The sequence below is a fragment of the Maylandia zebra genome, linkage group LG4, assembly GCF_041146795.1.
Source record: "Maylandia zebra isolate NMK-2024a linkage group LG4, Mzebra_GT3a, whole genome shotgun sequence".
NCBI lineage: Eukaryota > Metazoa > Chordata > Actinopteri > Cichliformes > Cichlidae > Maylandia > Maylandia zebra.
In genome coordinates, this window is record NC_135170.1 from 25705804 (window position 1) to 25776190 (window position 70387).

A 70387-nucleotide genomic window follows, 5' to 3' on the forward strand; every position below is an offset into this window, starting at 1 on the left:
GCTGATTGAATCAATTCTATTGACTGACCTATAGCGATAAAGAGAGATGACACGTAAAAATCATTGTATTAAACAGCAAGGTCTTATCAACTCTTATAATGCCGCAATTGTACCAAGTTGAAATGTCTCCCTGATTAGGTTTTAGATCATGTATCGCTACCATTGGTTTTCAACTGGATATTTAAAAGGTTTGCTTCAGTGCTTCCTGTGGTACAAAATGAACCTACAGCAACAGAGGTGTGCTACAAACACAGTTCTGGTCTTCTTCTAAAGTCAGATAGAGGCAGTGGCATGGCAGTTGTCGCCAAGATAAACATATGATGCAGTATTACTGTTTAATCGGTATGCAACCGTTTTCCATGTGTATACATTAGTGCCAGACTATGCACTTGGCTTCAGGTGACACAGAATTGCATAATAAGACAGTTGAAGCTTACGACAGTCTGTGTGTCTATATACAAAAAGGGGTCCTTTGGGAGATTGTAATGGAATACCATTAGGAGTCACAAGCACCAGACTGTATGGCTTTATTGCAAACAGTGGAGCACTAACTGCCAAACGTGTTTACACCGGAATTGAGCATTTCACACAAGACACCCCCTCGCCCCCCTCGCCCCCGGCACAATGTCGGTCAGTCTGCCTCTCTGTATGTCTTTCTCTCTTGCCCTGTCTTCCATACCAAGATGTCCATGCATGCACATACTCCTGTCAAGCCCCTCCCTAGCCTCACTCCTCCATTTTTTCCCTCCATCAATTCGGTGACACCCAGCAGTGGGCCGTGACATTACAGAAAAACAGAGCAAAGGAAGAAGGGCGGGAATGGGGAGGGGAGGAGAAGGTGGGTCGAATTAAATAGAAGTAGGAACATTGGAGAAAAAGGAATGGAGATTGTGAAAAGCAAAAGGGAAAGATTTAAAGACAGGGTTAGGGGGTGGGAGGCTGTAAAAAGATTGAGAGGGACCAAGTGGCTGAGTGAGTGAAAAGTAAGTGAGGGACATGTGAGTGATTTCCTCAATGTCATGAGGCAACATGGGGGCGGCTGCAGCCTCGGGTGAAGGAGCGGTGAAGCAAACTTGATGGCCTACACATCTGAGGAGAGGAAGTGGTCCCCTTGAAAGAAAGAGCTCAATAATTCAAATGGATGTGGAAAAAGAAAGAGAAGGGGGTGACAGAATGCAAACTGCTGGTTGAAAAGTGTTTAGAATATACTGTATATAGTGTGCTGAGGGCCAGCAGGTGAGAGTTGATTACCCACGAGTTAGAAATTATCAACACCACCAGAGCTTTTCATGTGCACATGGATGTCAGACATGCTAAAAAACACCTTTGGGTTGTCCTGATGCAAGTTTTTCAGAAGCAGAATTTCTGGCACTGTAACAGTGCTATGAAATCTATCGGGCTTTGTTCCCAGGTAAGCTCTTTGTGCAGGACATCACTTTGGAACAATTCATTCACACTGGCAGCGATGCAGTATGGCCACAATCAGAGCTGCCACCAGCCTGCAGTGCAGACACAACCAGAGGAATTATACTCTTACAAAAACCGTGGGGAGTCCATTCAGAGCCGCAATGCTCAGAGCACATCTCCATTCTGTACAGCAAACGGTGTGTCATTTGTCTTAGCCAGCACAGTGCTCAGAATTAAAGTGAAGAAAATTTGCTGCAGCTATAGCGTAGTGAACTTCCATTTGGTTTGTGAGAGGTTAAGACACCCGGCACTTACATAGCATGTAATGAAGGTGACACAGTTAGAAAAAGGAATGAAGGAGCATTAATTTAGAGATTTTGCTCTTAGCTAAATTAATGTTGAGCAGGATGAGAATTTAAAAGGGGTCACAGTGGGTGAGGCTGTGACAAGAGGACACAGATTAGAGTTGTTCATAATGCAGTAGGTTTAAATTTATTTCTGCAGGCCAAATTCTATTCTCACAATGTTGAAAAGTTTAAGAAATCTGGAATTGTTCCTAAGTTGGATGATAATAGCCAAGCTAATTAGAAGCTGGCTTCAATTAAGTATTAAGCAACAAGATAATCTCAGTCATTTCTCCAACCTCTAATTTGAGTGCAGATATTCATTTATGTGAAAAATGGTATTCATTTTCCCACATACATAAATATTCATCTCAGACTCACTGAAATGGTGCTTTTCAGCTTGATAGTTTTCCTGACATTAAAGTTGGTGCCTGATGTGGCTGCAGTGCATCCTGCTGGTTGAGAATAAGCACAACAAGCCTCACACCCTCCGTACCATATGTGGTCGCTTGACCAACTTCTGCTTTATCTACAGTTTTTCATTTACAGCAGGAGCTCTCTACAAACTCAGCCCTGATTGAAGCCAAACTGGAATGCACAGCCTGATTTTGAGCAGCACTGATAAAACTCTGAAGCTCTTTTACCATTTCCCATCTCACACACTGAATACAATCCATTATTTGTAGAGTTTACAGCCAAAACACATCAGCTTAAGTACCACTGCACCTTTTCTTTGCATAAAACACTGACAAGACTAAAAAATGTGCTATTGCTGTTACTGAGACAACTCCAAAAACAATTCTTCTAACAACTTTTGATGTCTAAAAAAATGTTTTCGATCAATTGTACAAAAAGAGATATATGCAGTGTTTGCAGAGCATTTGGGGACAATAAAGAGAAATGTACAAAGCACAAGAACATCAACAAATCTTTATTTCTCAGATGTGACTTCAAAGGAATTTTAAAATGCTTACACATGCAGCTTCCAAACTGAGGTCTGGGAATTGAGACTGCCACTAGTGTACCTGCAGTAATGTCTGCAAGCACTAATAGCCAAACCTTTGCTATACATTTTGATAATATGTCACGTTTTGTATTATAGCAGATAAGAAAAAGAGATCCACACATAACTTTAAAAGCCTAATGTCTTTTTGCTCGCAGTGATAAAAATAAATAACCTTATATATGGGTTATACATCGTCGGTATTAAGTTCTGGGCAATTCCAGTATTTTTATTTAGAGCTTCCATCTTAAGAGTGTTTCTAGTGTATTTTTTTTCCTTTTGTTTTTACAGCATAAACAGAATTTTTTAGTCAGAGCATTCTGGGGGAGCCAAACATTTTTTGCTCTCATGCCTCTTAAAATACCTGTGAGTGCAAATCTGACATTTCTCTTCACACTTGCACAGATGGATACGATGGCACGAAGTTATGAACTTGACTGAAGATAGAGAAATGCAATTACCCTGAGATTATGAAATTATTGCATTGTCCCTTAAGCAGTCCTGCAGCTTTTTGTTTATTCATTCTCATCAAAAAGTGAAAATGCATCACATTCGTATTGTTAACGCTTGCAATCAAATGATGGCATCAAATTCAAATGTGTTTCATGCAATATGAAGTACATCCATCTATGATTATTAACTTAGTGATGGTGAATTGGTCTTGCTGGATGCGCTTTAAAACAAATGGGGTTTCTTAGACTTGGTGCTGACAGCAGTAAATGCTTAAATCAACATTAGCCAAAGACATCAGTGCTCTGAAGTGAGCAACTGCTGAGCTGTTAGTGATGCAGCCTGGCTTTAAATACAGCACTTACTTAGATCCCCATAATAATATAATAATCACCTTAATGTGATTAAGTTTCAATGATTCACACACAGAATCTTGCAACTCGAAACAATAATTTCTTTAAAGGCTTTGCCCTCTGTCGAAAACCACAACTCCACACACACAGCAGTTCTTCAGTTGGCTCTGTAATAACATAAATATCCTTATTATTAACCATTAAAAAGCTTAAAATTACCAGCTCTCAACCATTGTGGATAAAATGGGCCTCATAATGCATGAATTTGTCCCAGCTAAGCTGGCTAATAGCCTCTTACACTTATACTTCAGTAAACAGTATATTTATTAAATTTTCTTAAAAATATAAAGCAATACTGTAAACTGTGCATAACAAACAACTCTGGGGAAGAAAAAAGTTTTGAGTGTTAATGAGGGTATAATTATGTATGAGTAGACTGCCATTATATTGTATTAATCATATAGTCAAACATAACATACAATTTGCATACTAAATGCATTGAGACTGAGGTAGGGGAGAAAAGGTAAAGAATTTTGGGAAAAAAAATCCTTGTCCCTTACGTACTGTGTTACGAAATTTACGATCATCAAATTTATAATCCATCCATCCATCCATTCGCTACCGCTTATCCTTTTCAGGGTCGCGGGGGGTGCTGGAGCCTATCCCAGCTGTCATAGGGCGAGAGGCGTGGTACACCCTGGACAGGTCGCCAGTCTGTCGCAGGGCCAACACATAGGGACAGACAACCATTCACACTCAGATTCACTCGCACATTCACACCTAGTGGCAATTTGAATTATCCAATTAACCTATCCCCATAAGCTGCATGTCTTTGGACGGTGGGAGGAAGCCAGAGTACCCGGAGAGAACCCACGCAAACACGGGGAGAACATGCAAACTCCACACAGAAAGACCCCGGCCTGATGGTGGAATTGAACTCAGGACCTTCTTGCTGTGCGGCAACAGTGCTAACCACCGTGCCACCGTGCTGCCAAATTTATAATCAACTGTGTATATTAACAAAAGATAAAATAAAAATAAATACAACTGAAGAATTAGTTGATAACTAAAAATGAAGACAACACTGACATATTCTTCCGAGTAAGTGTTGTTCTCATCCTCGGTATTAAGTATAAACCTGTAGTTAGCTGTCTAGTTTTACCAAAAGAATGAATACACTATGGTAAGACTTTCCACACTATCGATAAGTAGTTCCTACATGTCTTCACCTCTATCCAAGCACTGGTGTTTCACTAGAGCCCTAGGTAAACAAGAGTACAGAAAAACCTTTCTCTTTTTACCTACAGAAAGTCTGCGCACCTCAGAGACAGAACATGACCTCTGAGGCCTATGCAGCATGCCTATAATATGAAGTATTTCTCATGGATGAGGTTCACAAAGCTCTAAAGAGGTTGAAGCTCCAGCAACACTTGTAGTATGAAGAACAACTTTTTATGCTTGGCAGACACTTTTCAGCCTGTAGCTTTCACCGGGGTACAGGTGCTTTTGCTTTAGCCTTAACACTGTCAGACATTTGCTCTTCTCTATGCACTTCGAAAGAAGGCGAAGTTGAATCAGAAACCTTGACACTGAACTTTGCAGAGGCCAGGTAGATTTTGCAGCTAGGTGTTTGCACATCTAAATAAAGAACAGACTGTTGTTGGGTGATCAGTCCTGTACTCTCTTTAGTACCCAATTTGCAAATGATTCAGCAGACCTGACGGTTTTTGTGAGTGACAAAAGACAGCCTTCCTCGCCTGCCCTGATAATGACAGCACAGGGCAGAATAATATATGCACCCTGTCTCTAATTTCTGGTGGCACTGAACTGATTATTCAGGCCAGACTGCATTGTAAGATGATTCAAAATTCATCTACTATCCACTTCTGAGGCAGTGGTTCATGGGCCTTGGAGCAAATTAGAGGAGTCCAGTTCAGTCTGTCAGTGGGGAATTAAAAGGGCATCTGCCACTCTCGGCAGCTCTCTATTAGCAGTAAATGACAGTGTTCAATGGTGAATCTTGACATGCAGGAATTCAAGTGAAGAAGACAGCTTAAAAAGTCAAAGACCCTTTTCTAAGATGTATGTAGGTTGTAGAGGTTGTAAAAAGTTACTTCTGTCCTCAAATAAAATCAAAAGATAGTTCAGCTAGAACGTCCTTAAACCCACGTTACAGTGTAAATTTTTAATGTGGAGGTGAAGTCTAGCTCTTGTCAGTGCTCACTATACACTCGCTTAAAAACAGGAATATGCATTAAAGCAACAAAGAAGAAGAAGAAGAAGAAGAAAAGATGCTGCGCAATTAAATGGAATTACATGCTTGGTTACTTGCAACGCAGTGGTTGTTGATGTTCTACTTATTAGGGTTATAACAATGTTTATGTACTCACCACTCTCTGGCGCATTCTTAAACTTGTGCATCACGAAATTCTCCATCTCCAAATTCGACCATCTAACTCTGCTCCTCAGACGTTATAAGTTACAAATGTGACAGAAATTGTAAAAAGACAGATCAAAAATACACGTAATCAGCACGTTGGAAGATTCACCATGGGTATTTTACTGTAACTGATACACCCAGCATGCACCTGTCGAGAGCCATCACATCATCGTGGGTGTGTTTGATGTGGTTAACGTGACAGTGGCTCACCAGGTGGTTCGCTCAATCAGGAACTCTGCCCTCTTGTGTCCGAAGACGCAAAAACAACTCATTGATGAATGGCACGACAGAAAGTGAAATGCAGACAAACGCAAATTAAAAGACATTTAACCAAATGAACCATTCTGCATGTGAATGAGTGCATGGGTGAAGTAAATGGTGTATGCAGTTTTGTTTGGTGCAAAAACCCCAACCAAAGCACAACGAAAATCCAAAAAGCAACTGAGCTCCGAGGGCTTTCACTTGTGTCAAGCCAGCCTCCAATTCGAGACTTGCAGTCAAGCCAGCCTCCAGTTGATTTTACGTTCCCTGTGTATTCAAAGTATTACGGGAATGGATGTGGAAACCGGATTTCAAAATAAAAGCCAACTTCGAGTGAATTAACAGATATGTTAAGAACATAATAACATATAATTTAGGCTTTTTTTTTTTTTTTTTAGAAACTCTAATGTTACATTTACATGACACAGCCTTGTACCCTAATTGTGCCCTGTCACTATCAAGGCCATCTTATTTTGGATTTCAAAGTAAAAGCCCTGTGAATCTTCATTTTTGAACTACTCTTTCAATGAATTCATAATGCTCTTAAAAGCAAAAGTCGTATTTCCAAATACTATTTGAACTTTGTATCAACACTTTCCAACCGCAGTCTTTTTCACAGTAATACCATATCAAATAAATTCTTTCTGATTTTGCTTTTCATAGTAATGGCCCTTTGAAATTGCCGATATTTGACTTAATCTCCTAACGATTCAAAATGCTCTAAAATGAAAAATTCTTGTTTCCACAGGGTAATTCCACTTTAGATCAACAGTATACAACCCCGCAGTGATACCATATCAATATCAAGTCATTCTGATTTTGCTTTCAAAAATAAAAGCCCTTTCAAATTGTCCACAATTGACCTAACTTTCAGTGATTTCAAAATGCTCTAAAATGGAAAATTCCTGTTTCCACAGGATAATTCCACTCTGTATTTACAGTATACAACCCCACAGTGACACCATATCAATATCAAGTCATTCTGATTATGCCCTCCAAAATAAAAGCCTTTTCAAATTGTCCATAATTGACCTAACTTTCAGTGATTTCAAAATGCTCTTAAATAGAATTTTGCTGTTTCCACAGGGTAATTCCACTTTAGATCAACAGTATACAACCTCACAGTGATACCATATCAATATCAAGTCATTCTGATTTTGCTTTTCATAGTAATGGCCCTTTCAAATTGTCCATAATTGACCTAACTTTCAGTGATTTCAAAATGCTCTAAAATGAAAAATTCCTGTTTCCACAGGGTAATTCCACCTTAGATCAACAGTATACAACCCCACAGTGACACCATATCAATATCAAGTCATTCTGATTATGCCTTCCAAAATAAAAGACTTTTCAAATTGTCCATAGTTGACCTACCTTTCAGTGATTTCAAAATGCTCTAAAATGGAAAATTCCTGTTTCCACAGGGTAATTCCACTTTAGATCAACAGTATACAACCCCACGGTGATACCATATCAATATCAAGTCATTCTGATTTTGCTTTCAAAAATAAAAGCCTTTTCAAATTGTCCATAATTGACCTAACTTTCAGTGATTTCAAAATGCTCTTAAATAGAATTTTGCTGTTTCCACAGGGTAATTCCACTTTAGATCAACAGTATACAACCTCACAGTGATACCATATCAATATCAAGTCATTCTGATTTTGCTTTTCATAGTAATGGCCCTTTGAAATTGCCGATATTTGACTTAATCTTCTAACGATTCAAAATGCTCTAAAATGAAAAATTCCTGTTTCCACAGGGTAATTCCACCTTAGATCAACAGTATACAACCCCACAGTGACACCATATCAATATCAAGTCATTCTGATTATGCCTTCCAAAATAAAAGCCTTTTCAAATTGTCCATAATTGACCTAACTTTCAGTGATTTCAAAATGCTGTAAAATGGAAAATTCCTGTTTCCACAGGGTAATTCCACTCCAGATCAACAGTATACAACCCCACGGTGATACCATATCAATATCAAGTCATTCTGATTTTGCTTTCAAAAATAAAAGCCCTTTCAAATTGTCCACAATTGACCTAACTTTCAGTGATTTCAAAATGCTCTAAAATGGAAAATTCCTGTTTCCACAGGATAATTCCACTCTGTATTTACAGTATACAACCCCACAGTGACACCATATCAATATCAAGTCATTCTGATTATGCCTTCCAAAATAAAAGACTTTTCAAATTGTCCATAATTGACCTAACTTTCAGTGATTTCAAAATGCTCTTAAATAGAATTTTGCTGTTTCCACAGGGTAATTCCACTTTAGATCAACAGTATACAACCTCACAGTGATACCATATCAATATCAAGTCATTCTGATTTTGCTTTTCATAGTAATGGCCCTTTGAAATTGCTGATATTTGACTTAATCTTCTAACGATTCAAAATGCTCTAAAATGAAAAATTCTTGTTTCCACAGGGTAATTCCACTTTAGATCAACAGTATACAACCTCACAGTGATACCATATCAATATCAAGTCATTCTGATTTTGCTTTTCATAGTAATGGCCCTTTGAAATTGCTGATATTTGACTTAATCTTCTAACGATTCAAAATGCTCTAAAATGAAAAATTCTTGTTTCCACAGGGTAATTCCACTTTAGATCAACAGTATACAACCTCACAGTGATACCATATCAATATCAAGTCATTCTGATTTTGCTTTCAAAAATAAAAGCCTTTTCAAATTGTCCATAATTGACCTACCTTTCAGTGATTTCAAAATGCTCTAAAATGGAAAATTCCTGTTTCCACAGGGTAATTCCACTTTAGATCAACAGTATACAACCTCACGATGTTACCATATCAATATCAAGACATTCTGATTTTGCTTTCAAAAATAAAAGCCCTTTCAAATTGTCCATAATTGACCTAACTTTCAGTGATTTCAAAATGCTCTAAAATGAAAAATTCCTGTTTCCACAGGGTAATTCCACCTTAGATCAACAGTATACAACCCCACAGTGACACCATATCAATATCAAGTCATTCTGATTATGCCTTCCAAATTAAAAGCCTTTTCAAATTGTCCATAATTGACCTAACTTTCAGTGATTTCAAAATGCTGTAAAATGGAAAATTCCTGTTTCCACAGGGTAATTCCACTCCAGATCAACAGTATACAACCCCACGGTGATACCATATCAATATCAAGTCATTCTGATTTTGCTTTCAAAAATAAAAGCCCTTTCAAATTGTCCACAATTGACCTAACTTTCAGTGATTTCAAAATGCTCTAAAATGGAAAATTCCTGTTTCCACAGGATAATTCCACTTTAGATCAACAGTATCCAACCCGACAGTAAAACCATGTAAATTTCATGTTGGTCTGATTTCGCCTTTCAAATTAATGGCCCGTCGAATTTGTCCATATGTGATATACTCTTTCAATTATTTCAGAATGTTTTAAAAATGAAAATTGCTGTTTCAACACATATTGGGTTTTCATTTTGAAAAGCAAAATCAGACTCAATTGATTATGACAGAATTGAATTATAAAGATGATGTAAAAGGAAGCTGAAATTGCCACTAGGTTGTAATTGATAGTACGTTTATATTTTAAGTCTGTGGAAAGATGTCATGGTTGGTTTGCAAGCTGTTTTGTAATTTCTGTATTTAGAATGACATCTTTCCACAGACTTAAAATATAAACGTACTATCAATTACAACCTAGTGGCAATTTCAGCTTCCTTTTACATCATCTTTATAATTCAATTCTGTCATAATCAATTGAGTCTGATTTTGCTTTTCAAAATGAAAACCCAATATGTGTTGAAACAGCAATTTTCATTTTTAAAACATTCTGAAATAATTGAAAGAGTATATCACATATGGACAAATTCGACGGGCCATTAATTTGAAAGGCGAAATCAGACCAACATGAAATCTACATGGTTTTACTGTCGGGTTGGATACTGTTGATCTAAAGTGGAATTATCCTGTGGAAACAGCATCTTTCAATTTAAGAGCATTTTGAAATCGTTAAACGAGTAGGTCGTCTATGGGCAATTTGAAAATACTTTTATTTTGGAAGGCAAAATCAGAGTGACTTGATCTTAACATCGTATCTCTGTGGGGTTGTATACTGTTGATTTAAAGTGAAATTATTCTGTGGAAACAGAAAATTTCCTTTTTAGAGCATTCCGAAATCACTGAAAGTTAGGTAAGTTATTGGCATTTTCAACAGGCCATTATTTTGGAAGGCAAAATCAGAATGACTTGAAATTGAAGTAGTACCATGGTGTGGATGTACACTTTTGATCTAACATGGATTCATCCTGTGGAAAGAGCAAGTTTCATTTTTAGAGCGTTCTGAATTCTTTAAAAGAGTAGGTCGTATATCGGCAATTTGAAAAGTCTTTTATTTTTGAAGGCAACATCAGACTGATTTGATATTGATATGGTATCACTGTGGGGTTGGATACTATTGATCTAAAGTGGAATTATGCTGTGGAAACAGCAATTTTCCATCTTAGAGCATTTTGAATTCGCTCCAAGAGTAAGTCATATATGGCCAAATTGAAAAAGCTTTTATTTTGAAAAGCAAAATCAGACTGACTTAAAATTGACATGGTAACATCGTGAGGTTGTATACTGTTGATTTAAAGTGAAATTATTCTGTGGAAACAGAAAATTTCCTTTTTAGAGCATTCCGAAATCACTGAAAGTTAGGTAAATTATGGGCATTTTCAACAGGCCATTATTTTGGAAGGCATAATCAGAATGACTTGATATTGATATGGTAACATCGTGAGGTTGTATACTGTTGACCTAAAGTGAAATTATCCTGTGGAAACAGCAATTTTCACTTTTAGAGCATTTTGAAATCTTTAAAAGAGTAGGTCGTATCTTGGCAATTTGAAAAGTCTTTTATTTTGGAAGGCATAATCAGAATGACTTGATATTGATATGGTATCACTGTGAGGTTGTATACTGTTGATCTAAAGTGGAATTACCCTGTGGAAACAGCAAAATTCTATTTAAGAGCATTTTGAAATCACTGAAAGTTAGGTCAATTATGGACAATTTGAAAGGGCTTTTATTTTTGAAAGCAAAATCAGAATGTCTTGATATTGATATGGTGTCACTGTGGGGTTGTATACTGTTGATCTAAAGTGGAATTATCCTGTGGAAACAGGAATTTTCCATTTTAGAGCATTTTGAAATCACTGAAAGTTAGGTCAATTGTGGACAATTTGAAAGGGCTTTTATTTTTGAAAGCAAAATCAGAATGACTTGATATTGATATGGTATCACCGTGGGGTTGTATACTGTTGATCTGGAGTGGAATTACCCTGTGGAAACAGGAATTTTCCATTTTACAGCATTTTGAAATCACTGAAAGTTAGGTCAATTATGGACAATTTGAAAAGTCTTTTATTTTGGAAGGCATAATCAGAATGACTTGATATTGATATGGTGTCACTGTGGGGTTGTATACTGTAAATACAGAGTGGAATTATCCTGTGGAAACAGGAATTTTCCATTTTAGAGCATTTTGAAATCACTGAAAGTTAGGTCAATTGTGGACAATTTGAAAGGGCTTTTATTTTGGAAAGCAAAATCAGAATGACTTGATATTGATATGGTGTCACTGTGGGGTTGTATACTGTTGATCTAAGGTGGAATTACCCTGTGGAAACAAGAATTTTTCATTTTAGAGCATTTTGAAATCACTGAAAGTTAGGTCAATTGTGGACAATTTGAAAAGGCTTTTATTTTTGAAAGCAAAATCAGAATGACTTGATATTGATATGGTGTCACTGTGAGGTTGTATACTGTTGATCTAAAGTGGAATTACCCTGTGGAAACAAGAATTTTTCATTTTAGAGCATTTTGAATCGTTAGAAGATTAAGTCAAATATCGGCAAATTCAAAGGGCCATTACTATGAAAAGCAAAATCAGAATGACTTGATATTGATATGGTATCACTGTGAGGTTGTATACTGTTGATCTAAAGTGGAATTACCCTGTGGAAACAGCAAAATTCTATTTAAGAGCATTTTGAAATCACTGAAAGTTAGGTCAATTATGGACAATTTGAAAAGGCTTTTATTTTTGAAAGCAAAATCAGAATGACTTGATATTGATATGGTATCACCGTGGGGTTGTATACTGTTGATCTAAAGTGGAATTACCCTGTGGAAACAGGAATTTTCCATTTTAGAGCATTTTGAAATCACTGAAAGGTAGGTCAACTATGGACAATTTGAAAAGTCTTTTATTTTGGAAGGCATAATCAGAATGACTTGATATTGATATGGTGTCACTGTGGGGTTGTATACTGTTGATCTAAGGTGGAATTACCCTGTGGAAACAGGAATTTTTCATTTTAGAGCATTTTGAAATCACTGAAAGTTAGGTCAATTATGGACAATTTGAAAGGGCCATTACTATGAAAAGCAAAATCAGAATGACTTGATATTGATATGGTATCACTGTGAGGTTGTATACTGTTGATCTAAAGTGGAATTACCCTGTGGAAACAGCAAAATTCTATTTAAGAGCATTTTGAAATCACTGAAAGTTAGGTCAATTATGGACAATTTGAAAAGGCTTTTATTTTTGAAAGCAAAATCAGAATGACTTGATATTGATATGGTATCACTGTGAGGTTGTATACTGTTGATCTAAAGTGGAATTACCCTGTGGAAACAGCAAAATTCTATTTAAGAGCATTTTGAAATCACTGAAAGTTAGGTCAATTATGGACAATTTGAAAAGGCTTTTATTTTTGAAAGCAAAATCAGAATGACTTGATATTGATATGGTGTCACTGTGGGGTTGTATACTGTTGATCTAAAGTGGAATTACCCTGTGGAAACAGGAATTTTCCATTTTAGAGCATTTTGAAATCACTGAAAGTTAGGTCAATTATGGACAATTTGAAAGGGCTTTTATTTTTGAAAGCAAAATCAGAATGACTTGATATTGATATGGTATCACTGCGGGGTTGTATACTGTTGATCTAAAGTGGAATTACCCTGTGGAAACAAGAATTTTTCATTTTAGAGCATTTTGAATCGTTAGGAGATTAAGTCAAATATCGGCAATTTCAAAGGGCCATTACTATGAAAAGCAAAATCAGAAAGAATTTATTTGATATGGTATTACTGTGAAAAAGACTGCGGTTGGAAAGTGTTGATACAAAGTTCAAATAGTATTTGGAAATACGACTTTTGCTTTTAAGAGCATTATGAATTCATTGAAAGAGTAGTTCAAAAATGAAGATTCACAGGGCTTTTACTTTGAAATCCAAAATAAGATGGCCTTGACAGGGCACAATTAGGGTACAAGGCTGTGTCATGTAGATGTAACATTAGAGTTTCTAAAAAAAAAAAAAAGCCTAAATTATATGTTATTATGTTCTTAACATATCTGTTAATTCACTCGAAGTTGGCTTTTATTTTGAAATCTGGTTTCCACATCCATTCCCGTAATACTTTGAAAACACAGGGAACGTAAAATCAACTGGAGGCTGGCTTGACTGCAAGTCTCGAATTGGAGGCTGGCTTGACACCAGTGGGCTTTCATAGAGCACTGGCACACTAGGCCCAAGTGTTGCCAGTGTCACTGATGGGAAACGATCCACACCAGTCCTCCAACGCCTGCAAATGAGACGTGCCACACAAACGGGCAGAGAGGAAGGCTGGGTGGAGCGGATCATTCCACAAGAAAGACTCTCAAAAAACAAACAAACAAAAAAAAACATTACAGCAGCAAGAGTATATGTGATTCATTACCTTCAGTCCTGTTTGCTTTGTTGTTGATATTATAAAAATAAAGGACACGAAATTGCACAATTTCTCAAGATGATGTCAGAAATTGTGCTAAATTACTCCTGAAGATTTCTCCTGAAGGGATCGCACATCCACCCAGGAAAAGAAGAGCGGTAGACCATTTAACAGTTTAAATTGTTTGTTAGATGAATCATTTCCTGAATTTAACACTCAAAGAGTGCTACACCCTGTGCAAAATTAAGCGCTGTAAATATCTGAATATTATTAATATGCTTATCAGTGATCAGGGCCCCAGCCATGTGCTAATATTACTGCTGTGTGATAGATAGTGTCATATCTGAAAAAAGAAACATGCTTAAAATGTAGACTTCACCCTGTCTGGTGCATGATTAGATAAATGTTTTGATGCAAGATTGTAAAGGAGGCTGTAAGGTTAGAGTTCTTGAATAGCAACCAGCTTGGGAAATGGTACTACACAATGACATGCAGGGGGAGAATTTCAGTGCACACTATCTAAAAATTCAGTGCAATATCCAAACAACTGTCTGAAAGATTCCCCTTCGGACCTGGTGGTTAGAGAGTCTGTTGAGGGGGGTGTTAACATAAAACATGGTTTTATCATTTGCCCGAAAGCAGCCCTCTGGCTTTACAGCTGCACACGTAAACGAGCACTGTTTTTAAAACACTTAAGTCAGCATATTTAGGAGTTTTCCTTAAACTTGCTGAATATGCTGAGTTAGTGGATCCACCTTAATTTTCAACCCAGTAGCACTAGTTAAATTGTTATTTTCCACATTGCACTTGATAAGACTAATTCTCAACACTGAAAATTATCTTTCGTCTAATACGGTCTCTACTGAGAAATTGACTGGCCTAATCTGCAGCACCAAGAAGAGTTTTTTAAAGCAATCAAACATCTAAATTTCCCCAGGCATAATAGATGCATTATTGCATAACGCTGCATCCATATATTGTGAGAATAAAAATGCAAGGTGGCACAGAAGTCAGATTTGCACCAAATATTTAAATACAACAGCTGAAATGATGCATGCCACATGTCTCCAACGTTGGCAAGTTAATTTGCCAGCCTAGTGAATCTAGTGTGGGAGGGGGGGATACGAGAGTAAAAGTGTAGTACCTATATTTCTCCACTAGATTATGCAACATCACCATGACAAAATATTCACACCGAGTACGCCATTTTGATTTGGCACTAAGAAAATATTCACATAGTGGATTTGAAACATGTTTGAATAATAAAGTCATTTTCTGCCTGTAAAGTCAAGAGAAAATTTACTTTGATTTGTTCTACAAGTTAAAGTTTTAGATGTAGCTGCCAAACAGTGAGCATTTGGATAAGTGTGCTTTATTAAATGAGTAATTACACGGCAGAGTTCAAATGACTAGGAGAACTAGGTAAATCATTTTACTTGTTTAGTTGCTTACACAACTACCATGCCGTTCGAAACTATTTTGTTCCTCTTTGGTGTTATTCCCTCTTTCATCTCTTTTTTTCATTTTAATCTTTTTTTTATTAGTTTTACCAAAAGGTCAACGAGCACAAAAAGAGAATATGCAACAAAGCGGAACACGAGCAGCAACAAAAATAAAAAAGGATCTCAGCACTTTGTAAAAGCTTAGCTCAGAGGTGTGAAAAGCTGGTGACAGCATGAACACACTTCCTCTACATGCAGGGGAGCTATTTTTTCACAGCTATAAAAGGGAAATGTCTCTTCGCACATATTGTCACAACGATCAGTACAGAGTGTTGAACACTACATTCAACAATGCGGGAATTTTTGAGTCTTTATGAATAGCAGTCAACATCTATTCATTTCAAATTCATCCACGTGTTCTAAGTCAACTGCATATTTGTAATCACTGCTGATACAGAGTAATGTGAGATAAAAGCTGAAAGAAAGCAGGATTAAACTTGTCAGTTAGCACTTCTAATTACTTCTACAGAACTTTCAAACTAGTAGCTTAAGAAATTAAATGAAAAAGCAAGGAAAGATCTTAATGTAAACTTTGACAACATTTTTTGCTATAACATGTGAGATGAAAGGGGAGAGTCTTTTGGTGTTTCACTGGTTAGCAAGAGGTCTACATTCTCATCCGTTCCTCAGTTGTGGGATGTATTTAGTTGCTAACCTCAACCATATCCTGTATGTCACACTGCTAGGTCAAAAGTAACTGAAAAAAACAGTATCAACACATTAATTTTAGTATTGCTTTTGGGGGGAGGTGTGAATAGTTTTTGATGTTTTTCAGTTAAAATGAGTTTTGTTTTTGTTTTTAAATTCCTAAATGCCAAGAATTTAAAGAAAAACCATAAAACCAAAAAGAAAAAAACATTGCAAAGGACTGATGACAATTTAGATTTCTGAGAATCAAACAGGAGCGTATTTTTTGAGACACTAACACGGGTTATTTAACAAAATGTCCCAGTTTTGTCTCTCTTCTCTAATAGGTAATACATGTAGTCATGTTGCTTAAACAGAATTTTCTTGTAAAAGATGGAAAGCAGAAGAGAAAAGGAGAAGTGGGAATTTAGCAGTACCACTATTTTTTTGTGTTTTTTTCATGTTAACAGTTTCAGACAGTAAGTAGCAAAAAGCAAGAGTGTCCAAGCTAGAACTTCACACTGGCTCAGTGAAAACTGCTTTAAGAGCCGTACCATACCAGCAGTATCAGTTAAAACACACAGTTTGGCTAACTTCAATATTCACTGCTGTACCACAGATTTCTATGACACGAACATATTTTGGACTTACAGTCGTCAGTGTAAGACACAGACACAAACCAAAACATTCAGACTCCATTCTGACCTCTAGGTTCAGGGTATGTCAGGAAGTTGTTGAGACAACTGGGTCACATTCAGGTTCCTCCTCATTGTTTGGGAATCCAGAAAGAAACAAGAAAAACCAAACACAACTGACACAAAATACACAAAACTCTGAAAGTACACTATCTTGTTATAGGCAGGAAGAAGTTTGAAATATAACAGGATAAGCCTTGGACGCTTGCCATGATCATTATTGGTAAAAGTCACTCTGTGAAAAAGAAGTCAAAATGAAACAGTAGGAAGACAGTCGCCCAACTCAAGCGGAACACATGTATCATTTGAATACAGACTATGTGCAAAGGAGTGCCTGAGCTCTGGACTCACACACTGATTTATCATGCTAGGCACAGCTTTGACTGAGGTATGCATAACATCCTCACCCACAAAGCCTGACACTAACCATTATCTGTATTGTATGTGTTGGCCAGATGCATCATGTTGCTACTCAGATGTATTCCCTTGTTGCACTGATATGCTTGCTTTTCTATGTAATATCCATCCATCCAGTTCAGCGGGGACGCTGGCGCATGTCTTGGCTGATATAGGGAGAGAGGCAGGGTACATCGTGGACAGGTCACCAGTTTGTTGCAAAGCTAACACAGAGAGAGACAGATAACCATTCACACTCACATTGAATCCTATGGGAAATTTAGAATTAACAACCTAACCCCACTAAATGCATGTCTTTGGACTGTGGGAGGAAGCCGGAATAACAGGAGAGAACCCACACAGACACTGGGAAAACATGCAAACTCCAAACAGAAAGGCCCCGGTGGATTTGAAGGCAGGATCTTATTGCTGTGAGACAACAGTGCTAACCACTGTGCCATTATGTAGCTTTTCTGTTTAATATTAGGTACTTTTTAGTGAAGTTACATTGTGATAGCTTTTATTCATAGATTTTATTTTATATTTATCAGGCAAAAACAGTGCTACCACTTTAGAACTATTTCATATACACCTATGAACACATCACTGTAGGCTACATATAATGACCAACAAAAAAAGCCAAACATTTGTGTCCAGGGCTCTGTAATTTAGAGATCTGAACATACTTGTTATTTGTGAGTTGGGTTATTGAAAAACTTCCAATAATGTAAAGCAAAAAAAAAGAGTAAGAAAAAAGCATTTTTCTGTATTTGTCTGTGACTTTGCATATAGATCGATACCAGTGATACAAGTAGTATCACTGGTCTGATCTGATAACAATACCAGCATTGATATCTATATCTGTTTCTCATGTAAACATGACAAAATGTTGCTCTTACACTTTATATTTTAGGCACTGAATCTTTGTCTACAATAATCATGATATGAAATTAAGACTGCAGCCTGCACAGGCCTGAAAATTACACCATGAATGTCAACTGGAAACAAAACAAGTCACTGAAAAAATTAGCAGTCTGTTTTATTTTATGACACTGCTCTTGCAACATGTTTCCATTCCTTCATATTTTCAGAGCAAAAATCAACCCTCACAGATCTTGATAGGTCATAAATGTATGAGTGTGTGTGTAGCCAAGCACGTCATAGTATAGTTTCAAAAGACTGTTTCCTGTTACACCGTGCAACAGGAAACCTTTAAAAGATGTAAAGTTTTTGGTTTGTAGACGCATGTGGTGTATTTTTTCCAGTACTGTAGTGCTTAATCTGTCCTTTTATTGAATCAAAGTGCACTAGGCCTCCGCTCTGGGGAATTACATACAGACTATATACTATGTAGAGGAAACAAAATAGTAGAAGCCTTCTTTGTTTAATTCTTTCTAAATACAGCTCAATGCTGTTACCATTGTTACATTGTCTAAAAAACATAAGCAGCCAGAGGCTAAAACCATGAATATGTCATCATCATCATAATCAGCAGACTGTGTGCCTATGGGAGGGTATATCAGCTGGCAGGACACTGTAAAACAATGACTAGCCTCACAATCTAAACTTTTAACCCTCTGTCTGTTCCCACACTACGTCTAAAAGAGGAGAAAGTTCAAGTGACAAGTGAGCTATGGCAAAAAGAGACATAAATTATCAGGGTTGCATAATCTAGTAGCATATTGCTGCAGCTGTGCAGTCGTCAGAAATACTGGATTTCATCTGTCACCACACCGCACCCCTCAAAAAGTTAGTTCCTAAAAAGAAACTTCTGGTTGTACTCCCATAAAAACTTCTGCGTCAGAGGACTGATCTTATTACTGTGTGTGTTAGAGTGAGCGAGAGAGAGAGAGAGAGAGAGAGAGAGAGAGAGAGAGAGAGAGAGAGAGAAACTCCTCCCAACTAAAATTCACAGTCACCACACTATGTCACCCCAGTAGTCAGACAGGCAGAAAGAGAAAGGGGATAGTTCAGTCTGTGAAGGGATGTGTGTTGTTGGGGAGTGCTTCAGTCGCTGAGTTATTGGTTTGCTGCTGTCAGCATAAACATTAGCTACTTTTTCTATATCAGTTCATTTGACTGGTGGATTAATATTTATTATTTTTCAGTTTTTTAAATTACAGAAACAAGTTAAAGAACCTTTGAAAGAGTTGAGAAGAAGAGAAAAGGTTGGGACAACCTAAAAGTAGATAATTCTGCAGTTTTTGTCTGGGTTGGTTAAACTTTCTTGAAACGGGTAAGGACTCTTTTTGCTTCTTCACCATGACGTGCAGATGGAAGCTTCTTATACTGGGTGAGTCACATATGTGGGAGATGGAATGGAAAACATTATCTTTTAAGATTTTTTTTTGTAAGGATCTGAATTTAGGATGAAACTTAGACAAAAACATTTTCAACATTTTCATTGAACTGCTGTCTAGTAATACTTAAGCTGTCTAAAATAATGTCTATGTCTAAACAGCAGTTTTTGCTTTTCGGACATAGAAACTCTTGCTTTTTGTTGCATTTGTTTAGTCACTTTTCTTTGAGATAAAGTCAGCCAGCATATTGTCATTGACAAAATTATAGTAAATGAATAAAAGTTCTCAGAGATTTTCTCAATTTTTTGTCGAATATCTCATTTCATCTAAGCTATAATTCCAATTTTTCATGAGACATTACAACCATGTCACATTCGTGCAAAAGGGGGCAACTCACCCAACAAATTCCATGATATAAAAGCCCAGTTATTACTTTCTTGGCTGACTGCGCATCATGCTACACATTAATTCTCACTTCATTACTGTCATGTGGTAAATATTCTTTTTAAAAAGTGTTTCCTTCTTATTTCTGAATGACACAGTTCTGACAGCTGATAGTTTTTCTAAAAAGACACCAGGGACTGTCGTTTCAGTGCACAGCACTGCTGCCCTTTTGTGAAGAAGCTGAATGACCGCCTTGTACATGTGCAGGTTTCCTTTGAGAGCTTTACTAATCATACACTAAGTCAGGGTTCGAGACTTGTTTAGAAAAGAGATTCTTAAAGGTTTCACTGGTTAAAAAACTAATATTAAGTTGACCTTTATACTTAATGTTTCTTCTCTTCTCCCCATCCTCCACCATCCTGTCAGCTATACAGAAAGTTATATTAAGCAATTGAACAATTTAGCAATGTTTTAACTTCTTCAAATTAAGTCAGGAAACAAATGATTAAGTGTTGCTGCATCTAGCAACCAAACGTTTTAAACTGGCAACAGTTTTCTTTCATGGAAAAAAATAAACTGTAAATACAATGACAGGTGTTTCATTCTCCACCCCCACCCCAAAAACGAAAAAGATGCAGCATATTTCTGAGCCATAACAATAAATTAGTTATTTGTTTCAAAGATTACAGTAAATTTCTTTGTGTTTTTAAATAGCCAACTTTATACGGTGCAGTATAAAGTGCACATCAGCTGTCAGTTAGGAGTTCAAAGTAAATGGTCTGTGCAAACTCGCAGATGTAATAATGGTTTGTTTTTGTGCTCTGTCATGTAATGTTTTCTCACTCATAGGAAGCACAGTTCTCCAGACACCAATGTGCTGTTTATTTTGAATCATATTTCAGACGCAGGAATAATGTGAGGAAATTATGATAGAGAATGAGGGCCTTTGCTTCTTCTTCCCAGACTTTTTACTATCACAACCATTTTTGTGCAATTTATATGATAAACAAAATTCATAATCAGAATAAAACATCAGGATAGATTAATGTTCAAAAGTTACTGAACTATAGTATACAAAGCTGACAGTTCTCTGCTTGTTTTTTAGCTCTGTCTTTCTTCCTCATCATGGTGCTGTCAATATCAGCAGGCTGCCCTCTAGGATTTTCAGCAAAGAAAAAAGAGTGCATTGGTATGACAAACTTTACAAAACAAAACATCTGACACTTAATCAGTAATGGAAAATGTGCAAGCTGAGCAATGTGTGCATTTTTTTTATTTAATAAATAATCTAATATTATCTATTAAATAATTTTATTAAAAAAGAAATAATTAAGATGTGTTTTAAACTTTTTCTATCAAAAGTTTGAGTTTTGATTTTTCAAGACATTTTTTTTAATCTGTAACAAAATCATATCAAAAAAAATATTTATGCAAATACATCTTTTCTAATGTTTGTGTCTTTACAAAGATATAAACGAATGCAATGATGATGTGAAGCCATGTGGACAACATACAAACTGCACAAACACAATTGGGAGCTACAACTGCCAATGTAAAGATGGTTTCAAAAGAAGGACAGGGGAGGTGAATTTTACAACTGGTGCATGCGAAGGTAAGTCATCTCAAATTTATGGTGATAACAACTCTGTGGTTGATTTGGAGAAAGTTTATGTCATACAGTCATAACTTATGTAAAGATTAAAGGTCTCTTCTTTTTTAAAAGATATCCATGAATGTTCGGAAAACAAAGCCAAATGTGGATCTAACGCCAAATGTGTGAATACTATCCCCTATTACTCGTGCACCTGTGATGATTTTTGGATTTTCAAGCTATTTTTATTTTTAAATCTGTAACAAATTCATATTGAAGCACATATTTATGCAAATACATCTTTTCACATTTCTGTGTCCTTACAAAGATATAAACGAATGTAATGATGATGTGAAGCCATGTGGACAAAATACAAACTGCACAAACACAATTGGGAGCTACTACTGCCAATGTAAAGATGGTTTCAAAAGAAGGACAGGGGAGGTGATTTTTAAAACTGGTGCATGCGAAGGTAAGTCATCTCAAATTTATTGCGACAACAACTCTGTGGTTGGTTTGGAGAAAGTTTATGTCATACAGTCATAATGTATGTAAAGATTAAAGGTCTCTTCTTCTTTTTTTTAAAGATATTAAAGAATGTTTGGAAATCAAAGCCAAATGTGGATCTAACGCCAAATGTGTGAATACTATCCCCTATTACTCGTGCACCTGTGATGATGGATTCATTTCTACTACTGGGAATAAAAGCTTTCATCACGATCAAAATGCTACATGTGAAGGTAAAATGTTGTTCTCATTGGTGCTTCCATTTTAGAGTGAGCTCTTCAGTTTAAGGTGATGGCAGAGGATTGTTTTTCAGAGGTGTTCTTACATGTCTTCTTCCTGCTGCTCTAGATATTAACGAATGTCAAAAAGGAAATCCCTGTGGTCAGAATGGATTATGTAACAACACACAAGGCAGTTATGACTGCATCTGCAACGCAGGGTTCACTAACTATGGCAACAAAACGGCACGGTGCACTGGTGAGAATACTGTCCATCATCCATTATTAAACTGGGGTTCTTCCCAGTAAATGCAACAGAAACAAACAGAACACTTATTGAATACCTCTGGTCATCCGTAAGCAAATTTGTTCATTAAACTTTCTTTCTTCAGAATCGAACTGTGATGTTTTCAAAGCTCTAAACGGGCTGGAAGAGGTAACTCCACATCACAAATACTATAAAGTATCAAAATTCAGCACATATTATGAATAGAGTTGTCTCACATTTTTGTTTTATCCACCACCAATCTCTCTTCTAGAAACTTCCCATTGTGAAGCAGCTCAATAAAAGCTGTCAGGAGCTCACAGGGGACAAAAGTCAGAATCCATCTGATCGGACAAACCAGACTGAAGAGGACTTATTGACGGTACTACTAAATTCAGAACATTTTAACCTTACTGCAAAAAAAAATCATCAAGTTTCTTGAAACCAGGCAGGAAAATAATGCTCTGCCTCTTTCAAACTGTCACATGATGCTCAGATGTCTCATAGACCGTTTACACTGAGGTAGCCTGAAAGTCTGCCTCAGTCTGCCTCTGTTTCTTGTTTCTCATGGTCTCCTCTCTCATTCCTCTCTTTGTCTTTAGAGATTGCAGTCAGAAATAGATCAGCTCTTGTCCAGTAAATTTCTCAAAGACAGAAGAAGAGTCTCCATCTTTCTGGATTTGGTGGAGAATGTTCTGAGGCTAATTGGAGCCATGACGAAGATGCCAGGGAGAAACACAACTTCCACTCACACAGGTTTAATAAAAATTTGCATTTGCAGCAGAATTTAAAAGAAAAACAAACCAACAAACAAATATGTCCAATTCAGGTAGATATGTTCAAATATGATAGGAGCTTTTGCCTAGAGCTTGTACATTTATTATTAATTACATTTTCTTCAGCATTATTGAACAAGCAGTGTAAGATAAGAAAAAACAACAACATTTATCTGGTTTCAGAGCTGAAAATGCTGGTACATCATGGGCCTGTTATATCCAAAAGAAACACAACTTTATCAACTAAGCATGCTCAGTTGGACATCCAGATGGAAATGGCGGCTGGAGAACCTGCCTATTACCCTGGTAATGACAACAAATATCAAATTTGTAGCCAATTTTATCACGTTATGACACACTCCAATTATTTTCTCCTTTTATTGTTTCAGGCTTTACAACAGTGTCCTTGATGAGCTACTCAAACCTGGAAGACTCTACAGATACCTTCTTTGATGGGATCAAACCACAAAAGTACCAGAGCTTTAAAATAAACTCCAAAGTGGTGACTGTCACTGTTAGCAACAGAAATACAAGCCACCTCAAAACGCCAGTGAATCTGACTTTGGCCCACTTGATACAGGTAAAGAGGAGAGCTTACTACTAATGTTTAGGGACTGTGTTAATCTACGTTGACAAACAGGAACAACAGAACAGTCAGTATCTCTGGTGTACATCTGTTTAACAGAAAAATCAAACGCACATCTGTGTGTTCTGGGATTCCTCGGTGAACGGAGGATCATGGTCTGATCGTGGCTGCGATGTGGTGAAGTCAAACCCGGAATATACTGTGTGTTCCTGTAATCACCTGAGCAGCTTTGCTGTACTGATGGCCCTCTATGAGATGGAGGTTAAAACTAATTATATATACCATAATGCTTTTAGTTCAGAATAAGTTTAAACTTCAACCCATTTTCATACAATAATGTTACCATTCTTTCTCTTCCACAATAGAATAAGTTCGAGTTGCAGCTGATCACCTGGGTGGGCCTGTCCATTTCACTGATTTTCTTATTCATCTCCATCCTGACATTCTCAATGATCCGCTCCATTAAAAGCACAAGAACCACCATCCACCTGCATCTCTGCATCAGCCTCTTCATTGCAAACCTTGTCTTTCTAGCGGGAATCTCTCAGACAGCGAACAAGGTAAACAGAAACTCCACTTGCCATCAGCATGTGTGCATTAGCAGAAGTTTCTGCCACCTTCAAATATAACAGAGAACTGTATACTAAGTTGCAGCAAAGCTACTGTTAAATACCCCAACTCTTTGATCTTTGGGCTGAAGGAATAACAACACTCAGTGTATAAATGCTCAATCAACAATCTCTTTAATCTATACAATTCTCTTTATTCCATACAACACTTTGAGCATTACAAATGTCCGAATGGGAGATGTGCACGGGAGGGTGTCCGGCAAAATCTCAAAGTGTCTGACTGTTTCTCACATTCTTATAGCTTCAGCCCTCCTCCAAACTAAGCATTCACATTCTTTCTCTCTCAGTGAGCCTAAGTTACAACCTTGGCTTCCTGTGCAATATGTTTTGTTCTTTCTACAATCAGAAAAGCAAAGCCACGATTCTCTGCAAACAGTATTCTCTTTATAAATCAACAGTACGAAGTACCATAGGATAGTGTAATTCATTCACAGTAAATCAGCAGTCAAATGTAATACAAACCAGCCTAATCAATCTAATAATTTCACCTTCTAACTATAGTATAATGCAACCGAAAACTATATAATGATTTCATAAGCTTAAATCAGAGGTATAATGTAACATAAGACAGTGTAATAATCTCACACTACTGAATTATTCATAAGAGATATTAATAAGAGATATATAATAGACACATAAACAATTGAAAAATTTCTAGACATTTCTCCCTCTTCATATTCATCCACATTATTCATGTCTGTTACCCTGATCCTCCTCTTTCCTTCACTTTCCCTATTAGGCTGGCTGTGCAGTGGTAGCAGGAATCTTGCATTTCTGCTACCTGGCAGCGTTTTGCTGGATGTGTCTGGAGGGCATTCAGCTGTTCAGGATGGTTGTCCTCGTCTTCAACACCACCTTTAAAACCCTCCACATGATGGCAGTTGGCTATGGTGTTCCAGCTGTTATCGTTACCATCTCTGTCTTAGCTAATTCTGGAGGATATGGCACTAAGAGATAGTAAGTTTTCCCAGTTCCAATTATATTGTTCTATCGTTAATTCAAGTTTGAATTACTTACTTACTTACTAAACTCTTGATGTGCATTTCAGTTGTTGGCTAAATCTGGAAATCATTTGGAGTTTCTTCGGCCCTGTCTGTGTCATCATCATTGTAAGTATTTAAATAATTATTGAGTTTAATGTGATCCAAAATGGTGACTTGTGTTATGTTTAAACCTCATCTCTTTGGTCTTTCAGATAAACATTTTCTTCTTTCTCATAACTGTGTGGAAGTTAGCACAGAAGTTCTCAAGTTTAAACCCTGATCTTGATAATCTGCACAAAATAAAGTAAGTCACAACTCAAGCTGCCCACACTAAACGCCCCATGCAATTGCTGTGTGGAAAGTATAACGTAATCTATTGCCTCACCAAAGTACCTCGCACATGACATGTATGCATCTTTGTTGCCTCCTGCAGGGCATTCACCATTACTGCAGTGGGACAGCTGTGCGTTTTGGGCATCATGTGGATCTTTGGTTGTTTCCAGTTTGAGGAAAGCACTGTAGCCATGTCTTACCTGTTCACCATTTTTGGCAGCCTTCAGGGTGTTATGCTCTTTATCATGCACTGTCTGTTTTCCAAACAGGTTAGTCACATTTGTCTCAAAAGTAAGGGACGAGTTCTGCTGTCTTTAGTGATGCCCATACTAAAGATTTTCTGAATTTAGGTGAGAGAAGAATATGAAAGCATCCTGGCCAGATTCTGTGTGCCTCAGAAGAAGAGCTACAAAGAGTTCAATTACTCCAGCAAAGCTCAAGTAAGCAGCTATTTATATTTTGTTTTCCTTTTTTGACTTTGTCACTAAGCAATATTAAAGTGAAATCAAACATTTATTATAGAACATTCATTTTGATTTGATTCATTTCATTTTCATTCATTTTGAACATTTGATCTATTATGGAACAACTACTTAAATTTTAAACCCTAACGAAACTCAATTCTTTCCCATTGGTTAAAGAAGAAAATAAAATGTTATACTTAATACTTTTTCATACTTATGCAACTGTTCCTCAACTGTTCCCTATACTTAAGGAACAGTTGAGATGGTTTTCACAGCTGATTGAACTATGCCCCTTTGTCATCTTCAGGCATCCAAGAGCAGCCAGGACACAGGAGAGTCTCATTTTTGAGAAGCTAAAACCTGACTTGAGACAAACTCTGATTTGCTGGAGACTTTCAGTCATTGGGACATATTGACATCGCACTTATAACGCATCTGTTTGCACCTGTTTGCTTTGTTGCAAAATGTTGTAAATATTATCATTCTTTACTATGTGTGGGCCTTTTATTTTAAGTCACTGAGTTATCTATTCAAATCATTGCAACTTACAAAATCCTTACAAAAGAAGCATTTTGTTAAGTTTTTCAAACAGGAAATTATGTAAGTAGTTTTAGAAGCATAAATCTACAAGTATTAAAAATTTCAGATATGAAAAAATGTTTTCAGATTATCATAATTGTGTAAAGACCTGTTGTATCAGGTAAATCTAATAATGCTAATTCTTTAATTCAGGTACTGTATTTAATGAGCAATCTGAAACATATTTGCTGAAAAGCACCTTCTTCAACCACTTCCTCAAGCTTCTGAAAGACCCACAATAAGAGGACAATTATGAGACCGAAACATATATTTAAATGTTTTAAAAGTTTGTGTTTATATTGCTGAGCAATTTTCCTGTGTTTTCATTCTTGACTGCATCCATTCTCTGTGTTTTATCATGAAGCTATTTTAGAAGATTGTAAATTTTTTTTAATGCATTTACAGTTTGCAATTACTTCTTTATTTATGTTTATTGTTAAAAACGTTTTTTTAATTATTTTTTTAATGTTCTCCTAAAGGTTTTAGGGTAAATACATATTCTGATGTATATCATCTTTAGTGATTTTAAAATGTATCGCATTTGATATAGAGAATAAACTAGCAATGAACACCAGAAAGTCAACTTTTTGGCCATTATTTCAGAACACAAAGCTTTAATTCAATGTTAAAGCATTTTCATAATACAGACTGCACCTTATGGTGTAATTTCCCCATATTTCGCATATGATTTCAATGTCATCTTTTTGAAATCAGGGTATAATTTTCATAAAGTACGTCCTTAGTAGACAATAACTTTAAGTTTTATTATATATATTATATAATATATTTATTATGTTATATATTTTAGAGGAAAAAGACATTTGAAGACATTTTAAGTACTATATAATTTCAGTGTATTTTAGAAAAAAAGAGCAAATAATGTTTCCCGATTTTAGGTTGGAATTAGAAAGTGATTCTTGATGTTTATGCCATAGTTGTAGTAAATAGTCAGTTTTACTCTCATGCACAGTTGACTGTATCTGATGAAGTGTTGATCTGACTTTCCTGCATTATAATTATAAATGCAAAAAAGCACTATCAAATATTACAAGACTTAGGCCGTGTGACTTCCAAGCGATTTAACCAAAACATGTTTATATGTTTTATATATTTATTTATCTTTGTTTTCTGTCATAAACATTCAGGGTCCAAAAGATTTCTTTCAAAGGAAAAGAAAAATATAAAAATAAAATGGATCTTTTGGTGGAGAAGAAGAAATATTGCCACTTCGAGAGTGTTTCAGATTCCTTTTTTAAAAACTTCTAATATCTTTTTTTTTTTTTTTTTTTTTTGGGGCCTCGGGGGCTTGGATCCTGGTTGGTGTGTTGCCGGGGTTGTGGGCGGGTGGGTGCATGGGGGCCCGGCCCTGGAGCAGGGTGCCGCCGGTGCGTCGAACCACCTGGGGGGCTCTTCAACTGGTGGGGGAGATGGTCACATCTTGCAGGAGCTTTCCTCTCTTCAGGAACTCTCTCTGCAGGAGGGGGAGATACAGGTGAGAGGTGGAGGAAGATCTCAGCCTGGGCGTTTACTGTCTTATGTAGTCTGGAAGATGAGTGGATGGTGGGGTGGGTGCAGTTTTCTCTGTGGTGGGGTTGGGTGGACTGTCCCGGGCTCTGTGGGGCCGGGAGGCGCTGCTGCACTGGGCCCCGGTCTGGATGGGCCTGGGCCCCCTTTCCCTGGCGGGTCGCGGAGTGTGGGAGTGCCTACTGGGGTCAGCGGGGGAGCTGGCCCCAGGGAGGGGTTACCTGCCCCTCCCTTCCTTCCCTCCCCATCTCCAGCTGCCTCTCTCTTCCCGCTCCACCACAACCACCCACACATGCAGGGCCTTGGAGTAGGGGTATGTCACCAGGGTGCAGAGGAGGCTACCCCCCCCCCCCCCCCCCCTGTCCCCTTCTGGCTGCCTCTGCCTCAATTTTATCCCACAACTTAGACATTCACATTATTCACACTCTCATTACACATACATATAGGATCTTGGGGGTGGGCACAATCACGGAGTCCAAATTACCATCAGGGTGTACACCTCACCCCTGGCGTCGTTGCCCACCTCTCAATTTTAAATACACTTAGACATTGAGGGCTATCAGGAGGGACTATGTGCTTACCTGCTGCTCCTTGGCAGGTAGCTCCATGCCCTCCTGGGTTTTAATTGCACCTTAGAACACACATGCATCAACACTACAATGAGCGGGTGGAGGGAGGTTTGGAGTCTTCTCCCACCCCCATTCTCTGCGGCCTGCTGGAGCGGGAGGGCTAGGTGGAGTTGGCCGTGCGACTGCGGTCTGGAGTGTGGGGCCTCCCTGCTGCTACGGAGTCGGGGTGGTCTGCCTCTCCCCACCGCAGGGAAAAGGGTAACACCACCTGGGTCTGGGTGCAGTTCCCCCCTCCAGGGGCAAGGGTACCTAGACCCGGTTTGTAGAGTACGCTTGGGGAGTGTGATCGTGTGTACAGCGTCTCTTTATGTCTGTCTCCACATTGGTTGAGTGTGGAGTGAGTGCATATGAGAGCATGAGGGGGGGAATGGAGGTTTGTATCTGTGTGTGTCTGTATGTCAGTGTCTATATGTCAGGCTGGGTATCAGACGCCACCTCTCTGGGGACACCTCAGGCCCTCCAAGGTTTGGAGGCCTATCTCCACCTACCACCACTTCCCCTGCCGGTGGCGGACTCCCTCAGGTGTCGGTGCGTTGGTGGTTCTTTGTGTCTGGGGGTGGGCGTCCAGGTACACACTGGCTCACTCCTTGGCGGCCGCTTATCGGGGCCTGGAGCCTGGGGCTCGCTCGGGCCCCTTCGGGGGTGGGGTGCCCCCGGCCTCTCGGCCTGGGGCTCGGTCACTCAGGCACAGCTGGCGGCCGGCGGAGCTCACGGGCGCGTCACTGCAACTCCCCCTGGCTTCTGCTCCGCGGCTGCTGAGTGAACCCTCATCTGGGACTCTCCTCAGCTCTTACTGGAAAAGTGGCGCGGCTGCCCCTCTGTTGGTCTTCCATGGTTTCTTGTGTTCTGGGGGCCTCTGGATGTCTGGAGTTTTGATCTCCTCCATACCTGCTTCACACCCTGGAGGACGGGGCTGTGGCCCCCCCACACTCCCTAGCAGATCGTTACATGGAGAAACCTTTGGAATACAAGCACGCTGATCCACACAGGTATGCACACGGGTGTTCACTGCTCGTAGACCCAAATTACACCTTTCTTGGCTGCTACTTCGAAGCACATCTGTCCTGCGTGCTGCACAACAACATTGAATATTTAGTATTTACTGCTGTTTACACTTAGCTAGATTAATGCGATGGTGTTGTGTTTAGTATGTTGCTTTGTTTTGTTTTTTTTGTCTTTTTTTGCTTGTTTTCTATTCTTCTCTCAACAGGTGATCCAGGAGATTTTTATTTTTTTTCTCCCCCCCTTTCTCACTGTCCCTCTCCCCTTCTGTTTTTCCTTTCCTTCCTCTTTCTTTCTCCCTTTCCTATCTCTCACTCATGTCTGTCCCGTCTGTAACATCTGAAAATAAAATATAATAAATAATAAAAACAAAGATCGACCAAATGGACCAATACGGCAATGCCACGATGATCCATTTGGCAAAGTAAATCCATTGGGTATTCTTGTTGGTCTTCAGACAACAATTCTGATGGCTAAAGAACCAAATGGGACAGGCGAAAAAAAAAAAAAAAAAAAAAACTTCTAATATCTTGAAAGTTTCTGTAGTCAGGTGAACTATGGAGTTTTAGACTCTTTAAGATAATGTTTATGTTTTCATGTTAAATTAGTCCTGTAAATGTAGTTCCATTTATTTACACTGCACATATTAGGGGCTGCTTAGCAGACCAGATGGCTGAGTTTTCTTTAACATCACCAGTTCATACAAGCAGTTCAGTTTCTTAGTAAACACCCAAGAGACAATCCACATCATTTCAAGTGTACACTGCATAAGTCCATCATGCAGTAGTCCCATTTTTGGTAGTCCAGGCAAGTTGATATGCTAAGAAATAATTTTAAAAAGTAAAATGCATATTTACTGGTGTTGGTTAAACAACACATCTCCCCCCCCCCCCCCTTTTTTTTTTTTTTTTTAATATGACTGGTACAAATTTGTACGCTCAATGTTTAATGCCATCAGTTAGAGTGTTTTTGTTTTGTTTTGTACTTTTAGACTCATTTTTTGTCTTGTTTAAGAGTCACCAAGAGTAAATTATGATATAAAAATAATTAGCTTTGAATTATCATATTTGAAATAACGTATTTCCCCATAACATATTATATAACACATACTGAAGCTGAGATTTATTTTATTTTGTAATTTGACATGAAGATTATATTATATAATATTATATTTTTAATACAAATGTAAATTAGTACCAAATATCATTATTGGTTAGTACAGATGCTGAAAAAGCATGTGACTCAACCGATCCATGCATTAGGTTTTCTTAACAGTAAGAGACATTGAGGTCTATCAGCTGGTTATAAGCTGTAAAATTGTTAGTGAACATATGTTTCAGTCATATCCAGCAGTCAAAGGGGGACTCAAACGGGGGCTCTGAAGTAAGGGTTCACAGGTTTATTTACAGCAAGTGAGTACAAAGATTCAGCACAATGACTTTCATGCAGTGAGCTCTGTGGCCAGGTCAAACATGGAAGACCACCGATTCCTTCTCTCCACATGACTATTTCTTCCCAATTTTCCACATCACAGTTTCTGCACAAAGAGAGATTGATGACTAAAGGGCACAGCAGGTAAGCACAAGAGTAACACTGTAAAACTTGAGGAGCCACACTTTGCAGACACAGACCAACAACTCAAGTGAAGGAACCCCTCCATCTTAAGTAGCAGCTGGTGATGGGTGAGAATAGACAGTTGAGTTAATTACCTTCAGGTGTGTGAAACCAGAGTGCTGGAGCTCAGGAACAGGTCTCACCCCTGAAACACAAGGCAAAGGTCTCTCTCTCACACACACTCTCAACTCGAGGGCCTGCTGGTTTTTCAGTGGGCTCTGTTGTCAGATAAAGGCAGTGTGCCACAGCTGGTCTGTGGGCCTCTCATGTTCATGCTGTGGTTGGTTCGTGAGCCAGCCGCAGAGGAGTGCGAAGTTATAACATATAAAGAGCTGAAGTGAAACCAAGTGTTAAAAATAACAAAAATAAAGTGTCACTGCAGCCCAAAGGCAAGTTTAGTTTTGAGCACCTCTAAAAATAATTATATTAATAATAGTAATACTTATCCATTTTAGTAGTATTTTCTGACATTGTCTTCAAATGTTATATTTTCGATATGTTATATTATATAAATCAGTCACATAGATCATGTCCTCCAGCAACATGCAGTCAACAACTTGGAGAATTGCACGGTACTGTCTCCTGTGGGTGACCCCTCACCCCTCTGCCTGACAGAAAAATGTACACAGACAAACACATCTGTAGCAGCATAAAACCCACTTTAGAGTCCCTTGGTGGAGTGCTGGAGAGTTCTCCCTCCAGGGGCTCCATTGTTCTGCTGGGGGACTTCAATGCCCATGTGGGAAACAACAATGAGACCTAAAAGGGCATGACTGGGAGGAATGGCATGTCTGATCTTAACTCAACTGGTGTTCTGTTATTGGACTTTCGTGCTAATCACTGCTTTTTCATGACGGACACCACGTTCCAGCATATGGACACCCAAAGTTGCAGATCAGTGATCAACTTTGTTATTATATCTTCAGCCGCCATACTGGACATTTGGGTGAAGAGAGGTGGACAAATATAATGTACCCAAACATATAGTGAGTGTACACTGCTGGCACAGATCATCTCTGGCAGAGATTCAGGAGCATTCAGAAAAAGGGTGAGGAAATAGCCCCTCCATTGCTGAATCTGCTGCAAAGAGCTGCAGCTGCAAGGTTCAATTCAATTCCAATTTATTACAGCGGCAAATGAAAACAACAGTTGCCTCAAGGCGGTTTATACCTTAATGTAAAGACCGTAATACAGTAAAACAAAGAAAACAGACAAAATTCCAACAGTCATATGACCCATTACGAGCAAGAGCTCTGGTGACAGTGGGAAGAAAAAACTCCCTTTTAACAGGAAGAAACTTCCAACAGAACCAGGCACGAGTACATGTGCCTTAGTCTCACTGTTCTTGTCACTTGTTTTACTTTGACAGGCACCTGTCATGTGTGCATCATGTTCAGTTTTGCTTCCCCTGTCTCTGCCCTGATTTCCTCTTGTGTATATATCATCTGTGTCTCCCTCCATCCAGTGTCGAGATCTCCCTCATTTCTCTGGCTGTGTCTACTGTCTGTTTGTATTTCCCAGTTTAGCTTCCCTGTTGTTTCCTAGTTTAATGTATTCTGTGAATCCAGGAATAAGGCTTCATTTTGAGTTCAGTTCTGTCTCTGAGAGCTGCATTTTGGGTGCAATCCTGCCTGCCAAACACAGTTTCATGACAGGGGTGTATTCTGAAGTGATAGCAAATAAAGTGCTGCTATACTGTTCATGTAAAAAAAAAAAAAAAGATACATAGTCTTGAAAAAATAGTAAAAAATAGAAGCAGGAAGCGATAAACACGGGGTCTTGTCACCACAGTGATACTTTATGGTGATAAGCATTGAACACCCCTGGCGGCATGATGATATGGGCGGATAAGAATTTGACGTGACGAGAAAAGACAGCTAGCCAGAGAGAGAAAAAGACCTGGTTATTCTATGTAATGTTAAGATCTTGGCATTTTTAAATATATATATTTGTTTTACAATATTAGCCTAACTTGTAGCTACTTTTACATTTTCACTGATTTCATCCATAGAGATCTGCACACTGCTTCCAACATAACAGGCACGCGGATCCTGCTGATACTGGGTGAGTCACATCTATCATACATTTGCACAGGAGTAACAGGGGAAAATATTTTATAAGAAGTTACATCCAAACCTTTCATAGCTTTTTTCATGCTTTTCATATTAAATCTAATGTTGGATCACAATTTTCAAAATGTAATTTTTTTTTGCAATTACTCAACTACAAGTGGACTGATGCCTTGTAATACAGTAATATACAGAAACTATATGCACAGATCTGCATGTTTGCATGTGCAGGAATTTAATTTATATATACTATAAATGAAAATAAAGATCACCTTCCACCATAACACCTTCTAAACCCTCTTTTTCCGCTTCCTTTCTCAACTGCTTCTCTCCATGTTCAAATATGGCAGTGGCTGAACTACGAGTCTCAAAGTATGCTTCATTTGTCTCCCTAAAGAAAAATAAACTGCTAAAACAGAGGGAAAAAAGATGCTAATGGGTATGTTTTAATCCTGTTCTCCCACATCTTAGTGAATATAATAACAAAATAATCATGTTCATTATGTATGTTAGTCAATGATTTTGTGTTTTATTTTGATAGTTTGTCTTCTGTGTCTTATAGCTAGTTCCACTTCACCTGTCTTGTGGTCTTGAGTGTTTTGTGTCTTGCTACCTGTGTTTCCCATTTCCCTCATTATCCCTTAGTGTGTCTGTGTGTTCATAAATAGTGTTTTTTCCCCTCCGTCACAGTTTCTATCATGCTCACATTGTATTTCCGTGTGGCATTTCTTTTTCTGGGTTTGTGTTTATGGAGTTCTGGATTTTTATCCATAAACCCGTGTTTTATTTTTAGTGAGTCTTTCTTCATGTGTCTGCGTTTGGGTCCTCATTTTCCAAATCCTGACAGATCGTTTTGCTTCTGTCCAGAACGTAGGGTTAGTGGCTTGAAGCTAGGCTTAAGGACATGATGGATGATGACTTACCTCAAAAGGTTAACATGCAAAAAATAAAGTGAAAACATGAATTAATTCATTTAAGATGACATATTTCATTAACTGACTAACATAAAATATGTTTTTACTTTCTTTTTAAATGTTTTGTTTTACACATGGGAAGCTTTAGTTTATAAAAACAAAGTGGGATGAAGGCTTCACAGGAGAATGTGAGCATCTGCCTAACAAATCTGACACATGTATTCATTTCTGAGACAGGGGAAAATGGTGCTACAGGTGATTAATGTGAGCACTTTTATTTTTGCTTCATAAAACATACTATTTACAGATACTCTTAGAAAAACCTTCTGATGAGCGGTGCTTTTTGTTTTTGCATAACAAACTATTTATAAAATCATCTTTCCATGTTAAAGAAATAATGTTTAAATGTTTTTATGCTTTGCTTCAATACTGATAATGTTCATATTTTCACTGTGCAGCTCAGCTTGATAAACATGAAACTGCAAGCCTTGTGATAAGGCCACAAGATCAGCACAAAAATACACATTTGCAGAAGCTGATAGGAGCTTCACCGCACCCACACATCCGCAGAAGTTGACTCGCATTATTTTTATTATTCTTAGAAAATGACTTGCTGCACACACACATACACACGAACATGAAAAACAGGAACCGCTATATATGCTTTAATTAAAGAAAACACCTGCAGCTGGGTGTGAGTCTCTCTGTTGAGCTCTCACCCGTGCACGTTAAAAATTCTCTCCAAGTGTCTAAGTGTCGTTTCTTCACCTGAGTGTTTGATAATTGTTGATATCCTTGACATTCCGTTATAAAAGATAAGCATCAGTTCAAACCTATAGCTCCACTCACTTTGTTATCAGGGCTGTTTCTACAGCCTGTTGCATGTTGTCTCCATGTTGTCCTTCAGGTCTCCCTTTTGTGAGTGCTACATTGTTTAATAGACTTTTTTTTTGTCATGCTGACTGTTTTCCTGTGTATGGCTATTCCTTTTAACTGATTTGAACTGAGGGTTTTACCCTGTCTCTATGTGTTCTGTGTTTTTGACCTCCTCCTGCAGTAATGGTGAATTACAACTTCACCATAATAAAATTTACATAAATGAATAAATAGTGTTTTACCAACCAAACTTTGATTTTTAAATAATATCCAAGCATAATGGATTATTACTGCTATCATTTTGGTAACTTGGGAATCATTCAGTCTGATAGATGCAAATATATAAATGCTGTAATAGATTAAGAGCACTTGAACATGTTGTCCTACTCAAGGACCATTTAAACCTGCATACCAAGTTTGCAGCCGGTAAATAAGAAAATGTATGAGCTTTTGGTCATACATTGTCAGTATATATACTAAATGTAATGTTAGCATATATCAACATGGTTCTACAAAACAAATTACATTCTTTCATAGCAAATACAGTTCAGTTCTTAGAGGAAATACAGTTCACCTCACACCACACTGGTGATTACTGATGGTACTGTTGGCTAAATCTGAACTTTTATTTTTTCCTTTCTCTAGTATACTAGAGAAAGAAAACATAAAAGTTCAGTATCAAGTTTCTATTTGTTATGTCCCCACGATGAGGTCGAGGGGTATGAGTGTGGGGACCGGTAGCAAATGGGTCCAGAGCTGAATGAAAGGAAACCAGACAGAGTGCTCAGTATATATTATAGCTTTATTACAAATAATCTTAACTTAAAGAGCCGGCAACACCGTTTTACCAATAATGTCAAAGAAACAAAGGAAGCAGTCGCAGCAACAAAGGAAAAAACTACCAAACAAATAAGGGAGACACTGCCGGAGCCCACAAGCCCATCTACTCACGACTCGAAGGAGCCTGTCCAAAACCTAGGGGGAAGAAAACCAACTCACTCACAGTTCATCCCCAGCTTATATAGCCTCAGAGAGGTGATTGCTAACTGGGCCCAGGTGGTAAATGAGGCTAATCAAAAGCAGCTGTGTCCTGGGGAGAGAGAAGAGTGAGAGAGAGACAGAGGGGTGGAGCAAGAGAGGAGGAGGCGGAGAGAGAACACCACAACCACACAAGGGCAATTTCAAGAAGAGGCCCTGCTAGGCCCCTAACCAGCCATTTTGATTTTTAAATGCATATCAAATTCATTTTGAAGCATATATTTGTGCAACTACATTGTTTCACATTATTTTTTTATAGATAAAAATTACAAGCCATGTAGAGAAATCTCAAATTCATACTGAAGCACATATTTGTACAAATTCATCCCTCAAATTTCTGTTTCCTTAACAAAGATATAAATGAATGTGAAAATTACAAATGGTGTGAAGAAATTACAGTGTGCAACAACACAAATGTAAGTTTCCACTGCCAATGTTCTCTGCTTGTTTTTCAGCTCTGTCTTTCTTCCTCGTCATGGTGCTGTTGGTATCCGCAGGCTGCAATCCAGGATTCAGCATGAAGAAAAAACAATGCATGGGTATGAAAAAGAAAACATCTGACACTTATGTGTGCATTTTCATTTAAAAAATAAAAACATATAACATGTATAATCTGTTAAAATTATTTTTATGAAATATCAATAACAACTATGTATATCAAACTTTTTTGTAGCATCAAAATTCATTTTGAATTTAAAATCTATTTTAAATTCATATTGAAGCACATATTTATACAAACACATCCTTTTGCATTTCTGTGTCCTTAACAGTGAGTCTAACAGTGAGTTACAGTAAGTCAGCAAATAAATGATTAAGTATTGCTGCAGCTAGCAACCAAAAGTTTTAAACTGACAACAGTTTTCTTTCATGGAAAACAATAAACTGTAAACACAATGACAGGTGTTTCAGTCTCCACCCCCTCCAAAAAAAGAAAAATGTGTGGCATATTCCTGAGCATATTCAGCTGACTGGGTAACAATAAATTAGTTATTTGTTTCAAAGATTACACTAAATTTCTTTGTGTTTTTAAATGGCCAACTTTATACTGCACCCATCAGCTGTCAGTTAGGAGTTCAAAGTAAATGGACTGTGCAAACTCCCAGATGTAATAATGGTTTGTTTTTGTGCTCTGGCATGTAATGTTTTCTCACTCATAGGAAGCACAGTTCTCCAGACACCAATGTGCTGTTTATTTAGAATCATATTTAATGTGAGGAAATTAGGATAGAGAATGAGGGCCTTTGCTTCTTCTTCCCAGACCTTTTACTATCACAACCATTTTTGTGCAATTTATATGATAAACAAAATTCATAATCAGAATAAAACATCAGAATAGATTAATGTTCAAAAGGTACTGAACCATAGTATACTAGGCTGACAGTTCTCTGCTTGTTTTTTAGCTCTGTCTTTCTTCCTCATCATGGTGCTGTCAGTATCAGCAGGCTGCCCTAAAGGATTTTCAGCAAAGAAAAAGGAGTGCATTGGTATGAAAATCTTTACAAAACAAAACATCAGACACTTAATCAGTAATGGAAAATGTACAAGTTGGGCAATGTGTGCATTTGTATTTAAAACAAAATTAAACATATAACATGTATAATCTCTGAAATTTATTTTAAATAAAAAACAACAAATATGTGTTTTAAACCTTTTCTATCAAAAGTTTGAGTTTTTGGATTTTCAAGCTATTTTTATTTTAAAATCTATAACAAATTCATATCAAAGCACATATTTATGCAAATACATCTTTTCACGTTTCTGTGTCCTTACAAAGACATGTATAGATGAAAAGCCATGTGGAAACAATACAGTCTGCACAAACACAATTGGGAGGTACTACTGCCAATGTAAAGGTGGTTTCAGACACCCAAGAGGGAAGGTGAATTTTACACTTGGTGCATGTATAGGTAAGTCATCTCAAATTTATTGTGACAACAACTCTGTGGTTGGTTTGGAGAAAGTTTATGTCATACAGTCATAATGTATGTAAAGATTAAAGGTCTCTTCTTCTTTTTTTAAAAGATATTAAAGAATGTTTGGAAATCAAAGACATCTGTGGATCTAACGCCAAATGTGTGAATATTATCCCCTATTACTCGTGCACCTGTGATGATGGATTCATTTCTACTACTGGGAATAAAACCTTTCGTCACGATCAAAATGCTACATGTGAAGGTAAAATGTTGTTCTCATTGGTGCTGCCATTTTAGAGTGAGCTCTTCAGTTTAAGGTGATGGCAGAGGATTTTTTTTCAGAGGTGTTCTTACATGTCTTCTTCCTGCTGCTCTAGATATTAACGAATGTCATAAAGGAAATCCCTGTGGTCAGAATGGATTATGTAACAACACACAAGGCAGTTATTACTGCATCTGCAACGCAGGGTTCACTAACTATGGCAACAAAACGGCACGGTGCACTGGTGAGAATACAATAAAAACTGAACTTTGCCAAGATCCATTTTAATCTGATTTTCTTCAAAGTAAATGCATGAACAGAACACTTCAAGAAAACTTTGGTCATCAGTAAAAACTTTTAATACTTTATTTCCTCAGAATTAAACTGTGATGTTTTCAAAGATATAAATGATGTGAAAGAGGTAACTCCACACAAGACACAGTTATATCACGAGTCAAAATATATTTGAAATGCGTATTATCTCATAGATTTATTTTATCATCCTCCAATCCCTCTTCTAGAGATTTCATATTGCAGATGGCTTAGTGAATTACATGGAAAAAACCTGTCAGGAACTCACAAACAACAAAAGACCGGTAGAGCTGAATGGAGAGGAGACTCTAAAGGTACAACTAAAGTAAACTGTAGTCTTTTTTTTTTTTGGGAGGGGGGTGGAAGGGGGGGATATGGTGTTCAGATTTCTTGTAGACTGTTGATGTTGACCCCAGTATCAAAGTCTGCCTCAGTCTAACTCTTTCTTGTTTCACCCTGCAGTTACGATTATGTCCAGAAACATTTGGACAGTAACAGATTTCTAAGAAATATTGTTCTGTACTGCAATAGATTTTAAATGAAACATTTAAATGCAATTAATGCAATTAAAATGTGTGCTTTCAGCTGTAATTCAAGCTAAAGAAAGTATTACATTAACTCCTAAAGAATGATTGCATTGTTCACACATAATCACAAATATCTCTTTTTTTGTCTTAAATGCTGAGTGAAGAGCATTCACAATCTGGCCTTTTCATGTAGTCTTTGTGTTTTTTTTTTCATTGTGCTAGGCTTGGATAATTAATTTGTAAATATGATATGCCAACCTACTAGAGAGTTTTCTTCACTTGCTGGATGTTAAGGTGTTCTTTTACTGGGTGAAAAGTTTTCAGCAATCATCCAACGCTGTTGTCTTCTGCTGCCTTTTTGTGTTGCTTAGCTCATCATTTCATTCTTATTTTTTATTTATGTGAGATAGACTAAAGCCCCCTGTAACCCTGAATGTGTGTCTGCATGTCTGCCCGTGTGTAAATATTGCCTGACTTAAGTGTATTTTACTCCATCTTCCTCTCTTCTCCTGTGCCTGTAGAGATTCCTGAATATGACTGATGAGCTCTTGTCCAGTGCATTTCTTAATTATAAAAGGAAAGTTTCAGACTTTCTTGACTTGGTGGGAAATGCTCTGAGACTCATAGGACCCTTCACTAATTCTTCAAGGATTTATATCTCCTCAACTCAGACAGGTTAAATAGAAATTCGAAGAAAATAAATCAATTCACTTTTAGATGATTTTTTATTGATACAATTTTAGGAAACCAGCAATGCATGTTCAGAAAAGTCTGTCTGGTTTCAGAGCTGGACATGTTTGTACACAAGGGGCCTGTTATACCTAAAGGAAACATAACATTATCAACTAAGCATGCTAACTTGGACATCCAGATGGAGATAGCTACTGGAGATCCTGCCTATTACCCCGGTAATCATATGCCAACAAATACTATATTTCTAACCAATTTCATCAAATTATGAGCCCCTCTAATGATGCTCTCCTTTCATTCTTACAGGCTTTACAACAGTGTCCTTGATGAGTTATTCAAACCTGGAAAACTCTACAGATGGCTTCTTTAATGGAATGAAATCACAAAAGAACCAGAGCTTTAAGATAAACTCCAAAGTGGTGACTGTCACTGTCAGCAACAGAAATACAAGCCACCTCAAAACGCCAGTTAACCTAACTTTAAACCACCTAGAAGAACAGGTAGAGGTTATCTCTCATTTGTTGTTTCAGATTGTGGTGATCACTTTTGCCAAAAACCCCCCCACATATATTTGTTTTATAGGCAAATCAAACATTCCACATCTGTGTGTTCTGGGATTCCTCGGTGAATGGAGGATCATGGTCTGATCGTGGTTGCGGTGTGGCAGAGTCAAACCTGGAATATACTTCCTGTTCCTGTAACCACCTGGGAACCTTTGCTATACTCACGGCTTACAATGAAATTAAGGTTTAAACTAATTAACCGCAACATTTAAACTTCAGACTATTTAGTAGTTAAACCTTTAATCCACTTTCATGTACTTTCATTTACTTTCCCAACAGGAGAAGTTTGAATTTCATCTGATCATATGGGTGTTCCTGTCCATTTCACTGATTTTCTTATTCATCTCCATCTTGACATTCTCAATGATCCGCTCTATTAAAAGTCCAAGAACCACCATCCACCTGCATCTCTGCATCAGCCTCTTCATTGCAAACCTTGCCTTTCTAGCAGGAATCTCTCATTTTGAGAACCAGGTAAATACTAACTGTGTTTGAAGCTCAGATGAATGCAGATCCAGAATTTTTTACTTAACTTGAATTGTGATGTAAAGGGACAAAATGAGGAAAAGAACAGAAGTTTAGTAAGTCTAGTTCAGCAATATCTCATCTCTTCCCCATTAGGATGGCTGCACAGTGGTGACAGGGATCCTGCATTTTTCCTATCTGGCAACATTTTTATGGATGTGTCTGGACAGTGTACAACTGTTCAGGATGATAATGCTTGTTTCGAACACCAACTTTAAAACCCTCCACATGATGGCAGCTGCCTATGGAGTTCCAGCTGTTATTGTTGCCATCTCTGCCTTAGCTAATTCCAGGGGACATGGCACTGAGAGATAGTAAGTTCCCTCTATTCCTAAAATTTTATCATCAATTTATCCTTGAATCTCTATTTATCTTAACTCTTAATGTGCATTTCAGCTGTTGGGTAACCCAGGGATTTATTTGGAATTACTTTGGCCCTGCATATGTAATCATCATTGTAAGTAAAGTTGAAATCAATTTAGGGAAATGATTATAGAGTAAAATGATGTGTAAAAAAAAAAAAAAAAGCTGATTTAAACATAAATGTTGCTTTTGTTGTTCATTTGTTTTTGCTTTTTCAGGTAAACATTTTCTTCTTTTTCATAACTGTATGGAAGTTAGCACAGAAGTTCTCAAGTGTAAACCCTGACCTGGATGACCTGCACAAAATAGAGTAAGTTACCCATAAGCTGCGCATAGAAATCACTATCATGATCCTGTTGAGTTTTGGTTGTGCTGTTTAGATTATTTCTTACGTTGCTTTAGAATTTTTATCTAGGTTTTGGATTTTTGTTTTGGGATTGGTCCGTAGCCAACAAAGGCTGATTTTTCAATCGGTCATTCATTTTCTTGCCTGCAACATGTTTTCTGCAGGGCATTCACCATTAGTGCAGTGGCTCAGCTATTTGTATTGGGAAACACCTGGATCTTTGGTTCTTTCCAGTTTCAGGAAAACCATACAGCCATGGCTTACCTCACCATCTTTGGCAGCCTGGAAGGAGTTACACTCTTTGCAGTGTATTGTCTGTTTTCCAGGCAGGTTAGTAATATTCATGCTTAACTAAATAAGAAGTTCTTACCTGTTGGTAAAATTTCATTTATATCCTCATTTTAGGTGAGGGAAGAGTACAAACATGCCTTGACCAGAATGTGTGCTCCTCGGAAGAAGAGTGACAGAAAAGCTCGTGTAAGCAGTTATTTACAGAAATTGATGGCACAGATTAACATTTGATCGGCAGCGGTACTGCCGCAAACTATTCCTGAAGTTTCATTTTGAACACCTTCGAAATTTGACCATTTTGTTTGTTTGATAAGCTGTTCTAAAGGACATCAAGATGTGAAGTGAATAAGATCCTTTGGTTATAATGAAAGACATTTTTGATCATTTTTTGAATATGAATATTCTTCATTTTGTCATCATCAGGTTTCGAAGAGTGCCCAGGATACAAGAGAATGTCAACTTTGAGGAGCTAGAAAGTAATCACCTGCCGGATAAAAACTGCTGACATGTATATTTCAGTTTTTGTACTGGACAAATATCTCTTAAGCAATCTTATAAAAGTGGAGGGATGATGACTTTGTATACTTGCTGATATCTGTAGAATTCCCCTGGTCATTTCTGAAGCGGAAATTTCTGAAGATGTCAAAAGGGTTTTTGTACCAGGCTGTAAATATGCTTTTTAATGCTATAAAATTTGCCTTTTTAACATAGTCTATGCAGACTGACTCCCCTTTTGGAACCAACTTCTTGTGTCATCTAGAGAAACTGCAATAGTTGCAATTTCTGCTTTGACTTCATTTTCAAGCAGCCGAGGTTTACCCTAACCTCAGTCATATTTACCATCACCCTGTTGTTGGTTAAACTAATCATCTTTTTTTTTGCCTGAATTTATATTCAGTTAACTGTTGGTTCTGTAATGTTGTTGTGTTACCTACCACTAGTTGGGGCTCCCACTCCCTTCTCTGTACAGGGAAAATATAAAGGGTGCAGCACTTGAGAAGTTCTATGTATGCTTTCAGAGTAAATTGAAATATAACCACTCAGCAGAAACTACATGCAACATTCGGATGCTAGCTCACCAGAAAGGAAGGCTGATGGTGTTTGCAGATAAGACTACTAACAGTAACTTCACTCAGGACACACATCTGGCATCCTGTGTTTGAAATATTATGAACAGTGAAGGTTGAACAGGTTGACCAGGTTCATTTTTCTTTTGTGTAATACAGTTGCAAAGAGCATTTATAATGTACAAATTAAGAAATATGAATAATTAGGTATCCTTGTTTTGAATGAGAGCTTTTATGATTTGTTTATATTACATTTTGACACCAATATATAATTTATGTAATATCTATCTATATCTATAGATGCAAATATATAGACATGTATAATCTGCAACATGATTTTTTGAAATAACATTGAATAAATGAAATCTGTGTTTGCAACAAACTTTTTCTCTTCTGTGTTCAAGGTGATGGCTTAAGATTTTTTTTCTCAGCTCTTCTTAAATGTCTTCTTTCTGCTCATCTAGACATTAACAAATTTCAAAAAGGAAATCTCTGTGTTCACAATGCATCATGTATCAACACACAAGGCAGTTATTACTGTTTCTGCAATGCTGGCTTCAGACTAAAATCTGGCTGATTTAACTTGTCTGGGAATCTGGAACAATAAGGAGGTGAGGGCTGAGTATGACATAATGCAGCAAAATGTTTATCGTCTCTAGGCATTGTTATATAACAATATAATTAGATTTGTAATATTTAGAAAACTACTATAAGGGTTAAAGTCCAGACGCTTTTCTTTGCAAGCTCCTTTGACTACGATGACCTGGATGACTGAGAACCTTCACAGACATACTATAGGGGTTGATTACATTAAATTGTAGAAGCTTAATTTTCAGACAGCTGCATGCGATCAGAAAGAAAAGCACGCACAAACCTGGAAGAGTTGGCCAGATTTGTAGTGAAATGGCTGGCAATGGACAGATGCAACGGTATTGATGATTACACCCTTGTTCAATAAAGAGGATGTATGTTGTATAACAAAACACAATAAGACAGCTCATCAATTTGTTCATCTACACGGGGCATTTTGTAGAGGGTAGCAGGTGTGCCAGTTTGTCTTGAAACAACAAATGTAATCTCCACATTATGATGTTTTTCTCAAAATAGAATTATTACTTTAATCTCATTTTTTTAACTTTAATCTCAAAACCCATCCATCCATTCTTTCCCACTAAATGATCAATAATATTTTTGTTCTTAATAATGCCCATTTCCACTGCAGAAATGGAACCATTTTGAGCCAGTGAGAATACAAAAAAACTGAACTGCCCTTGTGAATTATCTGAAATAAATCTCTCAGGAGCTCAGAGACAGTAAGAAATCAGTGGACCTGAATGAAGAGGACATTCTTTGTAGGATAGCGTCTGGTGACCCTATGGATGGATGTTGGAAAACTGTTCGTGTTGCGCTTGCTATTTCTTTCTGATTAATTTGTTATGACTCTAATTAATAAATTAATAAATAGACAAAGGGCATTAGTAAAGGTGACTGGGTAGAAAAATAGGAATAATTATAATAATGTTTTAATTTGTTCATTTATTTATTTGTTGAGTCACTTGAATTAAAGCTGAGTTTCATTAGCTTAGCTTTAACTTGTTGCATTCTCATCTACTGAAAAACAGAAATAAATTATTTAAAATTGTGTCATGGGCTAAATATTTTCTGACTTTAACTGTATTTCACTCCATCTCCTTCTCTTCTCCTGTGCCTGTAGAGATTACTGAATTTGACTGATGACCTCTTGCCCAGAGCAGTCAATTCTAAAAGGAAAGTTTCACATGTTCTGGTCTTAGTGGGAAATGCTCTGAGATTCATAGGGCACTTAACTACCACTTCAGAGATATGTTCTACTCACAAACATTAAATAGAGGTAAATCAGTTGAATTTTTGACCATTCGTTAAGTAGAATTCAACCTTTAACTTATATTTTATACAGTATTAGCAAAGAAGCAACGCATGTTCAGAAAAGTCTGTCTGGTTTCAGAGGCGGACCTGCTTGTACATAAGGGGCCTGTTATATCCAAAGGAAGCACGGCTTTATCAACTAAGCATGCTAATTTGGACATCCAGATGGAGATAGCTGCTGGAGATCCTGCCTTTTGCTCTGGTAATCACATGCCAACATATACTGCATTTCTAACCAATCTTGTCAGATTGTAACCCACTCCAGTCACATTGTGATTTTATTGCTACAGGCTTTACAGCAGTGTCATTGATGAGCTACAGATACTTTCTTTGATGAGATGAAATCACAAAAGAAAAACAGCTTTAAGAAAAACTGCATATACAAGATTTTTTTAGGCCCAAAAAAAGATGGTTTCTTCAAAAAGAATGTGGAACAAAAAAAACTGTCAAACTTGATTGCTTGTGAAGAAATAATATCATTTTTAATTTGGTGCCAAGAACACATTGGCACAAAAAATTGTGAGACTAAAAACGTTATATAAATAAACATTATATATATAAAAACTATTACAGCAGTTCTTCCCTTCAGTGTCCTAACACTTACACTTACAGTGCTTTTAAAAGAATCCTTGCTGCAACACAGAGAATATTCAATTTTCAAAACTTTTATTTCACATCGTGTGTGTTTGTGTCTGCGTGTGTTGCGTTTTACACAGCACTCAAACTTTCTTGGTAACATGACTTTACACAAAGCTTGTTACATCAATTTCCTTTCAATTTCATTTCTGTTTATTTATTTTTCAAAAGAAGCTTGAAGAGATTAAACAGATAAAGCAGAGCTCCACACAGGGTAACATAATAATGCTTTTTGTGGCATCCACAATTTTCTCCAGAAGCACCTTCTGACATGTCTTTAAATTAGTCAAAATTGTATTTTAATGTTTTTCTGTTTACATTTTCAGAAGCTTTAAACTGAATACATATTCTCTGTAATATTTTAGGCCTTTGTGTATTGACATTTCCGACTTCATTCATTTTATTTTATCTGGAAAATAAAAACAGTGGAAGGATAAAGAGTTCTATTTTTCTTTAGTCGTTTAGCAGAAATAAAATAAATAATTCCGCTTCCATTCAATGACATTTTCCATCTTTCCCCTTATGTTTCTTAGATCTGAGGGTTCAACTTCAAAGACTGAAATAGTTATACTCAGAGAGGAAATGGGAGACTGTCTCCACTTCCTTCCTGTTTACGTAAGATCACAGATAACAACTGAACAACTCTGAAGTCTACACATAGGTTTATGAATAATGCTGTTTAAGTTATCATTGCAAATTCCTTGTTTAGAAAATGTTTAAATACATGTCTAAAATACTTTTTCAATAATATAATTTTTAATATGTGAGATACCTGTTAGGATGTTGTTTAGCATGTGATGGTGCATCTAAGTATCTAATTATCATCTACTCTTTCAAACTCTTTTGATGATTTTTGTCTGGTGTATAAATGCTGGAATTTGAGGAAGAAAATGTTAGTGAGGACTAACATTTTTTTAGCTCTACTCTGTTCCAAATGAGTATCTCTTACGAGTAGATTAGAGGACATGTTCAGACGGGAAAGAATAGTATGCAGAGAAACCTGTCTGCAGATAGAGAAAGAGAAAGGTAGACCAGGCAGGAAGAGGAGCTTTCAGAGGACAAGAAAAAAAATTAGGGGAGGGGAATGAAAGTAAATAATGTAGGCAACTGTGATCATACTGTGATTTGGTACATGAGGCATCTGTGTTATCAAGAGGCACATTCATCATCCTTCATTCCTTTTGAGTGTTCATCAAAGGAGTCTGAAGGTAAGTTAATGGCAATTTACTACATAGAAATAATACTATATGTTTAGATACATTCCCCTCTACTGAAATAATTTAAGCAAAACGTGATTGTGGGGAGATCTTGGCAAGACATTTCTTACTTACCCCCCCCCCAAAAAAAGAAATAAACAGATCCAGTCATAGTTAAAGGACAACCTTCTTTGGACACTAGTGACACTTTCTTAGTATTACCCTTGAATTCCTCTGTAATGATTTCAGACTTACTGAAATAACTGATTAGCAGACCAAAGGAGATTATTCATATTCATTAAAGCTCTAGTTGATGTTACTCTATTATCTCAGGCCTATAACATCAAAAGCTCAAGTGCAGTTTAACTCAGCTTTCCCCACTCTCCTTTACAGTGTTGCTTCAGTTCATTTATGCACAGCTCTCTTAGATGAGTTGAGGTCTGAATTTTGACTTGGGCGTTGCAGCACTCTGTTTTGTTTTCTTTTTCAGCCGTTCTAGTATAGATTTGCTCCTGTACTTCAATCAAGCCTGTTGCATGACCCTATTTGAGGCATGTTTTAAGCATTATTAGTCTACATCATTCATTAGGAATAAAAGCAGGGTTTTATCTACTGTGTTTCATTCTTGCCAAGGAATAGAGGCTCATCTAAACGCTCTTTAAATCCCATTTGTCAGAAACATACCACTTATTATTACTTTGAGCTGCCCAGTAAAGCATGTATCTACTGAGTTTTTGTTTGTTTGTTTTTAACTTCTCTGATGTGTTGTTGTCTGCAATTTACTTGAGATATCTAGATGGCAAAACAGGTTGAAATTAGCTAAAAAATTGTAGACTTTAACTAATGCATGTTCTTTTAAACTTTTTCATAATTTTTCTTTTTGTAGGCATCAATGGAAATGATGACAACTTGCCATCTGAATCAGACATGTGGCCAGCCGAATAGTAGCGTCCCACCTCCCATGAGCAATTCAGGCTTAGCAATATCCTGCTTCACAATGTTATTCGGCACCATCTCCAACCTTGCTGCACTGAGCATCCTGGCTAAGTCTCGTGGTAGATTCTGCCGCCAGTCCAAAGCACCATTCCTACTTCTAACAGTGGCTTTGCTTTTGGCTGACCTCGGAGGTCATGTGATCCTAGGCTCCTTTGCACTGTATCTCCACATGAATCATCAGTATACTATGAAACTATGTGATGTCTTTGGAACAAATATGGTGTTTTTTGGCCTGTGCCCTTTGCTGTTCGGTTGTGTTATGGCAGTGGAGCGCTGTGTGGCCATCACTAAGCCATTTTGTCGTTTTAATATGATTACTGTGGCTCATGTGGTACGGGTGGTGTTATTCCTTTCCGCTCTTGCACTTGTTCTGGCAATTCTGCCTTTACTCAAAGTAGGGACTTATACTATCCAATATCCATGCACCTGGTGTTTTTTGAGAGTTACTTCTCCATGTTTTGCAGCTGACACTTACCTGGCTTTGATTTTCTCATGTCTGGGCCTCACTGCGCTCACCCTTTCCCTGTTCAGCAACATAATGAGTGTTGCTTCATTGGTGCATGCCAGAATGAAGACCCCCAATGGTCAAACAAACCACACAACCCGCTTTGGTCGTCATGAATCACGTACATCATCTTCTTCGCTGTTTTTTTCATTGGATATAGAGGTAATGGCGCAACTGGTAGTCATCACTGTTGTTTCCTGTGTCTGCTGGAGCCCCTTCCTTGTGAGTGCTGCTTTTGTTATTCTGAAGACTTTTTTTCTACAATAATTTAGATATGATTTATTTTAATATTAGATCTGATTAATAAAAAGGGACAAAGAATAAATAACACATCATAATTGTTTTCTCTCATTTTTCTCCTACATTTTAGATCCAAATTCTTCTGATGCAGCTCAAGCAAAGCCTTGGAACATCAGCTCAAAAGCTCATCTATGTGGCTTTACGTATAGCCTCCTGGAATCAGATCTTAGACCCCTGGGTTTACATCTTACTGAGGAAGACAGTGCTCTTCAGAGTTTGTGGACAGAGATGGACCCTGACAAGAACATAGTTCCACTATTTGCATTAACTATATTACTCATGGACTTTTTGTATAGAGAACATAGATACTTTCTATTTATTAACAAACCAAGAGCTTATTTACACAAGCAGTTAGTGAATAAGAGATGGAGGCGGACTTGAACTACATTTCACAACATTTAGTAGTCTGTACCGGTTCTGTCATCAATAGCAGCTACTTGCAGATTGGCCAATGGGGCGGTATTAGTTTTGACCAATCAAAATTGAGAAAAGCTTGACAAGCAGTGAGTTTAACAAATAGCGGACCTGCAGGAGAAGGTTAACGCCCGTGGTGGGTGGTGCTTCTGTGGCAGCGACTCTGTTCAATATGGAGTACAGAAAATAGCCACATTCAGCTGGAGTTTAACTGTTCTCATTCACATTTGTGCCACTTGGGCACAAATTATAATCGCAGGCTCGTAGAGGACACGTGACTGGACTCGCTAACGTATGTTTGACATATTTATAGATGTACTTTGAATAAACTAATAAATACTTGAGCACAACTGCGCTGTAAGAAGTAAAAGTGTGCTAAGACTTGGAAAAAAAATAATACGGATTTTCCTGAAAACGCTTCATTGGGGACTTTCTCGACGCTCCCAACAAACGGAAGGACGATTTGAAATACCGCTAGTTTTCTAAATAATAAGGCGGGCCGACCTGCGAGGTTATCGGGTGAAAGGTGACAGTGCTTCTGTCTAATTGACCTGTAGGTAAGTTATGCGTTTAAAGTTTGTGAGTAAACAGTGGTTCTTTAAATGCCGCTTGTTCACACACGATGCTTAAATTTGAGCTGAATTCTCTTTAAAAACGTAATCTCCGTTCAGTGGAGTAATGCGTTAGTTACAACCTGCAAAAGTTTCTCGTGTGTACTGACCTGCAACTGTAGTACTTTAAGCCTCCAGAGTGGAACTCATGTAGGCTTTAGCTCAAGCCACTTCTTTCTGCTAAACGCTTCGTCTTTCTCCTTTTATACTGTGACAAGAATGCACAATGCAGCGAGTGTTTCAGCCTCTCTGGGGTCCATGGGACTGTGTCGTCTCTTCGGGGTGTCCTGGCCCTGGAGTCTGGCAGCAGGTCTTGGGGTATATCTAGGCACAAGCAGCTGGAAATACTTCTACATTGCAGCACGCACGGCCAAGAGAGACCTCAAGTAAGTTAACGACATCTACATCAAGTTGTGACTCATTTGCGTGTATATCTGTATACATCTTTGTGCTTAGACCTGATTTTTCTTGTCACACTCCCCAGTGGCTTGTATGTGCTCATGAGAGTGAAGCTGGCCTTATGGCGCTACATGCACCATGGAAGCAATATTCCTTCCATTTTCGCCCAGACAGTGAAACTCCACCCAAATAAACCAGCTCTCATCTATGAGGCCACAGGAGAAATGTGGACCTTCACCCAGCTGGATGAGATATCAAATGGAGTCGCCCATTGGGCGAGAGGTCAAGGATGGGTCTCCGGAGATGTTGTGGCCCTTTTCATGGAAAGTAGGCCATTACAGGTGGCACTTTGGCTGGGTTTGGCCAAAGTTGGAGTGGAAGCTGCACTCATCAACTTTAGTCTCCGCTGTGATCCTCTTCTGCACTGTATCGGGGTATCAGAGTCACGGGCGATTGTGTTCGGAGCTGAGCTGGCGGATGGTAAGAATGTAGAGATGATGTAGAGAGAGCTGATCATAAAATGAGTATTTGTTTTAATTTTGTATAAATGGAGCTGTTTGTATAAATCTGTGATGCAGTATTATACTGTCAGCAAGGGACAGGTGTTACGTTTGCACCCACAATACAGCTAGTCTCAGCTACAGATTCCTTGCTTGATATCTGTAACGGTATAGTAGATGGTCATCTTAGGTGGTGTCGTTGTTCACACTCAATCTGTTTTAGAATATGTTATTAATCCCTAAGGAAATGATGTAGTTACAGTTGCTCCAAGACAATAAGAACTGTAACAGACTGAACTAATCTAAAATATTACAAAGTTACAAAGTATAAGAAATAGCTCAATTATAAATATCCAGAATATTACAGAGATTAAATATATGAGTGACACTGTACTCTAAACTTTAAACTGTAAAACTTTATTTTGTTATTGTCACTGTAGAGCATATGCAAATATTAAGGCTTTAACTATTGCACTGTGTACTGTGCATTAGATGGAGAAATTGTACCGAGAGAGAGCCTCAGGCAGGAATGATTTCCTGTGTGGTTCAGTGGTGCATTTAGGTAATCTCAGTCTCTCACTGAACGTGCTCCTGTGACTGGGCACTCATGGAGTGGGTGGAGGGTATTGTCCAGAATTGTCCTTATCTTGGACAACATCCGCCTCTCTGACAACAAGGGAGTCCAGCACCGTCACAACAATATTGGCAGTATCCACATCTGCGACCCTCAGCCTGCTGTAAAACAAACAATAATAATGACAGGGCCTATGAAATGTAAGACGAGTTGGACCTGTCGTTGGCATCCATGCTGCCAGTGAAATTCTTGGTGAAGCTAGTTAACGCAGTTTAAATACAACTTCTAAAAGCCAGAGACAATACCTGATATGAATTTGGCTGATCTCTCCTTCAATTGTGCGACCTTGAGCTCTTTAGTTAGTTTCCAGTGCTATTTTTAAATCACTTAGTGGAGGTCCTATTCTGATCATTTACAAGTGACATGGATCCCATGAATCTCAAACTTGCACAGAGAGAAAACATCAGCAACTGTGTCAAACTGGCAAATGCCAGGAATTTTTGGCTGTACATACACAAGTATGTGATTAGATTCCCTGCAACTTTCCCCTTTACCAAAGTGGAATTCAAGTTAAAGGGCGAATGAGAATCCCAGAAGACCAAGTGATCAAAACATAAGTGTTCAGAAGTGATCTAATAATAGCAGATTGTGGTGAATTACTACCCAAGGTTATGACCTTGAAGAGCACTAGCTGAATTAAAATCATCTAATGGTGTTGGACAACTTTATGATCACACACATACAATCTAGAGAGTCTGAACTGAGTTGACTTATATCCCCTTTTTATATCTAACTATGTTTCTTCCTGAATGCCAGCTATGTTGGACATCAGTTCCACCATGAGCCAGTCCATGGTACGATTTTGTACAGGAGACCTCAGTGCAGAACAGTTAGCCTGTCTTGCTGCTCAACCTCTGGACCCTATTTTAGCTGCTGCACCTAAACATTCCCCTTCGCCTTGTGTTCCCCCTAAAGGAATGAATGGTGAGTATCTCACTAAACTCAGCTCTCACTCTGACACTTAATCTGTATGTTAATGAGTGACTCCATTTCAAATGCCTTCTTAAACAATTTCCTTACAGTGTGTGTAGCTGTTAACCTTTGGTTCTTGGTTGATTCTGAATTCCCAAAGTGTATGCGCCATAGTAATTCATTTTTCTCACACTGCTATTTCAAAACTAAAATTACTTTCCAGTAATTATATATCTCAAGCCTGATAAGGAAAATACTTGGCTAATAATGCGAGTCATTTTATGACAGTTGCATTTATTTTTCTTAGACAGCTGTCTGGAGCAGATAAGAGTGACTTGCTTGCACTGTCCAGTCTGGATATTAATAAACCATTTCCTAGCCCAGTGGTAAATCTGTCTTAGATGAATTAACATATAAGCCAGTATTAAAGGTGTGAGCTTCAGATATACCTTACATAACAGTTCAGATGAAATTGCAAAGGGAAATATTAAGCAAAGTAGAAACGATGTCTGCATTTTCAGTTCTTTAATGCATTGGTTTCCAAAATGCCATCCCAGCAGTAAATAAAACACTATGTAAATTTGCAGGGTGCATTTTTATGCTATATTCTATTGTTTTGCAGACCGCCTATTTTATATTTACACCTCGGGGACCACAGGATTGCCCAAGGCTGCCATTGTGGTTCACAGTCGGTATGTTTTCTTGAAGAATCACTACCAAAAGAAAAAAAAAATCACCTTTCTTCAAAGTTAATACATTTAATGTTTATCTGGGAATCTCTGTTTTCTTTGACAGCTATTACAGAATTGCTGCTTTTGGGTATTTTGCCTTTCGCATGCGCTCTGATGACATTGTCTATGACTGCCTGCCTCTCTATCACTCAGCAGGTATGTGGTGCTAGTCTACAGATTTTTAATGACTACAGTTTCACCTTCAAGGTTTGATCAAGTTTTCTTCTCTTTCCAGGAAACATTATTGGAGTTGGCCAGTGTCTGATCCACGGCCTCACTGTTGTAGTGAAGAAAAAATTCTCTGCCAGCCGCTTCTGGGAAGATTGTATTAAGTACAACTGCACTGTAAGCACCTATTGATTTCATTAGTATGGCATTTATAATAGTTTTTTTGAAGTTATTCATAAACCATGAGGTTTTGAACAATAAGATTTTTTTTTTCTTCCCTCGGCTTGTAGGTGGTGCAGTATATTGGGGAAATCTGCCGCTACCTCTTGTCTCAGCCCGTGCGGCCAGCTGAGAAGCAACACAAAGTACGGCTTGCTGTGGGAAATGGATTGCGCCCCAGTGTTTGGGAAGCCTTCATGGAGCGTTTTGGGGTGGCGCAGATTGGCGAGTTCTATGGGGCCACCGAGTGCAACTGCAGCATTGCTAACATGGATGGCAAGGTCAGCAACTACCATGTAACTTGACATGCATGTCCTCACTATTACAATGTTAATTGGATCAGAGTTTAGCTAATTCTATCCTGCCAGGTGGGAGCCTGTGGATTCAACAGCCGTATTCTTCCCAATGTGTACCCCATCCGTCTGGTGAGGGTTGATGAAGACACTATGGAACTTGTTCGGGACAGCCGTGGGTTCTGTGTGCCTTGCCGCCCTGGTACTGAACATCTATACAGCAGTTACAACTTGAAGGGTTTTGGGAGTCTTTGACCTATGCTGGTCTTCTTAGAGTGCTAAATTATAGTCCTCCATGCCTTGCAGGGGAACCAGGCCTTCTGGTAGGCCGCATCAACCAACAAGACCCATTAAGGCGTTTTGATGGCTATGCTAACCAGGATGCTACAAAGAAGAAGATCGCTCACAATGTCTTCAAGAAAAATGATTCTGCTTATTTATCAGGTTGGGAATAATTTTTGTTTGATGCACCTATAAAGAAATTATTGTCCCTCATCTTTTCTAAACAAACATTCATGAAGTCTACTGCAGTTCAGTCGGCTTGGCAGGAAATAGATTAAGTTCATTCAGATCATTCAGATCACCTGGAGTCATTTCTCCCTGTTACCTGGCAAAATCAGCAAATTACCATATGATCAAGTTGATAATGATGTCTCGCACAAAGTTTTGTTTTCAGAGTTTATATATAAACTTTTACTGTGACATCCACCTTGCTACAGCTGATTATCGATGTAGTGGGAGCTTCACCCATTTTTCTGCCTGTCATTGTTTATGCTTGCATAGCTTGCACATCACATTTTTAAAATTTGCTACATTAAACTTGTGTTTTTCAAGTGTTCAAGGTAATTGTTATTCAAACAAAACTTGGAAGTTTAAATAACTCATGTCAGTGATTAATAGCTGTAAAAACCGCACAGGTACTTTGCTTTACCTCCACCCCAGGTGATGTGTTAGTGATGGATGAGCTGGGCTACATGTACTTCCGGGATCGCAGTGGGGACACCTTCCGCTGGCGAGGGGAAAACGTCTCCACCACTGAGGTTGAGGGTATACTAAGCAATCTTCTGGGTCAAACTGATGTTGCAGTGTATGGTGTGGCAGTGGCAGGTAATGGTTCATGTACTTAACTGCCTTTAGCATTGCATTGGGACTATGTAGTTCCCCTTTATTGTTTAGTGATTTTAAAAGAACTCAATACTACAACTATTTATTTCTATGCTTAACTCCAGGTGTGGAAGGTAAGGCAGGCATGGCTGCCATTGCAGATGCCACGGGGAGTTTTGACTGCAGCAATTTCTTGCAGGATATCCAACGAGTTCTTCCTCCGTATGCTCGCCCTGTGTTCCTGAGAATCTCCCCACATGTAGACACCACTGGTAAAATGCTCCTTTAGTTTTATGCTACCACTGATGACTACATATGAAAACAAATTATAATCTGTGTGTATCAATATTTCTGTATAGGTACATTTAAAATCCAGAAAACCAGGCTGCAGAGGGAGGGATTCGACCCACGACTCACGAATGACAAGATCTACTTTTTAAACACCAGAGGTGCACGTTACGAGGCCATGAATGAGGAGCTATACAACGCTATAGTCGAGGGAAGAATGTCTTTATGATCTGGAGGCTTTAGCAGGGCAGTCAGGGACCCTTACTTAAACAGCTACTTTTCAGAGAATGAGTAATATACGGATATAGGAGTGTGTGCATCACTCAGCCTTGATGTACCACAGTTGCAGGGAAGAGACTGAGCGGGCTTCCGACATGGAGAGAGTACTGTAACAGATGATGTTTTAACACTGTATAGTAACACACCAGAACATGATGTGTGGGCATTTATTCCCTTTAATAGCATCTTTGTCCATTTTTAAAATCTGAGCATCACCGCACATAGAGTGGAGTAGAAATCTTACATTAATGTGAGTAGGAAAAAAGGGTAGTCAGGTTAAACTTTGTTACATGGTATGTACCTGTTTATAAACTGTGCTGCAAGATTAATTCTGTATAGGTTTAAACAATAGTTTTGTGTTATTGCTGTGTGTATGAATGAGGCTAAGAGACCAGAGTTCAACATGCAGTGTATGTGGCTACTAGCTTGAACACCCACCCTTGACATTTTTATCTTTGACATGTTTATTGCAATGGGAAACTAATCCCACTTGTCAAATCTGAACTTCTGAGGACACTTGTTTACAAATATGCCAGCATTGCTGTTTTATGTGCCTTTTATGAAACTAAGAAACTAAGATCTGTATTTAATGACTTTATTTTTTAATATGAGCTTAACTGTGTGTCGAAATCACAGAAGTGATATTTTCATCATACGATACTAGGTCACATATAGTAACTGTTATTGTGTAAAAAATCTCATTACTGTTGTAAGATGTAGTTGTAAAGCTTGGGAAGATATTCACAATCATGGATCTGTTGGAAATTTTTTAACTCAAATGAAAGATTTTAAACTGTGTCTGTTTAAAGCAATTAAAGGTTACTTTAATATCCTACTGTAACCTGGATCATTATGAAGAGCCTCAGAGTTTACAGAACAATTTCATAATGTCTTCAAGTTGATTTACTGTTCTGTTGATAAGGATATCTGTGAGGGTAGAATTTTCAGTGGATGCTCTTTGCAAGCAGTGCAAAAGTAAGGAAAGGCTCTAGGCGTGACAACATCTGTGAAGGTGTAGAGGGGTGTTCTCTGTCTAGGGTCGTAAAAGGTCACCTTGCCTCTGTCCATGTCTAAAACCACTCTTATCACATCCGGCTTCTTGGTCATGTTGAGCGGCTCCCACGGTGCTGTGCAGGCTTTATGCTCTCCATTGCGAAACCTTATAGTCCAGAATCCCTCTGCTGGTGTTAGAATGTGTTTACCCTTCCTGTTGATTGACTCACTGGCTACCCCGACCACCCAGTAGGTGTTGTCATTCACCTCTACATCCCAACTATGGCGTCCAGAGGAATAGCCCTCAGCGGCCAGCATCTCAGCACTGACGTCAAAACGTTCTGGGTTGTCTGGGAGCTTGAAAATCTGGGTAGAGTTCTGCACAACTGCGAGATCCTCGGAGATGATGAAGCAGCTAGCTGCTGTGTTCGGATCCAGAATCACAGGAGCTTGGGGAAATAAGTAAGAAGTTGGTGCTGTGACTGGCATAAAAGCATGACAGTAAAACTGGTAAACAAATTCTGTGTGTGAAACTCACTGTATTTGACTATCCTCTTCATCTTCTCCCACACTTTATATTTCAGAGAGCCCAAGTGCTTGGCCACATCAATCAGAGCACTAGATACCATTTGTGGATCGGGAGAACTTTGCCAGGTTCTGAAAAGATACTCGAGCAGTTAATTTGTGAATATTGTTAATAAGCTGAAGTGGATGTGGTAGCACTTACCTCCTTATTGTTTCCTTGTATTTCTGAAAGTAAAAATAAAGAGGATCATTAATCAAATGATACTTTCAAATATATAAAAACATTACAGTCAGCTTGCTGTTCTAATTGATCTGGTCTACCTTAAGAAATGGGATATCTTGAGTTGACATCTCCTGTTCAACTAATTTGATGGTGTTGGAAAGAGATGCCATTTCACCATTGATCTCTTCAATCGTCTGGTTAATCATTAAGTTCTTCTGATCCTCCTCAGCCTTTAAATCAGAAAGTCTGGCAGCCTCCTGCTCTTTAAGGAAACGGTGAAGGGCTTCAAATTCCTGTTTGATCTGTGTTTCAGTCTGTTCACCTTGGTTCTGGAAAGACACATGCTTGATGAGTAATCATTGCTTCCGCACCTTGGCTCTTTTTGAAGTCCAAAGCAACATTTGGAACTGATGGAACCAACAGTACCTTGGCATGTTCTGCCATTTCCTCACAGACCATTTTTGTCTTCTTGTACAGCTGTAATTTCTCTTTCAATGGTAAGAGTGCACTCTTTAGTTCCTCCTTTAAAAAAAAAAAAAAAAAAAAAAAAAGACAGGCCATCAACTCTTTAAAACAAGGTCACTCTGGCAGGTGGCCAATCTGCCAGCACAAAGCGGGGCTTTCAGCTGCTGCATACCCTTCATGGCAGCATTCCATGTCAGTGCAAAGCTGCACATTACATCAGCATTGGCTTTAAGAGACAAATATCTTTTTATCTGGTGACACAAACAATATCAAGCATCCAAACAGGAGTATAATATAGGCTCCTATAGTTTTATTTTCCAGATAAATATTAAATGTTTACTGGTCTTGAGACCAGGCAGAAGAAGGCATGAGTAGAGTTAATGTGGTGTCAGAGAAACCGTGTGGGAGTCAAGTTTCAGTTCTTTTCGCACAGCAATAGCAACAGTAAACCAAATATATAAATCTATTATTAGAATGTTAATGAACACTGTCAGAAAAAAAGCTTCACACATATTGTATCAGCATATCAGACTATGAGAAATACAAAAGAAGTTCAGAAGAGTAAAGTCAAAAGTAATGAAAAAACTTCTTTTTTTTGACAAGATTTCAATTAAAATACAGTTGAGGTACAACATGATGCATCACCTGTTTATAAAGTGATAAACAGTCTTTGAGGCTGACTTCTGAAATATTTTCATATCCTTAATTACACAGGCTTAACCTTATTGTTAATCTTAGGTTGTAGTCATTGACTTGTCATTTACCTTGCAAACACTGTGGCTGATACATCAACAAACATTTTTTTCATTATCCATTGCGTCATTTGCAGATAGAGATTGTTTTGTGCAAATTTATTTATGTTTAAGATAAGGAAATCTAATTAAACCGTGCAACTTATGTTTGCAAAAAGTAAATGGTCTGAGTATCCCTGTGACCTTAACATGCTTACCTTGCAGTCATGGGCACCTTCCCCGATGGCATAAAGCCGGTGCCCAGAGTGTGCAGCTGCTTTCCCACATAGACCACAAATTGGCTCTAAGTCTTCCACACAGAAGAGTGTGAGCTTTTCTCCATGCTCTTTGCAAGCCTCTGGGTCATTCTTGCTTCTGTCCTTCTTGAAGGATTCACAGGCCTTCTCGAGCACAGTGCTCACGACTATTTGATCCATAGAGGAACGGCGCCAGCAAAGAGGACAGTAGTGTGAATGTGAATCCCCACTGTCTTGTGTGTCCCAGCTGTCTTTCAGACAGGCTTTACAGAATTTGTGTCTGCAAGTGAGCACCACAGGCTGACTTAGAATATGTCCACACACTGGGCAGGAAAGGTCATCCTCAGTATGAGCACGTCTGGTGGCCATTCTTCTACACAGAGCTTTGATGATATGACAGGATCCAAAGCCACTCCCATGTGCTGGACGGCTACTTCTTAGCCTCAGAAATAAGTGTTAATATCGCAGCTCACACAGGCATGCTGTGTTGTGTTGTGCATGCAGATTGTGCTTTCTCAAATAAACACCACCTCTGAGAAAAAAAACATCGCTTTATCAAAGAGATTTTATCTATTCAGATGTGCACAAATAATATTATCCTAGGGATGACAGAAGGGAGAATAGTGATGATAGAGTAGCTGCACCCTCGGTGATCTTCTCATTACACTTATGTTATTATCGCCTCTAGTTATTTGAGAAGTTTCTGAAGTCTGTGTGTAATAAAAGAGGTGACTAAGAAACAATGTCCAAAATAAGACTCAGGGTGGGAGTATAAATAGAAAGAAGTCATCAACACTGGAACATTTTTTCTCTGTTAAGTTTAGCTTTGGACATGAGGCTTTTAGGAAGTGACACATCATTTTTCCATATCCCTTATGGTAGTCCTTATATTTCAAAAAAGGTGTGCAAACAGTCACATGGTGGTCATGGCGGTGGATTTGTCCATTTTAAACATCTATAAAAGCAAGCTGGCCTGTTTCTTATTAGAACAATCAACCCACCCCAAATTAGGTTGAGTGTGTTGATGGGAAAAGGGCACAGGGATTTCTGAGGAATTTGTAGTCCAATTATTATATTAGTGATGGAGTGAAAAAGATGTTGCTTCTTTTTTATGTCCACCTTTGCCTAAAAAGCTTCCTAACACATCTAAGCAAACCGTGTGAACTTTGAGATTAATTTGGTCATGAACATTAAATAAAGTGGGTTAATTTTATTTTTAGCCGCCTGCCTTCTTGTTGAGATGCCAAAGTGAAAATTTGATTTGTGCTCATGCCAGAGCCAGGGTAGCAGTTCAGACACTAATAGCAACACAAGAGCCAACAAACTTAAACACACACATACTGCATATATATAAACACTACAGTCATGTAAGAGTTTGCTCTGTAATCATGTTTCAGCTGTTTACAGTGATACTCACTTGTAAATGGTTTCTAAATGGATGAGATCAAAATAATTAGGAAAACACATTATTGCTGCTTTGCTCTGTGGATTTATGTGTTCAGTCACATGATGAGGTTTGAAGGTATTACAGTTCACTCCTGATCAGCTACATAGAGTGGGAAAAATCTGTCACCATGTGCTTGCCACTATGGATGTGTGAAGTCGAGAGTCTTTAAAATAGAGAGGACACTTTTAGTCAAGAAGGCTTTTCCACATACATTGCAGCAGCAATCATCCACCATTTGGAAATTTAACTCAGTACCAAAAAGATCTGTATCACTGTGCATGTATTACATACAAATAAGTATCCCCTTGTAGCCAAATAGAGTGGGAGAGAGCCTTTAGTTTCACCACAAATTAACACATATGAAAGGAAGGTTTCAAGCTAGGCTAATGTAAAATTTAAAGAACACAAGTGAAAATATTCCTCTTGTATGTATGTGATGAAAAAAGACAAAGTATGAGCCACGATGATTATAATTGATTAAGTGAAAACTGTTTTTAGGTCCCCCTGCAATAGATTGGTAACCTGTCCAGGGTGTATCCTGTCACTCCCTCTTTCAAGTACAAAGATCAGCACTAAAATACATTTTCTGGTAGAAGAATTAACATTGGGAATAATTAAGGAATTCCTTATGTAAGTAAGATCCTAGAAAAGGTTTGGTATTAACAATACACTTACAGGCCTAAAACAGAATAGAAAAACAGTGAGGAAAGCAATTAACCAAGACTAAAATAATAATTGTAATAGTAATAGCAATAATAATACTTATAATGATAGTAACAAGTATGTAATATATGTAATGTTAACACTAGACTGTTTATAAATTCACATAAATTCTTTGACACAAAACAAAAAAGAAGGATTTTCTGTTTTATATGACAGATTCCAGGAACAACATCTAAGATCTCTGTTAAGAAGAGAGCAGTCCTAGGAACAGCTAAGAGACCCTCAAGCTCCCAGGCCTCTGGTAGAGGACATGATCTTGAAGGACTGACCGCCAGCAGGGGTGAGAGGGGATTTTTGTTGTTGTTGTTGTTTTTTTTACTATTAACAGCCTATTATGACAGAATAACTCCCAGTCAGTGTCCCAATGTGACCAAAACTGAGAACGCCTTCTCTTCAAACATAATTTAAATACTGAAAATATGGTGCAAAAGTTGGCTTAACTTTCTAAAAGAAAATGTCTGACTATTAACAAAATAGTAATTATTTGTTATTTTAAGACATTTTAAAAACAACACTGAAATGTTTCGAATCACATGGTCCACTTTAATCATTTTCACATTGGAATGACAAATGTGGAAAGACAAAAGAGCATTGATGAGTAAGCAGAACAGACACTGTACAAAAAAAAAGCAAAAGAATTAAATGCTCAAAGTGTGTAAGTAAGTTGTTGTGAAACAAAACAACAGCATAGACCATTCATCAGCTCCTTCAAGTTTGAAGTCTTACTTTAGCGCAGTCAATCTTAAAAAGATTTCTTTTCTGGCTGAAGTGAGGTTAAGGCCAAACTGAACATAAACTCTAGTAGTACTACTAAACAAAGTATACCACAGAAATACAGTGGCTCACGTGGAAATTTAATTACATGGTGAATTACTTGTGCACCATTTAACTCTAGAATAAATGATTAAAGTAAATGATTGTCAGTTTAACACGAAACATAGTGAATGTTTAATTTACCTTTAAAAAGAAAAACAAACTGACAGGGTATAATGGGAACTCAAGATATTGCCTAATATGACCAATATTAGATGAGTTATGAGCAACTATGTACATTTTCCATACTAAATTTACACAGAAGAAATTAACTATTAATTTGCCTTGTAGTGTGCTGTATTAAATACATATTCTGATTATTTGATTTTTTTTTACCTAGTATTTCATTAGCAAACACTTACAATTTGACTTACTATTGTTATACTATTTGGCTTCAGTAACAGTTCTCATCTTACAACCATATTATTATTTCACTCCTTGATATTTGTTTTTTTAATCTCATCCTACTATGGTATAATAACTTCACATCAGCTTCCTGTCATGGTGATCAGAGGAACGCCCAGAGCGCTGGTGTCGTACCTCAAGGTGTTTGCTCTGGACACGTTCAAAATGCTGGAGCAGCTCACTGTAATCCACCTGAGCGTGAGAGGCACGTCTGGAAGCCACGTGCTGTTTAGAGTCCATATACTTGGATTCATCTACAGTCCTCATGAGCTCTGGATTGGGAACACAACTCAAGCGGTGGGAGAGCAGTTGAAAGGCCTGGCTCTGAGGCAGCAGCATCAGCAGACCGTACAGTGCCTTTATCAGGTATGGGTTGTTCTCCACATCGAGGAGCTGCAGACGCAAGTATGTAAAAATGGGGCTTTCTATAAGCTGTACAAGCTTGTCGACCTCCATCAGAAAGTCAACTGTAACCTCGAGATTTCCAAACTTTTGGATCAAATCATAGGCATGCTTGTAGTTCTGCGTGAGGAAACAAAGTGAGACAGTCGCCACAGGGTTGTGGCACCAGGAACGATACAGGCAGCAAAACAAAGCACAGCTCTCCTGAGTGCGCAGGTCTTTCAGCTGGTTGCGCAACTCAAAGAGCTCAGCTGAGGTGAGCAGGATAGTGTTGAGTGTCTGAACCATGGTGGATGCAAATTTAAGGTCCTCCTCCTTCAACAGGATGTCAGCCATGGAGTGGAAGATGTTCTCTGCATGAAGCAACAGACACAACTGTCTGATGATGAAAGCTCCTCTGTTCTCCAAAAGCTTTCTCTCCAGACTGAAACGCTTGAGCAGGTTGATCATGAACTTGTAAAAATAAGAGTTCATACTGGGAGTGGAGGGGGATGAGTCCACCCCCTTGGATCCTGTGCTGGACTGCTGTGCAGGCTTCACACTCTCTGGTACCTTGAGCACCACTTTATTGTCAGCGTTGTCACAGGACAAATTTTGGTCTGTTTGGCCAGCAGGGGATGATGCTATCTCAGCTAAGACCTCCAGATCTTTCAGTATGACCTCATCGGACTCATCGGACAGAGTTTTCAGGAGCATGGGAAAGAGACTGTCTGTGTGGCGGAACATTTTGCGTGGTGTCTTGATGTAGAGGTGATAAAGCCATTTAAGCACAGCTATGCGGGTCATCATGCCAGTGGAGGAGTCATGAAGGTGGCGGTCCAACACCTGAACAATGCCATCCAGGTCCAGAGTTACCTGAGGCCTATCAGCACTTGCTGGAGTGAAGAAACTGATATTGCTGAAACTAACAGACTCCTGGGATGCATTCAGCATATCATTGCTGTCTGTCTCTGTTTTGGGCTTGTCATTTTCCTTAGATGGTGACCCTGTGCTTTCACGCCTTTCCTCCTCCTCTTCCTCATCATCCTCAGGAGTGACCAGTTTCATTAGACTGTAATTACAAGCACTAGCAGCTTCTTTAGTATTCTTCTTTCTGTCATCATAGGAAAGGCAAGGCAGCACTGCAGTCAGGATGCCAGAAGAGTACGGAAGCATCACTCTGCCCGCAAGCTGGATGAACTCCCTCATCCATGTCATAGCTGTCAGCTGGATCAGATCATTTGTTAATTTGGTCTCATCTGCAGCCTGGCAGTGGATAACCAATATGTTGGCCATCTCAGCAAACTTCACAGTAGAGGGAATCTTCTTAATCTCCTTTAGAAACTCTCCAAGCACCACCTCGCAGGTCTTTCTAATCTCTTTGCTATTGTCCCCCATGATCTGGAAGAGCCCATCCAAGATCTCAGGGAGATAGTCTAACAGGTGGATGTCTGGCACAGACTCCAGAACATGAATCCAAGAAATTATAAACTGCCTGGCATACTGATTGTTGGAGTAGATTCTCTCTCTCAACAGTGGAACAAATGCCACTAAGTCAAAACTGTTGCTTTCGGTGACAATGTCTTTCAGTAGTCTATCAAGGAGTTCAGATCCGCTTTTTACATTTGGGTCAGGATCTGCTGCAAGTTTGCTGAGACCATCAAAAAGCAGGTTGAAGTGGGGCAGCACAGCTCCCCTAGCCACTTTGACTATGTTATAGAGGGCCTCACAGGCGTAGTAGCGCAAGCGGCTGTCTGAGTCATTGAAACACGTGAGTACAGGCTCAATGAGCTCCTTCAGATACAGACCCGACTCTTTTCCGAGGGCGATGGAGCAAGCTGCCAGTCCAATGAGACCCCCTTTCCGGCTGTGCGGGTGTTGAGAGAGGGCAAACTCCGAGGCTAAAATCTGGATCACATGTCTGATTTGAGTGGCGTTGTTCTGAGCCACAAACTCCCGCACCAGCTTCTCGATCTCTAGAGCTGCGACTTTCCTCTTTTCGTACAGTTTATCATTCAGAGCCCTGACGATGTTGGGCGTCAACGGCGAAAAGTCTTTCTCCGTGTTCATTTTCGCAGCTGCGTTGGTCCCGGATGCGGTCTGCTCAAATCTGCGTCGATATGCGAGGAAACGTATTGCATTTAATTAATTTGATGAAGAGACAGTCAGCTGCTTCTGCTTTCATTTGCTAAACCAGGAAGCTTTCTAATACAACGCAGCTGACCGGTTACATCCACCGGAAATACGTCACAGTTGCAACATTTATTTGGGTCCCGCTTTGTGTGTATCGTTACCTCAGATTAGCTTGATTAGTTACGTGTTCAGCCAATGAGCGTTTTCGTTTTCTTTGCTAGCTAACGACATCGCACGTTGGATTTTAAGCATACTTTCTCTGAGCTGTTTGTGTCGTAGCCACAATCAGCAGCCATGGCGAGCCGCCGCTCTTTTCACTCGCAGCTCTCGTCCATCATGGAGACGATGGCCAGGTCTGCTTTGAGCCAGGTCTGCAAACTTGTGGACGAAGACTCGGCTGAGCTGCGGCAGGAGCTGTCTCAGCTCCTGTTTGCAAATTCAGCCCTGGCAGAGAAAGTAAACAGCCTGGAGTGCAAGCTGACTATAGTGAGAAGCGACGCCCCTAGTTTGTGCAAAAGTTATTGCAGTGTGGGTGTGCAAACTATGTGCTTCAGAGACGAGGATGCTGCTGGTAGCTGAATTTATTCGCAAAAGCAAATCTGATTTCGTGATCGCCATCACTTTTGTATTTCGTTGTGTGTTTATTTCATACTTTTATTGTTTGACCTTTCTTTAGTGCCTGGGCCTCCCACCATAGAGGGAATCTTTGGGAAAGATTGGTGCATGAATCTATGGAAAGACAGAGACCCGTACAGTCTGCAGAGATACACAGACTCACCACAGTCCCCTGATAAGGTGAGAACAAGTTAGACTCGGGTATGACGTATTTGCTGTCTTTATGCCTATGAGCAATTTATAACAGAGTTTCCAGACAGGCAACATATATAAATGGTTTAATATAGAATACTGATTACCAGGGTACACACATTCTGCTTATGCACATTGAAAAGCAGACCTTATTTTAAATGTGTTTAATAATAAAATGTAAACAAAGTAATGCTAAACAATTCATTTGGAATAATATGGCGTATTTATGATATTAAAAAATCTAAACACGTGCACATCTTCCACAGCATCTTTTTGTTTTGGTTTTATATCAAAATTTGCTGCTGATCATTTCATCATTAGTTACAACTGACAAAGCGTTACTGTTACAAACATATTGCTGTATTAAACTACAATTTAGGATCGGATGTTTTCTGTTTTGTAGTCTGTGACAGCACTATCTGACCAAATAACTGTGACTGAGATCAAAGAGGAAGACTACGAGGGGGATGCTGTCAGTCGCTGCCAGCAAGAAACGCTCAGCACAGAAGGTAAGTGAGGGAAGAAGAACTTAGCCAGGGGAATATACCCTGCAGATGTAGCAGCTTTAGTAGCTTTTTCAGTGTTTGAATTTTTGCTTTTGTGCAGCAGAACATGAAGACAGCGTGGCTGAGGAATCAGAGCAACTTTCTGTTGGTTACACGTTCGATGGCAGCACTTGCAGTCTGTCTTTTGATCAAGATGGGGAACAGGTTGTATCGGTGGGTGGTATTGAAGAACCATCTGTGCAGGTGGTATCCATCAATGATACAGAAGAAGCTTTCAGCACTCATATCATTCCAATCGAAGAGGATGACAACGATGATGATGATGTTCAGTTTGTTCAGGAAAGTCAGCAGGAGCCAGCAGTGAACACTACTGAAGTTGGGCCCAGCCATGAGGAGCAGCAAACAATGCCAGTAGACGGTACAGAAAAAGACTCTGCTGTGGATAAAGAGTCTCACGATGACTTTAATGTGCGTAACACAGAAACTTCCAGAAATCAAAACAGAGAGAGATTTACTTGTCAAATATGTAACAGGACATTCTTTCACAAGGGCACTCTAACACACCACATGAAGTCACACAAGTCAAACTTTTGCAGCATCTGTAAGCAACACTTCCCACACAGGAACAAGTTAAACTCACACAGCTGCCTGCCTCCAGTGCCATCTCACAGAATCAGTAAGTCGTGCGAGTTGTGCGGGAAGAGCTTTGCCAACCCATCAGCTCTGAGGATTCACTACGTTGTCCACACAGGTGAGAAACCCCACAGGTGCAGCTTATGTGGGAAAGGGTTTACCCAGAAAGGCAATCTGAAGTGTCATCTGCGCATCCATACGGGCGAGAGACCGTTCCGCTGTGTTAAATGTGGGAAAACCTTCACGCAGAAGGTGAACCTCAACCATCATTTAATGGCACATAGAAATCGAGAGGTTGTAGGCGAGAGGCCCATACCTAGGAGACACGTGAAGAACATGATAGCAGCAGTCAGTCAGTAACAAACTGAAGTAACTTATCAACTTTGACGCCTCTTCTACGGTTTTAAAACTTTAGCAAAAGGATAGTTAATGTTACGTCTGTAATAAATTGTAGTCTGTAGTGTTGTGCTTAAAAACTCCTGTATGGAAGAAAAATATTTTAGTAGTTTGGTGTTTTGACTTTACAAATAAAATGCAAATGTTTACATTATGATATAATTTCTTACATTTTCTACTTTTTAAAATTGCTTTTTTTGTTCAAAACTCACAAATTTGTCAGTTTTAGTTACAAGGTTTATAACGATGAACGTGCATGTGAGTACAAAGGGGAGGAGTTTCAGGAACAGATTTTTCTTTGGTAAATATAATTCACTGAGCTGGGTCAGCGTAGACTGTTCAGGGCAATTATTACAGGAACATTTGTTGTAAATCTCCGTTTGGACATTAAGACAGTTCAACACAATATAAATATTTATTTCAAACAGTAACACTACTTAATCTTGAAACTTTTTGGAATTCATTCAAATATTATATGACAAACACAAGCATTTTTTTTTTAAATATCAATAACATTTTTTTCAAAGAAACAATGTATGTTGCCTAAACATAAGTCTAGGCATATGTGGAATATAAAACATGACACAAACTGATTTAATCTACTTCTATTTTGATGTGAAGAGGTAGTTTGAAGGTTTATGCTACACATGTGCAAATCATGGAGAACCTGCCTAAAGTAATTATTTTGCCACCAGCTTGGGCAAGCCTTTTGTGGTCTGAAACATGAGGTATTTAAACATGTTACACGTGCATGGATGAGAAGCCAGCAAAGCTTTTTTTGTTTTTGTTTTTTCATCATGGATCAGAAGTTCTCTCTCATTTTTGATCATTTCCTTGTTAAGCGTGATGTGAAATGTCTTGGGGACTCCAACCTGTCAAACTGAATCCCATCAGTCTAATGGCTCATTTAAAAAAGGACACATTTTCCATACTGTTGTTGGCTGTTGCTGAATTTGCATTTGTAACAAAGCTAAAAGCGTGCCAAAGAATGAGCAGTAATGATAACCACATGGGCATTAAAGTTGGTTTTGTAATAGAACAAGTATTTCAAATCTTCATAATGTTTTTAAACCACGTTGAGGGTTATATGGACATGTTGGCAGATGATGAGCAACTGTGGGTGATACTGAGAGCACTTCTGTCAAAAGCTTCTGGTTTGACCGACAAATTAAAACACTGGTGGTGATTTAAACCATACTTGTACGCATAACATTTCCCACAATCCACACAGCTATAAGGCTTTACACCCGTGTGTGTCCGGATATGTATATTCAAAGAGCTTTTCTGAGAAAAACTTTTTCCACAGTCTGGACAGCTGTACGGCTTTTCACCCGAGTGCACACGTTGGTGCAGTTTCAGGTACGTCTTCTGTGCAAACCTCTTTCCGCACACTGGGCAGCTGAAGGGCTTCTCGCCCGAGTGTCGCCTAATGTGGACTTTCAGGCTGCTTAAATAGTTGAATATTTTTCCACAAAATAAACACTCAAACTGTTTGGTTGGCTTCACCGGTTTTTCCTGAAGGTTGAGTTCTTTGGTTGCGTTCATGTGAATACTGTTCGTATAGTCTGAGTATTCTGTGGCAACTGAAGGAGGATTTGTGTTGTTAATCAGAGCGCCCATCGCCGCATCGTCTATTAATTTGTCCATAATTGTCGGCTGTGCGCGTTGCTGTATTTCACTGTCAGTCGTCATAGAGAAGTTGTTCAATTCCCCCGAGTGAAGTTGGAGATCATCAACAGATCTTTGAAGCATGCTGTCCTCTTCAAACATCCCAACAACTGTTAAAAAGAGAGCCACTGTAAACCAGTACACACACAGGACGGGATTATGACTTGTGTTTGGTGTCTTTTTAATATGCACTTACTTTTTCTGTTGTCTGTGAGCCTCCTCTGCTGTCCAATGGGATAATCATCAAACATCTCCTCCTTGACAAAAATCAGATCAGGTTCTCTTTCCATCATATTGATTGCCTACCAACAAGAAATGACAAGTAGCTATGAACACAGCAATCATTCAGCTAGTTTGCTGCTTGTTACAAATACAAAACTTAAACCCAGACTCCAACTGATTCACCAACCGCAGCTCCCATGCTGGTTGTAGCGGCAGTCTCCACTGGTTCTCTTCTTTGAGAGGGCAGCTTCTCTTCTCTCCACAGGTCCATGCACCAGTCCTTCCCAAAAACTCCATCAATGGCTGGAGCAGGTTGGTGCTGTTCTGGAAGAAGAGAAACATGCAACATTGGGACTTGCTAGAGAATGATGATCACCAGTATGCAGAGTAGAATCTCAGAAGAGATTATATGCAATAAAGCTATTCGGTCCACTGTAATTCTAGCCCCATACTATAAATATCATGCAGGATGTGGAAGCCCCCTGGTATGTACCAGTCTGCACCGATTTCTTACCTGCAGGGTGCCGATCCCGGCGACTGACGCTGTTGTTGACGTGTTCGGGGTACGTCTGTGCCCCCCTCGCTGCTCTCAGCTGGACCTCCAAAGAGTAGCACCTCTTCTTCAGCGCCTCGTTCTCCGTCTTCTGCAAGGATATCTCGGTGTGAAGGACGGAGGAGCACTCATCAGCCAGGTTGCCTATTTCAACCAGAGCCGCCTTTGTTAGCTTATCCAGAATAACGGCCAGCTGCGTCCTAAAACTGCGGTTTGTGGTGTCGCACATCATTTCGTCAGCGAGGCTCAGTATTTGGAAATATTGAAACGATTCTCAGCGTAGGAACGCAGCTCCTTTAATCAAATGTGAAATGTACAGCTGTGCCGCAAGGAATTGTGGGAACACGCTTTCTTCGCCCCCACCCCCAAGCTGCTGAAGACAACACAGTGGAAAATTCAACGCAGCATTAGAATATGTTTTCTGCCTGCACAGATGTTTTATCTCCCTATTATAACAATATATGTGGAAATAAAGACATCTCTTTAAAATCACACCTTATTGCCAACCTCTCCACCACACTGTCCGTGCAATTCACAGCCCTGCGATGGCAAGGAACCACTGTGAATTCACATACAACGAGCAAAGTATAACAAATAAATGTATCTTTTTATTTTATTCTCACAGCGTCTGTACTTATTTAGAATATACACAGTAATGTTGAGCGCCCTCTCTCGGTCACTGTTAAAATCTGCAACACAACTTTGTTACCAGCATGATAAGTATCGGTGTGACTTTTAGCAAAATGAATGTCACTATGAAGAACATTCATTCATTCATTTTGTGATTGTTAGTTAATAGTAGAAACTGGCATGATAATAGTTTCATTGATATGGCTTTTTAAATCACTCTATTAGAATCACTTCCCTCTAGTGGTAACAATGAAGCACTTTAAAATCCTTCATTCAGATTTTTTTAAGATTAAGAATATTTTCTGTTTAATTATGATTGTTTTGTGAATGGGTGATATAGATGGCATAGTGGTCCACTGGATAGCAATGTTTCCTAACAGCAAGAAGGACTTAGATGAAGATCCACTAACCTTC

General features: G+C 38.6%; 6 protein-coding genes and 1 long non-coding RNA gene across 8 annotated transcripts in view; 4 read left to right on the forward strand and 3 right to left on the reverse strand.

The window, feature by feature from the left end:
• The first annotated feature begins 19179 nt into the window (after nucleotides 1-19179).
• On the forward strand, nucleotides 19180-43726 carry LOC105941096 (uncharacterized). Its single transcript, XM_076882797.1, has 37 exons — nucleotides 19180-19525; nucleotides 21022-21105; nucleotides 21385-21528; nucleotides 21836-21979; nucleotides 22095-22247; nucleotides 22363-22491; nucleotides 22625-22668; nucleotides 22772-22879; nucleotides 23100-23253; nucleotides 23457-23579; nucleotides 23663-23853; nucleotides 23959-24120; nucleotides 24225-24419; nucleotides 25228-25445; nucleotides 25537-25597; nucleotides 25684-25775; nucleotides 25905-26073; nucleotides 26155-26244; nucleotides 26576-26604; nucleotides 32232-32355; nucleotides 37914-37997; nucleotides 38288-38420; nucleotides 38536-38688; nucleotides 38804-38932; nucleotides 39066-39109; nucleotides 39210-39314; nucleotides 40049-40202; nucleotides 40313-40435; nucleotides 40524-40717; nucleotides 40800-40964; nucleotides 41060-41254; nucleotides 41402-41619; nucleotides 41702-41762; nucleotides 41887-41978; nucleotides 42179-42344; nucleotides 42420-42491; nucleotides 42729-43726. Exons 1-37 carry the CDS (start codon nucleotides 19495-19497, stop codon nucleotides 42768-42770), a joined length of 4575 nt encoding a protein of 1524 aa, XP_076738912.1. The 5' UTR covers nucleotides 19180-19494; the 3' UTR covers nucleotides 42771-43726.
• On the forward strand, nucleotides 33448-36957 carry LOC106675069 (uncharacterized). Its single transcript, XR_001341738.2, has 3 exons — nucleotides 33448-33528; nucleotides 33628-33680; nucleotides 34036-36957. It is a non-coding gene; the product is annotated as an uncharacterized LOC106675069 (long non-coding RNA).
• Nucleotides 43727-49449: 5723 nt separating the features above from the next.
• On the forward strand, nucleotides 49450-56297 carry slc27a1a (solute carrier family 27 member 1a). Its single transcript, XM_004559560.4, has 13 exons — nucleotides 49450-49881; nucleotides 50154-50321; nucleotides 50420-50814; nucleotides 52225-52392; nucleotides 53003-53072; nucleotides 53176-53267; nucleotides 53347-53456; nucleotides 53570-53779; nucleotides 53867-53993; nucleotides 54098-54235; nucleotides 54734-54898; nucleotides 55021-55167; nucleotides 55255-56297. The coding sequence occupies exons 2-13, from the start codon at nucleotides 50155-50157 to the stop codon at nucleotides 55410-55412; spliced, it is 1947 nt and encodes a 648-aa protein (XP_004559617.3). The 5' UTR covers nucleotides 49450-49881; nucleotide 50154; the 3' UTR covers nucleotides 55413-56297.
• A 60-nt stretch (nucleotides 56298-56357) lies between these two features.
• On the reverse strand, nucleotides 56358-59319 carry trim35-13 (tripartite motif containing 35-13). Its single transcript, XM_004559559.6, has 6 exons — nucleotides 58618-59319; nucleotides 57630-57725; nucleotides 57302-57532; nucleotides 57183-57205; nucleotides 56994-57112; nucleotides 56358-56904 (listed from the first exon to the last, which is right to left on the reverse strand). Exons 1-6 carry the CDS (start codon nucleotides 59023-59025, stop codon nucleotides 56366-56368), a joined length of 1416 nt encoding a protein of 471 aa, XP_004559616.3. The 5' UTR covers nucleotides 59026-59319; the 3' UTR covers nucleotides 56358-56365.
• A 2029-nt stretch (nucleotides 59320-61348) lies between these two features.
• On the reverse strand, nucleotides 61349-64641 carry vac14 (vac14 homolog (S. cerevisiae)). The gene has a single exon (XM_004559562.5). It carries the CDS (start codon nucleotides 64493-64495, stop codon nucleotides 62123-62125), a length of 2373 nt encoding a protein of 790 aa, XP_004559619.1. The 5' UTR covers nucleotides 64496-64641; the 3' UTR covers nucleotides 61349-62122.
• Nucleotides 64642-64684: 43 nt separating this feature from the next.
• Nucleotides 64685-67159, forward strand: LOC101479264 (uncharacterized). 2 transcript variants are annotated; one of them, XM_004559563.5, is made up of 4 exons: nucleotides 64685-65129; nucleotides 65235-65353; nucleotides 65769-65874; nucleotides 65972-67159. In XM_004559563.5, the coding sequence occupies exons 1-4, from the start codon at nucleotides 64853-64855 to the stop codon at nucleotides 66862-66864; spliced, it is 1395 nt and encodes a 464-aa protein (XP_004559620.2). In that variant the 5' UTR covers nucleotides 64685-64852; the 3' UTR covers nucleotides 66865-67159. The 2 variants fall into 2 exon arrangements, with proteins under 2 accessions (XP_004559620.2, XP_004559621.2); XM_004559564.6 differs by having other exon boundaries at nucleotides 64686-65129; nucleotides 65975-67159.
• Nucleotides 67160-67301: 142 nt separating this feature from the next.
• The window catches only part of LOC101479741 (uncharacterized), a 5269-nt gene continuing 2183 nt past the window's right edge, over nucleotides 67302-70387 (reverse strand). Inside the window, exons 5-8 of the mRNA XM_023152930.3 lie at nucleotides 69305-69617; nucleotides 68978-69114; nucleotides 68765-68870; nucleotides 67302-68678 (exon numbers count right to left, since the gene is read on the reverse strand). Coding sequence (XP_023008698.1) covers nucleotides 67984-68678; nucleotides 68765-68870; nucleotides 68978-69114; nucleotides 69305-69617 — 1251 coding nt within the window. The 3' untranslated portion in view covers nucleotides 67302-67983. The remainder of the gene's footprint in view (nucleotides 68679-68764; nucleotides 68871-68977; nucleotides 69115-69304; nucleotides 69618-70387) is intronic.

What these genes read in the sequence shown, in the direction of transcription:
- slc27a1a (XM_004559560.4), top strand. Translation starts at nt 50,155, where the DNA reads ATGCACAATGCAGCGAGTGTTTCAGCCTCTCTGGGGTCCATGGGACTG. An exon ending in TCCCCCTAAAGGAATGAATG is followed by an intron (nt 52,393 to 53,002) that starts GTGAGTATCTCA and finishes ATTGTTTTGCAG; the next exon opens with ACCGCCTATTTTATATTTAC. An exon ending in TGATTCTGCTTATTTATCAG is followed by an intron (nt 54,236 to 54,733) that starts GTTGGGAATAAT and finishes CCTCCACCCCAG; the next exon opens with GTGATGTGTTAGTGATGGAT.
- trim35-13 (XM_004559559.6), bottom strand. Translation starts at nt 59,025, where the DNA reads ATGGCCACCAGACGTGCTCATACTGAGGATGACCTTTCCTGCCCAGTG. An exon ending in AAGGTGCCCATGACTGCAAG is followed by an intron (nt 57,726 to 58,617) that starts GTAAGCATGTTA and finishes TTTTTTTTAAAG; the next exon opens with GAGGAACTAAAGAGTGCACT. An exon ending in AAATGGCAGAACATGCCAAG is followed by an intron (nt 57,533 to 57,629) that starts GTACTGTTGGTT and finishes GTGTCTTTCCAG; the next exon opens with AACCAAGGTGAACAGACTGA.
- LOC101479264 (XM_004559563.5), top strand. Translation starts at nt 64,853, where the DNA reads ATGGCGAGCCGCCGCTCTTTTCACTCGCAGCTCTCGTCCATCATGGAG. An exon ending in CACCACAGTCCCCTGATAAG is followed by an intron (nt 65,354 to 65,768) that starts GTGAGAACAAGT and finishes TCTGTTTTGTAG; the next exon opens with TCTGTGACAGCACTATCTGA. An exon ending in AGAAACGCTCAGCACAGAAG is followed by an intron (nt 65,875 to 65,971) that starts GTAAGTGAGGGA and finishes GCTTTTGTGCAG; the next exon opens with CAGAACATGAAGACAGCGTG.
- vac14 (XM_004559562.5), bottom strand. Translation starts at nt 64,495, where the DNA reads ATGAACACGGAGAAAGACTTTTCGCCGTTGACGCCCAACATCGTCAGG.
- LOC105941096 (XM_076882797.1), top strand. Translation starts at nt 19,495, where the DNA reads ATGACGTGCAGATGGAAGCTTCTTATACTGG. An exon ending in TCAAAATGCTACATGTGAAG is followed by an intron (nt 22,248 to 22,362) that starts GTAAAATGTTGT and finishes CTGCTGCTCTAG; the next exon opens with ATATTAACGAATGTCAAAAA. An exon ending in AGCAGCCAGGACACAGGAGA is followed by an intron (nt 26,605 to 32,231) that starts GTCTCATTTTTG and finishes TCTGCCTGACAG; the next exon opens with AAAAATGTACACAGACAAAC.